This window comes from Lytechinus pictus, chromosome 11 (assembly GCF_037042905.1).
Source record: "Lytechinus pictus isolate F3 Inbred chromosome 11, Lp3.0, whole genome shotgun sequence".
NCBI classification, from domain to species: Eukaryota; Metazoa; Echinodermata; class Echinoidea; order Temnopleuroida; family Toxopneustidae; genus Lytechinus; species Lytechinus pictus.
The window spans coordinates 13,961,635-14,033,723 of record NC_087255.1 but is presented as its reverse complement, the minus strand read 5'-3'; the positions used below and the strand labels follow the sequence as shown (position 1 = coordinate 14,033,723).

The window sequence follows — 72,089 nt, the reverse complement described above, 5'->3', positions numbered from 1 at the left end:
GTTTAAGCGGAGTGATTCCCTTATCATTAGCAATTTCCAGTTGTAAAGGGTCCATAATGTACATTTGTTGTTTTCATTCTGAATACCTAGACTGATCCTCTAATTTTCTGCTTCCAACTCTTTCCATTTTGTTGTTGCAGTTGTTAAGAAGGAGTTATATTTAGATTAGCGAATTCACTGTGATATAGGGGTGAACTATAATACTTGTACACCCCAGTAAAAGTTTATTTCAATAAAAAGAGAAAAAATGAAAAGCACAATGTTGAAAATTTGAACAAAAACTGGACGTAAAATAACAAAGTTGCATAATTTTAAAATTGTGCTTAGTTTCACAAAACGGTTATATGCACATCCTGGTCAGTATGCAAATGAGGAGACTGATGAGGCCACCCCCTCTCTATTTCGTCTGCATTTTATTATATGAAATATCTTATTTTTTCCTCATTAAAATTTGAAACGAGATTCGATTCCTCTATGAACATGTTGAAAATTCATTTTTGCAACGTACTCGGGTTCAAATAAGAGCTTCCTTATTATTGAAACTGTAAGAATTGAAATATTTCATATTTCATAATTTATAATAAAATACAAATAGAAAAAGTGAGTGGGTGACGTCATCGGTTCTTTCATTTGCATATCGACATATAACTGTTTTGTGAAACTAAGCAAAATTTTTGAAATTCTGCAAACTTTTTTTTAACATCCAGTTTTGTTCAAATTTTCAGCATTATTGTTGCTTCATTTTTCACTTTTTATCGTTGAAAAAAAAAACGTTTTCCAGGGGTTGAATTGGCCCTTTAGAGTAATAAGGCTTATAATTTTTTAATTTTTTTTTTATTTATTTATTTTTGGCTGAGAAATATTTAACTATTTGATATGATAAATGTATGTGCATTGTATACAATAACCAATTTCGGTAAATGATCGCTACATTCCGATTAGATTTACAAAAACTATCATTCCACCCTTCACATAGATTGTTTGTTCGATCCCATTATGAAGGGTAATCTCATGTACGTTCCAGTCTTCTGGAGAAAAGTGTGGAGGTGTAACTTGTCAAAGAATCAACCACTGGCTGAAGTGCAGGAGTAGGCATTAGCATTATGCGCCTTTGGAATGTCATTCCTTGAAGTACGTCTTGCGAAGGGAGAAATGCCAAGCCGTCTATCATGCCTAAGTAGTTTCGGACTTCCTCATCGGCGGAGCATTTGTCCCTACATGCGGAGCAAATGTCGGTGGAGCAACTGTCGGTGGAGCAATTGTCGCCGGAGCATGTGTCGTTCGGGTAGCATTTGTCGCCGAAGCATTTGTCACTAAATGTGGAGCAACTGTCGGTGGAGCAACTGTCGGCGGAGTAACTGTCGGCGGAGCAACTGTCGGCGGAGCAACTGTCGGCGGAGAAAATGTCGGCGGAGCAATAGTCGGCTGAGCAAATGTCGGCGGAGAAAATGTCGGCGGAGCAAATGTCGAGGAGCAAATGTCGCGGAGCAAATGTCGCATTTTGGGGAGCATTTGTCACCGGAGCAATCGTCGCCGGAGCATGTATCGGCTTACCAAAACAATACATGGCCCTGTTGCATAAAAGTTTATGTATTGATTTATGTCATGATTTATGTAACGATTTATGTCATATAGCATAAATCATGACATAAACACAACTCTTGACATAAATCCGTTGCATAAAGCTTTATGTCTAAAATCACGACATAAAATCATGTCGTGATTAAAATCAAGACATAAACGGCGGCTTTTCGCAATAAGTGGCTTAAGGATAAGTTTACGATTATTTTTTACAAGTATGCCCTTTGCAATTTTATGATATTTTGAGTTTTACTTGGAGTTTCGAAAAAAAATTTGTGTCAATGGATAGTCTAAGATGTATTCTTTCAATAATTAAAAAAAGTAATAATCGCAAAGCTACATGTAGACCAAAGCAAAATAGTTATTGTGCTTAATTTTTGAGGATAGGACATTTTCCTTAGAATAATATTATAATTTAAATCTTAGCGTCACATGTTTTTCAAGCACCACCCCTCCCTCCCGAAATAATGATAACTTTGACTTTCAGTCTAGAATCGCCCCTTTTGTGCTTAATTCAAATGTGATTAAACAAGAAATTTGGTACACACATTGGATGACTTCAAGTCCGGTGTTGGCGTTGGTGTTCGAATTGCGATTGCTTCACCTAGATCCAAAACCTATTTTGTGTGTTAGAAATCATGTTGCCATGGTAACGGTGCTATATGACAAAAATTAGTAAAATAATTTCAGTTTTAATTTTTTTATCAATTTTCATCCAATTCTCTTGAAATTTGGTTCACACATTGAGTGAGAGGTAAAGGTGTGAGAGACACATATTTTGTGTGTGTCGGAAGTTGCGTTGCCATGGTTACAACATATTATATGCCCCAAATTGGGTAAAAATCTATTGGTTCCAACTAGTTGATTAGTTTTCAACCAATTCTCTTGAAATTTGGCTCACACATTGGTCTCAAGGTAAAGATATACAGGACATTTTTTTGCATGTGTCGGAAATCGTGTTGCCATGGTCAACAGATATGTCAAAAATTTGGCAAAAATTTTGCGGTTCAAACTACTTCATCAGTAATTCTCATTATTTGGTCACACATACATGTAGGTTTTGGGTAAAGGTGGACAAGACATATTTTTTTTCCATGTGTTGGAAACTGTTGCCATGGTAACGGCACAGGCAGGGCAAGGGTATTAATCACCTTCATTGATAGTTCTAGTTTAATTTACCCAAAAGTTTTGCTCGCTCGCAGTTTTTAGAAATTTTGCCCTTTACGCCATGTGGGCCGCATAGAAATTCAAATTTCTAAAGCTATCCCGTAAACTAAAAAAAGCTCCTTCACAGAGAACAATATTTGTGTGTCAGTCATGCCCAAACCATGAACACCAATTGACAACCATGCGTATCCCTGTAATAATCTATTCATTATTTTTTTTTCTTTATAAGTTCAATTGTCTATTTTATAAGCGTGTCATGGAACCCTCTTGCCAGTGCAGTTGGGGCGAGGGTTACAAATTTGGAAGCACAATGGGGCAATTTCGTCAAGAAAGTATTTGACAGAAAAAATAAATAAATGAATAGGCCTAAATAAAAAAAAAATTTCACTCCCGACCAAAGGTCTAATCAGATGGTTTGGCTTTTTGTCTTGCTAAGATAAAATAAAAGAGATGGGGTTTTCCTTGCCCAAAACTGGCAATTGGAGATGGAGCGAGTTAGGGGAGGCACTTTAAAAAAAATGTCCACTTATTGTCCACATTCCAAGAGGAGTGAACATGAGGGACCACTTCTCATCGCAGCTTTGTGCCTAAATTGGGACACGTTCATGCCACCTGTATCCCGTGATCCATACCTCTGCCACCCATCATTTATATTTTTTCATCTTTGAGCACCTGGCCATTTTCTTTCTACCTCTCTCTCATCAAATTTCACCCCCCCCCCAAAAAAAAAAAAAAAAAAAAGAAAACATGCTTCATCCTCTTTTTCCCTTTCATTATCGTCCTACCTCCGAGATTGGCCCACTATCATTCTCGAAATTTTTCTCTCCAATTCTCAATACATCTTTCTGTGTGAATGACTCCTTCACATTTATAGTACTTTTTCTTTCCCTTTTCCCCATTCTAGTTCACCTCGCCCCCCCCCTTTTTCTCTCATTATTCCCTATACAGTGTGATATTTGCATCTCTGGACCTCTCTCACTTTAATATGAAATTTCCTTTTCATTTCTCGCCCTTGCTACTTCAAATATTCATCTCAATCAATTATTTTCCTAATTTGACAATTCATGGGACAATATTCAGTGTTCATAAAAAAAACAATCATACAATTTTCTGCAAATATCAATTACTATTTTTAGTAGGGAAACAAGTGTGTTCTGAGGGGCAAATCGTATTTTAACCACACCCCACCCCCTTCCGATTCCATGAAAGCAACAAACGAAGAGATAAATTAAAAAGAATGACATTTTATGTAAATGTATTACTTTAAAAATAAATACCCACTAAATTTGTAAAACAATGTAATCTTGTTACCTGTCCCATGTCCTATAATCATGACTGTATAAATATGATTTAAAGAGGCACATGGATTCAAATAAAATATATTATTTATATCCTAAATGAATACAATACCTGTATCTCAATCAAGTGTACAACTACAAACATGTTACATAATGATACATCTTAAAATAACAAGAATAACTAAATCCTATTTTTATGCTTAATAAGTATTTCCATCTAAAAGAGACAAATATTTCTGTAATATCATGAAGAGGAACACACAGTGATGTTATTTATTCTTCTCCTTTTCTCCTCTTCCATCCCTCCTCTTCTTTTTCTTCTTCATCTTTTTCTTTTCCTCCTCCTTCTTGGGTGTCTTCTTTTCTACTTTCTGTTGATTTGTATTAATATGACCTATCATCATTAACATTATAATAATTTTATGATAACACTCATAAAAAGATATCCACAATGTCAATAATGATTATTATCTCTGAAAAAACGAAAAAAACTCCCCGTTTGTGTGGTTCACCTGTTAGAAAAGTAAATACCAAATTGTCTATATAGTAACAGATGAGAATGAATTCATATTTACATTTTGTATCAACAACTGAAGTCCCTTCTTTAAAAAAATATATTTTTATCAATACAGATTTTGTCAAATATATTTGACAGGGGTGTTGGTAGAGTTTCACTGGCTATTTTAAGGCAAATAGGGTCTAGTCATTCAACATTGAAATGGTTTGATGAACACACTAAGAATCAGGATTCAAATTTGAACATCAGGGGTTGGTACAATAAGGGGTGCTAATGAGAGCAATTATGCTCATTTGTGCACCTTTATGGGTGTAGCATAAGTTATATTAATCACCAGATAGGGCGCAGATTTGAACCATGTAATAGAGGTTAGAAATTTGAGCATTTTTTATCTTTAGGTATTATGCACCTTAAAAGATCAAATGTTACCCCTTTTATCGTGCAAACAAACTTTTCTTTGGGTGCAAACAGTAACAAGGCCACTTTTTTGCACCTTTTATCACTTAGGGTGCAATATTAAAAGGATAGTACAAGTGACTCATTTAGGCTTCAAGATTTGTTTTTTTTTATGTTAGAAAAATATGTAAGAAAAATTATTTACACATTCAATATATGAATACTTCTAATGAAGGTTTTGATAGATAAGAAAATTGTAGTCCCTATAATTCTATTATTTATACAAAAATCAGGAATTTTCTTAACTTCAAATTGCCAGGGTTTGTTTTCTAAAAATCCTTTTTTACATTAAATAGGTAAAAGAAATAGAATATAGTATGATAAATTCTTTATAACAGTCAACAAGAGAATTTTAATTACAATGGTTATTTTTTATCCGCAGGTCAGAAACCAAATCCTGTTGTTAATGAAAATGCCTTTTCTCCAAGCATATTATTTGTGCATCGGTTTAAAAAATTAATAGAAAAGGCATTTGATAACGTTTTCAATCTGTAAAACAAATCAAAGAACTAAAATGTGCGCTATATCTTTAGAGGTGTATTAAACTTATCAAACATATAGCTTGTATATAGGGCAGCGGCCAGCTCTCGGTGAATATATTCAAATCAGAAAACACAAAGGATACATAGATCTATATTTTGTTGACTGCCTGTTCAACTTATTGTTTTTGTTAAAAGTTGGAAGAGTCTAAAATATCCATCGAGGATGAACATTAATATCTATATAACATATCAACATACAATGTAGTCATCAGTCTCATCAGACAAGTTTTTCATGAAGTTACATGTCTTTTCAGATCAGTGTTTAACTTAATATTAAGTTCAGTGTGTAATTATCTTTTTCTTCTTTTCTTTCCTATTCTCCTTTCCCTTCCTGTTTAGTAGTCTCCAATCTTCGTTAACACAGAGGATGACAAAGGGTTTTCTAAATGATTTTAGCACCTTTATTACACACCAATCACTTTGGGGTTTTTTTCTTAATGGAGAGGGACCCCCCTCCCCCCCCAAAAAAAAAAAAATAAATAAATAAATAAATAAATAAATAAAAAAATCGCTCCTAGGGTCTTTGTAATGCACATCTACCATCTGATAAATCTTGCCTAGGCCTCTATCCCTGCCATTCGGAAACAATATTATATAAGAGCTAGACTACCCTACTCCATAGCTCTATCATAAACCCAGGGGGCTCCACCATCGTAGCGTAGGCAGCGCATTCCCCGTCTCCCAAAGGTCTAAGTTAGAACCTACAGATGTACATGTACTACATTCTATTTGAATTTTAATGCCAGAGTTTAAAAGTGAGGCTAAAGATTAGACATATAATAGATCTAGAGTAACATTTGCAGTTCTAGTAGATCTATAATTTAGTACTAATATTAGATAGATCTAGGGCCTACAAAATGATTAGCTTACTGATGATGTAAAGACAGTTTCAACTTTGGTCCCTAAAATAGACAAATAAATTACAAAATACAAGCTCTCTCGTTCTGCCTGAGCTAGATCTATTCTAGATCTCTTCTATTGCTATTGAAAGTAGATTAGGTCCCAAATTAGGTCTTGATTTCGATCTATAATAAAAGCCGATCTATAATAAAATGCCTAGATCTAGTAAAGTAGTAATACAATGGTGGTAGGGCCAGCTCAGCTAACCAAGACAAATTTAACTTAGAATTTCTTAGATCTAGTTTTAGACCTGAGAGGTAGAAAACTAGATCAGAATAGATCTACTGACTACTCTACTGTAGATCTAGACTAGAACTTAAAAGGGGCCAAGCTAGTATAGCTTGGGCCTGGTCCTGCCTACCTCAGGTGAGGGTTCATATAGGCTCCACACTTCACTACCGCTACTCTCCGCTCCACCTATCCGATTCCGAGTGGAGCGGAGGGAAGCGGTAGTGAAGTGTAGTGGAGCCTATTCCAACTGACGCTTGAGGTAGGCCATATACCTAAACTCTAGCCTATTTTTTTTAAATATCCTAACATATGCTCATAGCCTAACTTAATAGGACTGGGGCAGCATGGGCTAGGCCCTGACTTACACTTAAAGTTAGGGCTATGACCTAGATCTAAGCCTAGAAAGTCTAGACACTAGCACTAGGGCCTTGCTCTGACGGTCAGTGACAGAGCTGTATGTATCAACTCTAGGCCTAGGCCCTAACTAGACGGTCTAGTGACAAGCCTTGACTAATCTAGGCCTAGATCTAACTTGTTAACGTTAGAATTTAGACTTTAGTACAGTAGTAGAAGAACTAGAAAAACTAGATTAATTTTCCAGGAAGGGCTGGGGCTGAGCCCGGGGCCGTGGGTGCTTTAAAAAAAACCTTAAAAGTGTCGTGAAGATTAATTAACTGTTTTTTGTTGGTGTTCATTCCACGCAGTATTCATGTTCATCCGACACCGGAACGTTCAAATCAATGTCCAATATCGTGAAGATTATTTGTTGTTGTTCGTTATGGGTCGTTTCCACACCCAAATGATCTCCTCGGTATTCTTTAACTGTTTTCTGACGGTGTTGATTCCATGCATTATTTGTCTGTGTCAGACGCCGGAAGCTCTGGCTAGCACTACCGGCGTTGTCCTGCTAAAAGCAGCCGGAGAGTATCCAAGCTTTCATTGCATAAAATTAACGGCGATAATAATTAATTTAAAAGATCTCTTCATACTTAGAAACTTAGAGTTTGGGTCAGAACATGAGATATATCTATTATCTATGAAAAATAACAATGAAATAGTGATACATACCAAAATATGCCTCTATCCCGTCAAAATGGGAAGCCGAAGACCCTTTTTCGCAAACTTGCTGCGGCTGAAAAATGACAACTTTTGCCAAATTTATGTCAACAGGCTCGTTCATGACTATTCAGTTTATGTATATCGCGTCATAACTTGACATAAGCTAAAACAATACATAAATATTTTTATGCAACTAAATTTATGTCAACGACACAAGCTATGCATGATTTTATGTCATGATCGAAATTTATGTCATTATGACATAAATTTTTATGCAACAGGGCCCTGAATTAAGCACAGAAGGGGCAATTCTATACTGAAAGTCAAAGTTATTATCATTCTTTCGGGAGGGAGGGGTGGTGCTTGAAAATATGTGACGTTGATATATAAAATTATATTATTCTAAGGAAAATGTCCTATCCTCACAAATTATGCACAATGACCCTTATGCTTAGGCCTAGCTTTGCTTATAAAAATAAGGGAAATATTTACAATTATTATTTTTTTAATATTGAAAGAATACATCTTAGGCTATCCAATGACATAGAAATTATTTCGAAACTCCAAATAAAACTCAAAATAACATCAAATTACAAAGGGCATAATTATAAAAAAATAATCGTAAAATTACCATTAAGTCACTTATTGCGGAAAGCCACTGTTTATGTCTTGATTTTAATCAAGACAAAAATTTATGTCATTCAAATGGATTTATGTCATGATTTTATGTCGTGATTTATGACATAAAGCTTTATGCAACGGATTTATGTCAATATTCGTGTTTTTGTCATGATTTATGCTGTATGACATAAATCGTGACATAAATCATTACATAAATCAATACATAAACTTTTATGCAACAGGGCCATATTTCATATTTCATTTGAATAAGAAACCCAAAATCAAGCATTAGCTATCTCATGTGCAACACCGCTCCGTTTAAAGCAGATATCATCATGATGGCCTCGGTGTGTGGGGAAATGGGGGGGGGGGGGGGGGGGGTGCAGTGCCGCTCTATAAAGTGTTTTTGGCAAGGAAACATGCTTAAAACGTAAAACATATCTTCAAATCAATCATCCGAGATTAAATCGTGTGTTCTTCATGATTAACGTCTACTTTTATTTACATGACTATTTCCAAGTTCTGCGCAAATAATTTTTCACGTACTTTTCAAAATTAAGTGGTGCTCACTGTAGCAATGTTTAAATGTGGAAAATGTGGAAAAAAAGGATATTGCAAATATATAATTTTACAGCATTATTTGTAAGTGTAAACTTTCTTTTTGATACGCACTATAATATATATAAAAAAATATATATATACCATATATATATACCATATATATGAAATATATCATAAATTGGTCACAATTTGGAGTTTGATTATAGCACATTGGGAAATAGTAATGATTTCAGTACGTTCTGATAAATAGTGATTAATAAGGAGTAAGAAATGAATGCGCAGCATTTTTGCCTAAGATTTTTTTAAGGGTAGTCATATGGGTCTTTCCGTGTGTTTATATTCTAAACGCACCATAATCCTTGCAACAATTTGCCAAAAGTAAAAACAGATCAGATATTAATTTAAAATTAAGTTTATATTCAACTTTTAACATGACATTTACATCGTCAACAAACACAGACAACGAAAATGATCAGGCATGTACGTTCATTTACAAAAAATGTTTAATTTCTTTTTCTTTACACTGGATTGCATTGTCAGCTACAAATGTGCCTTCCGCAGCGGCCCTGTCTGCATCGCATACAATTTGTTTTATTTTATTCAGTAAAAGTTACAAATATATACAATTTAATAAAGTGCGTATCATCAAAAGTTTAATTTTCAATTTATTTCATTTTCAACAACAATACAATCACTGCTTTTAAGTGGATCCCTCCATTTTCTCAGAACTTTATTTTATAATGGTTATGACATTTTGCTTATGTATAGGCCAATATATAATACTCTGTTTTGTTTTACTTATTAAAAAAATATCATATATTGTACATGCCTCAATTTATATTGTCTGTATAAGTTCATTGTAATTATATCTCGACCACTTTACTTTGTTCTGTTGAAAATGAAATGAATTGAAATTGAATTGAAATTGAATTCAAAAGTTTTGTATATGCACTTTGAAAAAGTCATTGAGAATTTCCCGGAGAATTTCTTAGCATGTATTCTTTGTCGTTGCCATTGGTCTCGTCTATCAGTTGAAAGTATAAATTTGGACAGAATACTAAAATTATCCTTGAGTGAGGAGAACTGCTAAGAGAGATTTCACCCACTGTATTTACACAATACGAAAAATTGACATTGTGACTTCCCAAAATCGCCATTTTTAATTTAATATTTGAATACTCATGCATTACTCAACCGATCAATCTCATTTTTTTTTCATAGGAGTTATTCAACGTGTGTAGAAAATTCCTTGCGAAATTAGAAACCTCGAAATTATTTCTTTTAAGAGTTGCAGCATTTTGATTAAGGGGGGACTTAATTTTTTGGTTGAGAATATAATTATTGTTCTCCTAACATCAATTTATTGTCTGGAACGCCTGACATGAAAATAATGATAGAGTAATGAACTAATTCTCATGGTACAATTTGTAATGTATGCGATGAACAGGAGTCCGTACCACAAACCTTAGCAATTTCATACAACAATTTTTTTACGTTTGATTGCGTATCGCAAAACTCAAGTATACGATTAATCGCTAACGTCTGTTACTAGGCCCAGATCATGTATATATACACCACATGCTGCTTTCATTTGTTGGTGATTTGCTGATACATTAAATTGAAACCAATGCAAGAAAATTCTGAGTATTTTAGCGATAAAAACATGAGTGATTGGCTGGTATAACGAAACTATCAATGAACAATCATATAATCTTGTATGCAGGTTTATCTGTGTATATATGCAAAATTAATTAGTAACAATATCTATGCGGGGATGATTATAACGATCCACAATGTAAAACAACTTTTTTTAATCCATTAAAGCAGTATACACTAACAATAACTTTTAAACCTAAAAAAAATCTTTTCTCAAGGAACAATCTCATACGTTGAGTTTATGCACCTTACATCGTTGAGTAATATACAAAAAAAAAAATAACTATACACTCTATACATTTAATAGATAGCCTTTGAAAGTTATATAGAGAACTGTATGTTTAAGAGCATTATATAGCTACTGCATCTCAATAACCTAATATTGAAAGCTGTGATAACGACTCGCTCGTAATCCTATTAATGCATTTTGTAAACAAAAATGCAGAAAACATATTTCCTATCTGTGTAACACACTATACTTTGTCATATATCACGCATAACAATGTATTTTATTTGAAAAATTCGGTTGCAAAAGGGGTTATCCTCTTTGGACCATTCCTAGAAAAAACACGTTTTTTATTCTCACTTATTGCAATACATGTGTTCATAAGAGAAACTAAATCGTAATGATCTACTACCTAATCATGTGAATATGAAATTGGGTGCAATAGACTTACTTCAATATATATATATATATATATATATATATATATATATATATGAATTTCAATTTTTCTTTAGTATCATCAGAGCAACTAAAAATCTATTGGTTTTGAAAAAGAAAACAATAAAAAATCATGAAAAATGGACCTAACCACTTTTGACAAATGAGCTCTTCAGAAGAGTTTGATTGGATTGGTTAGGTCCACTCCAAGAAAATCATTTTTTTTTATTCTCCCATAATGCAATATTCTAACGCGAAACTAAATTCTCATGATACCCTACCATTAGAACATAAAATTGGGTATAATAGAAATCTACCTGTCTTCATATTTTTTTAGATATTCTTTTCCAAAAAAAATTTTGGAGGAACCAACCCTAACTGAATAGACCTAACCCCTTTTGAAAAAAGGTGAATTTTCTTTGCCATTTTTGTTCACTCTTTAATGGGAATCATTTCATAGAGCTACTAAAATCTATACATTGAGACAGATGAAAAATGTACCTAATGCCTTTTGCGACTGAGCTCTTCATTACTGAAATCACAAATAATTTCCACCCCTGCATTAAATATACAATCATACACGCCTTTCAACACACACATACCTCAAATATTCTACTCATCTAATGAAAATTATCAACATCCTTGGCCAGTTAACCAACATGGAAACTAACCATCCCAGCATCAGTTGCATCATTGTCTTTATTCATCTGGCCATTGTTAGAACTATGGACATCTCTGTCGAGTGGTGGGTCGACTTCTTCTGCAATCTGCCCTATGTCATATGTTGGGTTTTGCAGACATAGAGGGTCATCTTTATTTGTAGGTAATAGGTAATTACCAGATGAGCCAGGAGACAACAAACCAATCGTGCCGCTCATGACACCAGCTGACGTACTGGATGGGTTTAGTGAACTCTGTACACCACCAGAAGAAGTGCTAACTTCTTTCTTCTTGTCAATACAAGTTAGCCCCCATCTCTTCCGGATGTGAGGTTTCCTGACGCAATATAGTAGGAAGATGAACAGTCCTTGGAAGGAGTTCAGTACGATAAAGATTGGCTGAGCCACCTGTTAAATAATAAAATATATATAAAATCGATATCATGATTATCGCTCTAAAAATACTGTCATGTTTCTGCATTCAGAATTTTGATACTGCTCTAGGAAATTTTGAGGATCGAAATATTATCTAGATGGTAGAGAAGATGGGATAAGACTGCACCACTAAATACCTTATATATATGTTTATTTTCAAAGGCAACTCTATATAAGTCGAATATCTTTGCACCACAGAGATTCGTTCAACTTACAGAAGATAAACATATGTCGTCCATAATCTGATCTCAAAAGTTGCTCTGACATTGTCGAATATTTGACTTATTGAAGGTCAACTTCTGCAGAGTGACTGTAAGCCATATTATTGAGATTATAGGGAACGATACCAATGATATAGATCTGTATTTACTGGACTAAATGATGGAATCAGCAGAAGATAACCAGTGATCCAAGTCAGACCAAGAAGGAGCAGGATACAAATCGCATTCTGGACTCGTTCAATGGTCTCTCGACGTTCAACCTCAGCCTCCCTCTTCACCCGACCAGCGATGTTGGCTGATTGGTACAACTGACGAATGACCAAGATGAAGATAACGATGTTGATGGCGAGGATGATAGACATAGGAATCAGGAGACCACCAATCTGAGCCCAGAATTGCAGGAAACACCTGTTAATGGTAATATAATGCATTTTACTAATTGAAGGACTGCAACTCTTTAGTACGTAACTGAATACTCATCTATATTATGACAATTATTTCATTAACTATTCATGCATTAGAAGGATTAAAAAAAAATCAAATGCCATCTTGAGTTGATGAACACTGAATCAAGCTCACTGAAACAATTAAGTATAGGTTAATATGAAAAACAAGAGTTTTGTGAACTTGATAATCTAAGCATTTACATATGCAATGCAATGCAAGGTCAGCACCATATCTCATCAAAATGTTACTTTTTTTAATTTTCCAAACATTACTACTTACAAATCATCATGGGCGTACGATTCTCTGGCAATAACCCCTGTGAGAAGCACAATGAGTGCAGGAACTCCTGAAAGTAATGATTTGGTACAATATATGAATATTCGCTGGCTATGAAGGTTGGTATAACATTCTATGTATATGGCCCCCCTATCCCATATTCAAAACCAACAATTCAGACCCTATTTGGGGTTTTAAGCGATTCCGTTCTGGTGAAATACAAGTACAGTCTACCAAGACTGAAAAAATATATCCCATAACAAGTTGTGTTGTTGGGTGCAGGAAGACTGCGTTGTGGCCCAGTGGATTAGTCTCCGGACTTTGAATCAGAGGGTCGTGGGTTCAAATCCCAGTCATGGCGTAGTTTCCTTCAGCAAGAAATTAATCCACATTGTGCTGCACTCGACCCAGGTGAGGTGAATGTGTACATGGCAGGAATTTATTTCTTGAAATGCCGAGCGCGTAAAAGCTGCTTGAGCTACAGCCAGGGTAATATCCAAGTCCTTTGGAAGCGCATAGAGACGTTATTCATAATGTGTTATCCGCTATACGAGAATTGACTATTATTATTATTATTATCGTACCAGGGATTGGTGGTACCATTTTCATGTGGATGTGTGCACGCATGACTGGTTAAAAATACAATTTTCATAAGATTGCATCATTTTAATTGACCCAAAGTGGATAAAGATTATATTAAACAAAATATATAATAATCAATACAAATTGCATTTATATCGCTTAATGCATTATGTGTCTATATTACTCTGGTCGTCGAAACCTGACATGACTGCACACAATTTATTTACTTTCTCCACTTTTGAAATATTATGTGTCCAACAGTCCATGCATACAGTCTCACATCGTTTCATTACACACACAAACACACCATCACACACCCATTCTCCCTCAGTAACATTGTCATCCCTCAAGCACCAAAAACAAAGTAAACGATAAAAAAAAATCACCTTTTCTGATTTACCAACAATGTTCTGTGTTTAACAACCGTTTTTGAATGTGTGTATAGGTGTGCGCTGGGTGTGTGTGGGTGTGTCCTTGGTCTGTGCATGTATAAAAGAGGGTTTATGTTGGAATTGGTCTTTGAGCATGCCTGCATGCACAGAGTAATAAATTCGCATTTTTAATTGTTGACCTACCCACTTGTCGCGACTGGGATTTTGCTGTCCGAGTCTTCTAAAGATTGTCTGCTCTTATAGTCATGCTTGGAAATGATTCAAATAATTCTAGGAGGTTGACTGTATCATCATGAATCACATGACTACCTGTTCCCAATCTTCACAAGAAAACTCCAAACAAATTATTTGACATTACGAATATTGAACATATTTACAAGAATTGATGTTTTGAGTATGCTTTCACACAGTCATATTTGGGTTTAGAACGACCTACTGTCACGACCATGATCTTGTGCATCTGCAGCGTCGGTAAAAAAGACAACTGTAACGCCTCTGGTAGTCTCGCCTGTATTACACGATTTGATATAGCAGCAGTGCCGACTTTGAAAATAGCTATTGAATGATTATACACAAAAGAAAACATTAATATGATAACAAAATAATATGTCCATCGACCAGAAATGACTTTTGACCATGTGATCTAAGATGTGTGCAAAACAATCATTTATACTTGATTATCCGTATGTCTATGTTTCATGAACTAGATCCATAAACTTTCTGAGTAATGATGCCAATTCTACAAATTTCCCCCAACATGACCAAAGTTCATTGACCCTAAATGACCTTTGACTTTGGTCATGTGACCTGAAACTTGCACAGAATGTTCAGTGATACTTTATTACTCTAATGTCCAGGCTTTTTGAACAAGCTTCATTAACCATGTTAACATTTCAAGTTACGATAGGAATTCAACAAATAACCCTAACATGCCCAAAGTTCATTGACCCTAAATGATCTTTGACCTTGGGCATGTGAAACTCATGCAGGATGTTCAGTATAATTCATGTATGTGTAAGCTCCATGAACTAGGTCCATATGCTTTTTCAATTATGATTATATTTCAGAAACTTAACCTTATAAAACCTTAACCTCTTAAACCAAGGCAGGGTGTTTAGTAATACTTGATAACCCTTATGTATAAGTTTCGTGAACTACGTCCATATACTAAGTTATGATGTCATTTCAAAAACTTAACCTTAACTTAGGTTAAGATTTGATGTTGACGCCGCCGCCGCCGTCAGAAAAACGGCGCCTATAGTTTCGCTCTGGCATGCGAGACAAAAATACTTATCCGAGTAAAATTACAAGTTACGCTTTAAGCAACATACAATTTGAATATAGTAAGTGGTGGCCTGCATGCAGTGCACATTGAAATTGTAGTAGGCCTATGGAAAACATTTGCCTCACATTGGTCTTAGAAAAATAAAAACAAACATTAGACCTACCCCATGCAGCCAGACATGCCTTGATCATGAAGTTAGGGATGTAAGTATTGAATATCTTCACAATGACAAGATATGTATTGTATCCTTCCACTCCCATCCATGCAATAGAGGAGAGAACGAAGTAGTGTACAAGGGCTGAAAGGAACCCACAAGGTCCTGCTTGAACCTCACGGTAATCTCTGATCGAATCCAGAGAGATCATGATGACGAACGTTATGTAGAGACACAGTAAGGTTGCACATAGACAGATGAAGATCTGACTGGTCTGTTTCGTCCTCAAATCCCTGACAAGATTGTAAAATTATTTCAAACAAAATATTTCATAATGAACTTTGAATGGAATAGAAATAAAAATCGATCATTCATATTAACAACCAAAATATCCATTAAATTAGATATCAATTCAATATCCATTATCCATCATTGCATCTCACTTGTTACAACCAACTGTATTAGCATCAAATTTTGGAGAAACCCTTTCTTTGGTATAATATTGCGGTCATAATTCAGTTATCCAGACACATATCTATGTTTATGTGCCAATGAGATAACAAATTTTGTGATATTTTACATTTCAGAAGGTACAGAATGCCGTGGGACATATTCAATTCCGATAAACAAGAAAATGTTGGAGTAACCACGAGCGAATAAAAAAAATGGCAACGAAGCGCTCACCGGGCGCTCATTTCTCACAAAAAATGAACGTCTTGAACTCGAACTCACTTGTTCCAGAGATAGGTTGCCAATGTGACAAGGAGACTGAGGATCGAGAGACAGCATCCGATGTAGGTCAGAATGTTGTATACCGCCTCTGGGGAATCCTGTACTCGGATATCCTTTATAATGAAACAAATACCAAAACAAATCCAACTACTGCACGAAATTGGTTATTGCCACGTTGTACAACGGGAAGATATGGATACGTAGCGTCCCGACCCCCCCCCCAAAAAAAAAAAAAAAAAAAAAAAAAAAGAGAGAGAGAAAAACCATCCTGAATACGGGTTGTAAGCACTGTAAACGAAATGGTCATCTCTGAAAGTCTGGAAATTATTGGGATGCGTTTGTATCGTTTTGTTCATGTGTGTACTACCTTGAGAAAGATCGTAGACATTCATCTCCATCATTTAAGCAAACAAAAAGAAGGAAGAAATATACTTTGTGGAGGTCGAAGCTAATTACAATCGATGCTTCCTTCTTCATTAAAGTTATCACCAAAATTGTTGCTAATTCTCTGCCAAGCTGCGATATGTCAGTAAAGTTTGATCAGACTGCAGGATTTTCCAGGAGATTGACCGATTTATAGCAGCCGAATGACTTTGTCACTCACCATTAATACGGCGAAGTTGGTGAGATGGTCACACGCACATCGAACTCTCTCATCAAAAGAACCCTCCTGTGTTGATTCAGAGTTGGCATAACTATTATCATCATCGGTTGATCCGACTCTAGAAATAAGTGAACATCCATCTTGGGCCCAATCTGCTTTCTCATCATCCCAGAATGAACACATGGGATTAACATATCCAGACTATAAAAAATACAAAATAAAAATAATTATTGATTTATTGTCCCTGAAAAGGCAAGAAGATGCAATTATAAAATTGACAGAAAAATACATGGGATAATATGAAAAATAGCTCTTAAAGGAATGATGACTCATCTGTCAATTCTTAGTCCTTAACAGAAGTAGTCGAGCTAATTTTCTTGAGAAAAATTAACCACATTGTTAAAATAAGAGATTCTAAATTAAGCATACGTCTATAATTGCATTAGTAAAAACACACCAAAAAAATATGGAGACAAATTCATGGACGGATTGGGATTAAAAGTAAAATCTTGCAGGAATATATGCCAGAATATTGTGCATTTATTTTTAAAGACTCTTACCATTAGTGTCGAAAAGGTAAAGTTAATGGACTCTGCCAAGGATTCTATTTTTCTCCCACCGATGCTGACGGCTATGACAGGAGTGTTAGCTGACCGATTGACGGCTTCATTATCTGCACTGAATTCACGCAGTGATTTAGAAATGAATAAGGCTGGAGTTGAAAAAACGTTGAAGTTTATACGGATGTATTCACCGCTGCCATTCGACGACGATCCCGTAAGAGGATTCGTGGATGATATGGCTGATGAAACCGAAGATGGGATGTTGACCTGTGCGATAGTGTCTGGTTTAGAAGCAATACTGTCATCGTCCTGGTGGTCACCTTGGGTCGGAGCGCTGATGGTAAAATTGGCCTTAGTCAGATCAGAAAGACTAGATCCGGCCAGAGAGAGAACAAGTCCACCCATACCCTCATCAGCAGATACACTCTGGATCTAGAATGCAGAGTAAAAAAAAACCGAATCAACGTTGGAATCCATTCTTTATTTTCCTCTTCAAAATCATATAGCTTAAATGTATGATGCTCGCAATTTCATAATGCGTTACAAGACAAGTTTCTCTCCTAAAACCGAAAATGATTGGTTTATAAGGTAAGCATTACGTTTAAGCAGACCATTGGCAAAAACGGGCATTTTTTTTAAATTGAAACCTTACAAATGGAAATTTGATATGTCAAATCTACCACATCTTATTAATTTCCACATAATTCACTTGTGAGTAACCCCCTCCTCCCCCCCCCCCAAAAAAAAAAAACTCTGGAATACCCGAAACCACTGTCTCCGTTAAGGCAATTTTGGTTAAGGCAATTGCATCCAAAATCAAGGACCCGGGTTCTAATCCGTGTTGACACATTTGTGCTCAACCTTGTCTACAATGTGGGACAGCTTGATGTATGTTACTTGATAATGTCTTAAGGCCACCGCACACCTCATGACTGTTCGCGATCCGATTTTGAAACAAATCGCATTTTGCTAATTTTCTGAAAATGTGAATGGAACACGTAATTTTATTTGAGCTTAAAATTAATTGAAAGAATAATAATATAACCATTTTGTAAGATTGTAAGCCTTCATTTTGGAGTAAAGGCCAAATTAGTTTGAAATCATAGCCAATCGTACGACTGCTGTGACGTCATTACGACTAGATATTAAATTTGCTTTTAATCTAAGGATGATAGCATAGTCACAGATTTGAAAATAGGTATTCGTACAATGATTTTGAACATTACACAGTAAGATATTTGAAGTCTCAATATTAGCATCAAATTCTACTACGTTTTATTCCAAAATTGAGTCGCAGACCAATCGCAAGGTGTGCGGTCGCCTTTAATCTCTTCGTTGATTTTGCATGTAGGACTATCGGGGAGGGGTGGAGTAAGGGAGTACTTTAATTTCCCCTCATCCAATATGAACAGGAAGGACTGACCTTTATTCGAAACGGTGCGAGGGGCCGAGGCGCCTTGCAAAAGTCTTTTTTCAACTTACATTACTCACTGTACCAGGCCTTAAATGAATTTATTTGCATATTTTGTCTTACTGTAGTTAAAAGCTGTTTGGTATCATAACACAGAAACGGTGCTTCGTAAGGAAATGTTTTTTATTGCATCTATCAAGAGTCCGTTCGATCATCCCTTTAATATTCCAGGGTCCATTTAAGGTGTCTTTTCTTTCTACAATCACTCTTAATTGAAATGTTCTAATATCATTTGTACTAGTGGCTCATAGAAATTACATCATCTCATGGCCACTGCCACACAGTAACAAAATAGCTCGTTGCTTAAGCCTGTCATCATAACAAATTATTTTTTTTAAATTGTAATTGTTTAAACTTTTTAAATAACTTGTTACAAACTTGAAAAGGTTTAAACAATTTGCTAAAAAGTTTGAACAATAAATGTCAAAGTGACAGGCTTAAACAACGTGCTTACAATTTTAAACAGCTTTTTTTTTTACAGTGCAGAATATTTCGATTGGGGGACATTAGACGAAATGTAAATGACGTTGTGTTTTCTCACTGTAATAATAGGGTTAATACACAACTCACAACTCAGACCTCTCTTTTTTTTTTACATTTCTTTCATCTTTCTTCCCTTTCCCCTTCTTGTTGAAGATTCACTCCTTAAATAATGTTGGTATAAATCGTCATATAATCACCTGTACAGCAACATTTGGCTGCTGAATGTTCAGCATCTCACCGTCGGCTACCTCAACACGATTGATTTGCTCCTCAAAAGCCTCTACTAATTTAGAAACTGCTTCCTCCGCAGCTACGAGTACATCTGTTTGTACCTCTGCTACATTGCTTAGAGTACCAGTTAGATCCTCCGTTACCTGTCAAACAAATAAAAGGAAAATCATTTGTTCAGGACCACAATGAAAGTTTCCCATAAATGGGCAGCATTACGTTTAAAACTTACTTTACTTACTTTTACTTTTATTTGAAGATCAAGTTCACCCCAGAAAAATGTTGATTTGAATAAATAAAAAAAATCAAACTAGCATAATGCTGAAAATTTCATCAAACACTTATTACAATTATTTCCCAAGATATCAAGTATAGAAAATATGCTACCTGTTCATTTGTAACATTTTGCTGTACGATACTTGATGTAATCTCTGCTATTAATGTGACGTCATCTGATGTGATGTCTTCGATATTTGAAGAAACTGCTTCCACTTGTTGGCTAACTTCACCTGCGTTTTCTTCAGTAATGCTTGCCTAATATCAGACAAAATAAATGTATATACAGAAAGTAAGAATTTCTTCTGACAGCGTTTATATTTTTTGAATAGCACACATTTCCAAATTATGTTTTAAAAACACAATCTGATTATACATGTAGGCCTACCTCACTTAATAACTTCAAAATCGAAAGAATAGAGCTTTGTAAACCTCTTCATATTTTCTTTCTGATATCGTGATTATAGGTGAAGTCGCCAAGGCCTGACATTCAGTTATAGGCTGGTTTATTAAAAATAAAAAAAAATCTAGAAATAAAAATATTGATAAGAATGACCTATATCCTAATTTCACTTGTTACGGTGGGTTTATTGTGGTAAAATGAAGCTAACAATACGATATAAAAAGCATTACCATGACTTCATAAAAGTAAAAAAAAAATAGCACGCGAAAAGTTACATGACAAAAACACAAATTACAAACAGTAGACAGAATGACATACGAGGAAGAATATTCCAGTATCTTGTAAACAGGTTGATGGACTAAGGAATCAAAAATATAAACATGTTCATTGCATTTGACCCCCCCCCCCACCAATTAAATTAGTTAGGGAATAGATATTCAAAATAGGATTGCAATAAAAAATATTTTCCTTTCGAGTGATAATTGTCAACTATTCACCACAGTTCCCTCATTTGACAAACACGAAGAAAAAGGTGTAAATTTGCACCCTTTCGAATGTACATATTATGTAACACTGTGAAAACCTTTTAGGGTGCCATTTTGTACCCTATGGTGATTTTTTGCACCTTAAAAGGGGCACCCGTAAAAGGTGCAGAAATGTACCATTTGGCAAAGGGGCAAACTATCACCTTTTGAAGATGCAAAGTTGTACCACATCTGGTGCTAACTGGCATTTCTGGGTGCAAACCGAAACAAGAGATACATCTAATATGCACGTTTGTCAATTACGATGCAAGATTGTATCCCAAAAGGTGTTTCATTGGTCCACCTTGGGTGTAACTTCAATATTGGTTCATCTTATTGTCTAACTTGTATGAGCCTTATTTACATAAATAACATTTTTAATAGCTTAAAAAATTACCTCTGCAATTTCTGTGAGAATATCTGTAACATTTCTAAAAGGTCCACAATTATCCATAGGTTGCCATCGACTCTGTGTAATGCCATCTCCGATACAAAGTGCTCGTCCAATGGGTCCATCAGCTGTTTGATGTGAAAATGAAATAATAACTGGATGAATTTTCAACTCAAAATGTAATCCTCCGCAATTGCCAGTCGAAGCATTTATTTTACACCATTAAAATAATGATCTATTTGACCATAGACCACAAAATTTAGTCATCGTAATCATCCAATATGCATATTCGAGTTTAAAATTAGTCCCTTAGCCAGTTCAAATTAAATGACATCTGCTCTAATACCTTTTTGCTCTGATCATTGGCGGCGGAAGCCAAAAAAATTAGGGGGGTCCACCTGAAATTGTGTGATGGTCATAGGTAAAAAAAAATTGAAGGTTATCAACACAAAATTTAGGGGCCTGTCCCCCCCCCCCCCTGCTTCCGCCGCCTGTGGCTCTGATTCATTTTTGAAAGTCCTAGAAGGCTCATTTTGGGTGAAAATATTTTACATTAGATAGCCAAGACAGATAGTGAAGCGCGATTGGTCCATAGCGCGTCATGTGATACGATCAAAATCTGTATTTTGTCTACGTGTGTGGCGCCCTCTCGTCGAATAGATGTTACCAATTACTAATATAATAGGTGGATGGGTGACTAATCTACATTAATATGTCATATAATCGTCACCAATGGTTTGACGTCGTATGGATCTCCTTTGCCGACGACGTCCTACTTACAAAAGCGACTGGCGCGTATAATCTGGAGAGATTGAAGAGCGCCATCATATTCAACTACAACAACAACAACACGGAAATAACATACCGTATGTGGGACCGGGACTAAAGTAGACAAGTAGAATGCTTCTGGTCGTCTCACCTGCATCACGCGATTCAATATAGCAGCAGTGCTGATTTTGAAAACTACTATAACTCGCACAAGATGTTCAGTGATACTTGGTTACTCTTATTTCCACGTTTTATGAACTACACCAATACACTTATAGAGATATGATGGCAATTCAACAAATACCCCCAACGTGGCCAAAGTTCATTGACCTTGCATGACCTTTGACCTTGATCATGTGACCTGAAACTCGCACAGGATGTTCAGTGATACTTGATTAGTCTTATGTCCAAGTTTCAAGAGTCAGATCCATCAACTTTCAAAGTTATGATGGTAATTCAACAGATACCCCCATTATGGCCAAAGTTCATTGACCTGTGACCTTGGTCATGTGACCTAAAATGTGCACAGGATGTTCAGTGATACTTGATTACTCTTATGTCCAAATTTTATGAACTAGACCAACACACTTTCAAAGTAATGGCGGTAATTCAACAAATACCCCAATTTGGCCAAAGTTCATTGACCCTAAATGACCTTTGACCTTGATCATGTGACCTGAAACTTGCACAGGATATTCAGTAATACTTGATTACTATTATGTCCAAGTTTCATGAATCAGATTCATAAACTGTCAAAGTTATGAGGTAATTCTACAGATACCCCCAATTAGGCCAAAGTACATTGACCCTAAATGACCTTTGACCTTAGTCATGTGACGTGAAACTCATGCAAGATGTTTAGTGATACTTGATTAACCTTACGTATAAGTTTCATGAACTAGGTCTATATATTTTCTAAGTTATGATGACATTTCAAAAACTTAACCTTAGGTTAAGATTTGGAGGTTGATTCCCCAACATGGTCTAAGTTCATTGACCCTAAATGACATTTGACCTTGGTCATGTGACATGAAACTCAGGCAGGATGTTCAGTAATACTTGACTAACCTTATGGCCAAGTTTTTATGAACTAGGTCTATATACTTTCTAAGTTATGCTGTCATTTCAAAAACTTAACCTCAGGTTAAGATTTTGGTGTTGACGCCGCCGCCGCCGCCGTCGGAAAAGCGGCGCCTATAGTCTCACTCTGCTATGCAGGTGAGACAAAAACGATCGTTTGCAATCGGTCAATACCTGATATCAATTGGAAACGATTTTCAGACTGGACCGCGGAATTTAGGTGAGTCCCCGAGTGAGTCCGACGATCTAACGTTAGGCCCTTCTTATAAGTTACTAAAATGGAGCCCCATGGAGCCTAACGTTAGATAAGCGTAGACAGGAATAACCGTCGTTTCTGGAGATTTATCTAAATATCTGGATTTGTTATTGAAGAGTAACTATCTTAGACTATTGCCATAGTTCAGCGGATAGAGACTGAAGTTCACTGTTTTGCCAACGTCAAAGATTTGTGGTGATGTCTGATAAGCGATAGACAAATAGGTCTGGTTTTGGACGATAAAATTGGGTAAGTAGATTGAGGCTGCGTTTATGCGACCTCAAGCCAGAATCATGATTTGAATCATGATTTGAATCATGATTCAAAACACAAACATGAATCACAATATCACAGAATCAGCGTTTAGACGACCTTCATTCCAATGCTGTTTCTCCTCAGATTCGGGCCAATCCAGTGCGCATCACTAGTGCGCAGTTTGACAGAGGAAGTTTTTCGCACGTGTTTCGGCTCTCGAAAATTCTTTTGCTTCCATCAGAATTCAGTCTATACCTCATTTTGTTTACTTCTATCATAAAGGGTCCATATGCTTCTATTCATCTTGTTAGCTTATCCAAAATGGTGTTCGGAAGTGAATTTCAGCGTAGATCCAATTTGATATTGATACTGTATACTCAACAACAACTAAGATCATTGTCTGTCCAGTTAATTCATTTACTAGAACTTGAAGTTGAAGACATGACCAAAAAATGAAAAGTAGTGGACGATGCGATGACCAACACAGAACTTGAACATGACAAGAAATGAATAGTCATGTACATACAATGAGCATATAGAGCGCCTAGCCGCTTGGCAAGAGTCAAACCGAAAGTAGCCCGACACAACAGTGAGGTCATATAATCATGATTGTAATCACGATATCGTTTATTCGAACATTTTCGTACGTGATTCTGCAGAAACGTCTTTCCAAACGCCCCTTTTTTCGTGTTTCATGTTTGTGATTCTAATCATGATTATATTCAATTTCGACTAAACGCAATCGTGATTCTGCAGAATCATGATTTGAATCATGATTCAAATCATGATTCTAGGGTAAAAAAGTGGCGGATAAACGCACCCTTAGATTTAGACCTTGGCCTTGCCCCGGGGACCTCGACATGTCTTCAGGAGTTCAGACTGTGTTCGGGCTGCTGCAGTAAGCATTGGCCTAGATCATAAGTTAGGTCTAACTTTTAACGTGTTAGATCTAGAAATAGCGTCTACGTTAGAGAAATCTTTCAACTTTCAATCTTGCTATTTATAGGACAGGTCTGAGTAGTTAGTGCGAACGAAACGTTAACTTATAGATTTGGTCATGGAGTCCTGGACCTGGTTCGACAACAGAGAGATCAGCGCCATTACAAAAATAAAGGAAAACCCGGACGATCTCAGGTTAGGGGTGAAGGTAGTTTATTACCGTGACCGAGTCAACCATGAAGTATGGAACGCCATACAAATCACAAACAATTAACACGTAGTGGCGTGACCACTTTTTCTCCTTCCCGTGATTATTTGAGGACATACGTTTTATATACACAAATCCAGAAACTTATACAACCCAAACAACTGACAGCCAACTATTGAATTAAAACTTAATACAACTCTACGCCTACATGATAATATATACATTTACTCATTAACTGAATCAAACTGAGCAACCACTTCAACCTTACTCTTCCTTCTTCAAGTACGAACTGTACTACCATCTTTGAAAAGTAAACTAAGACAACTGCTAATCAAATAGCTTCTTGAAATAAATAAATGGGTTTCAAATAACAACCTAAGACGCACATTGATAGGCAATATTTGGTAACACACCTAAACTCTATATCTGGCTTAAACTTATACTCATTTTATAGATTATACAACTTGTCTTAAACTGTTTCTAGTTCACAAATTTACTATGCCTAACCTATTACATAAACCAATCCGCCAAGTTGGTATAAGATTACAGTCAATTATTAATGCCCAGAAATGGTACACAAACAATATCAAAAAGCATATCATTAGTTGAACAAAATACATACAAGCCTAGATGTCAAACAAAATATAAATACATGTATGAGCTACTAAACAATCAAAATACACAAGTCACCTTTCTCTCTACCAACGCCAAAAGAAAAGATCCGTACACTTTAGACAAATTATTTAAAACATACATGAATAAAAGAAAAAGCCCGCAGCAAGACCTACAAACATTTGATAATCAATTTCCATGTGATCAAATATATATTTACTTAAAACAATAACAAGGAAAAATCTAAGACAAACATACGCATGTCAAAAAGAAGACACAAAGTAAAATAGCAAATAAACATAATTAACCAGTAAAAAAATAACTGCGCAGATTTCAGTGAATTGACTGGAAAAAGAAATCACTATTATGATACTAACTGTGCTTAAACAAAATTAATCACTACACTCTGCATAAAGGCACCATGCTATAAAACATGTAAAAGACTGTATCTGAAAAGAACAAAGTGGAAATAACAGGTACCGTCAACACCAACAACATATAACATAATAAAAGTCATGTCATAAATGTAAGTGCATTACATAGGCAGTGTCATAAAGGCAGATAAAATTTATGTAGGAACCATATCAATATTCTCAGTCAAAGAGACATGATAAAAAGGATAATGTTATCACAGTTATCAAAAATACAAACTGTAAAAATCAACATACAAGTGCATCCATTAAACAAGCATTGCACAATCTTTCATTCCTACCAATTATCAACAAACACACCAACCTCGCAACCAAGGTAATGCAAATCAACATGAATCAACACAAAATGTAACAAACAACCATCATCAAAGGTCAAATCATAACAGATTAACAATCAGACATAAACCATAAATCTGAAAATAAAATGAATATCCAGTGAGACATGTAAAAGCAAAACAACCGGGAAACAAAGGCAAGGTTAAAATTCAAACTTAAAACTTGTGGAAAACAAGGTTCGAATCATCAAAGTCCAGATGACAAAAGTAGCAGTCCTTTAGGCCGTCCTGTGGAGGCATCAATCAATCAAATGTGTGGGAGGGGCTCTTCAATGAGGTGAGGCCAATGATCATCATTGACAATTCCTGAATGTCTACTTGGTACAAGATGATCTGGACCTGGGGACGGGCAGCCAGAGTTCCCTCGGACAAAGGATCCAATCCGGCTTCTAGTGAGGGCGGTCGGGGTCCACGGTTCCAAGGGGTAAGACTCCAGGTAAGGTAGGCGTCACAGCAGGTAGGACCAGGCAAGGAAGACAGGCCAAGGTCTAGCACAGAATGATCAGTGAAAGAGGCCTGTCGATGACAATCATAGGTTCTGTCATTAAGAGTGACCATGTGGCTAGTCACCGGAGAAGGCAACGAATGAACGCCCATCACAAGATCGGACTTGCCATTGTACTCGACTAAAGGCTGTCTAGTACAGTGAAGATCTGCATCTCCCGAACATGGACCAAATGGACCAAGATAGCAACCACGAATGGGGTCAGTAGTTGAAGCAGGAACATTGGCATCAGGCGGATATGTCGGCTTAAGCGTGGCATAGTTGTCATGGTAACGAATGCCGGGAACTGAGCACACGGGCTCAACGACACGAGAGGCGTGCGAGTCGCGATCTATGGACATCGACACGGACCTATTAGTGACGGGGGCACGTCGGCTATGCATCTCTGGGGATGTCCCATATGAACAGTCAATGCTGGAGTACTCTTTGTAAGTACTCAAAGCGGCTACGGAGTTGTCAGAGAGTCTACATCCGTTCGAGCTGCCATGATACGATTCAACGACCGGTGTGTTGACCGCGAAGAGACCTGTTGTCCGTGTACGATCAACAACATGGTTACGACAGTACGACTCGAATGCTCGTTTGCGACGAGCATAGTAGCTGCGATATGATGTAGCACTGCGAGACGAATCGGAACCGGGAGCGTGTTTGGTACGACTGTCGCGATTCGAATCGGCTATGGTCCTTTCGATATCGTATGTAGTATCCGAACGCTTAGGCGAGCAACGATCTTTTCTAAGATTGACTTGCGAGTAACCGTCAGGGAAATACACCCTATCAGAGTGCTCAACACCATTGTCATATGACGAACTAACAGGCACAGAGTTATGCTCAGTAATAAAGACCGGAGGACCAGGAACATTTACATGTTCCTCTTGGAACCTGCAAGCAAACCGACAATACACAGCCAAGAAACCAACCACAACAGGATTGCTGTAAACATCTATAACTGTATCAGGGAGTTCATAGGCAAGGAGTGTACTTGCAACACAATTTGGTTTGCAGTAGACCTCATGATACGTATCTGAGAGATCGTGTTCAGTGTTAGGTATGATGTCATTAGTTATATCTTGTAAGATTTTGACATTGTTGTACCCATGTATAGACATGTTATTGAGATCAACTGACGGATCAACCTCACTTTCATCTACATTCATGGTTTCATGAGAGATGTTGTCACTTATCATTTCACCAGTACTCTCAGGTAAGATGTTATGACATATCATGTCACTTTCACTCATGTCACCTTCATTCTCATGTAAGATGTAATTATCACTCATGTCATCTTCATTCTCATGTAAGATGTTGTCATCAATCACTGTGACACCTTCACTCTCATGTAAGATGTTATCATCACTCATCGTGTCACCTTCATTCTCGTGTAAGATGTTATCATCACTCACCATGTCACCTCCAAACTCATGGAAAATGTTATCATTCACTGTGTCACCTTCACTCTCGCGTAAGATGTTATCATCATTCATTGTGTCACCTTCATTCTCGTGTAAGATGTTATCATCATTCATTATATCACCTTCACTCTCATGTAAGATCTTATCACCACTCATCATGTTATCTTCGTTCTCATGTAAGGTGTGATCATCATTCATCATGTCACCTTCAGACTCATGTAAAAAGTTATCATCACTCATTGTGTCATCTTCATTCTTTTGTGAGATGTTATCATCACCCATCGTGTCACCTTCATTTTCATGTGAAATGTTATCAGTATCAGTATCACTCATCATGTCACCTTCACACTCATGACAGGTGTTTCCTTCACTCTCATATCCAGAATCATAGTAACCATGGTTACTGATACTGAGGGGTGCACCACACTCATGTTCACTCACAGTCATGTCACAATGGGAGAACGCTTCGCTCACCAGGCATGCATTGGATGTACATGTATCAACAATTGCACATTCAATCTTGTTCTCAGTCTTGTCATCAAGGCAAACTGTTGGACTATCCGGCTTCTCTCATGTTTGTGTTGTACTAAGCTACGGTTTGTATGCGGTGGTTGTGTGAGATCTGTAGGCTGGTGTTCATTGAAATCGTGGTAAATGAATTCAAGTCCAAAGTCACCGAATGTTATTAAACCTTTGGAAGGCCTAACAATCACATCGTTGTGCTCCATAAACGGTGCACCGACGAGGATGTCACCTCGGAGACCTAGACCTACAAATGCATCATCTGCAATCACTAAACCATCAAACCATAGATTATAATCTTCGTAAGATAGCACAAAAGAACTACTGCCAATCACACTCGACCTGGGAATGGGGAATCCCCCAACCGAAGGAATGTTATCATCAGCATCAGACTCAGAAACTGTCACACACTGTCATAATCAGCAACATCAAATTCAATATCACAATGATCAACAGCTGATTTGCTCACCATATTAATGGTACAACCACTTCGTAGCTCTACTTGTACGAAGCAATCACTCTCCTGCTGCCCCTGCACGACAGCAGGAAAATGGGGGGCTGGAGCGCGCCGCCTCTTCGACGCATCACCAAAAATGGGCCCGGTCACGGCAATGGCGCATCGCTGCGTTGATGCAAATCCATACATCTTCAGAGGTATGTGGGACTACGATTCACCTAAGAAAAAGAGCTAACCTGACATTATCACGAAAAAGTTACATTCGAGCGCCCGGTCCCACGGATTGGATAAAGTTCCCTAGGTGCCTGGAATAACACTGAGTCGAATGGTCTAGGTTCAGATCCCGACGGTGCCACCACGCCATTACAAAAATAAAGGAAAACCCGGACGATCTCAGGTTAGGGGTGAAGGTAGTTTATTACCGTGACCGAGTCAACCATGAAGTATGGAACGCCATACAAATCACAAACAATTAACACGTAGGACCACCATTAACAGTAAAGCCGCGACCTAGTCTACTTTAGGCCTAGATAAAGTCATGTTTTATCTCATCCCCAGATCACAATCTGCACGTGATCAGATGGCTCAACATGCATTTTTGGTCTGCCTTAGGTCCTGGTCCAGACTTTAACGTTAAAATCAAACAAACTTGACTTTGATTGGAAAAGGGTCATTTACTGTAGAATCTACCTAACGTTAGACTAACATTATACCAGTTCAATCAGACACTGTGAATAACATAAACAAATCTAGATCTACTGCATGTATCGTTGACCTGTCCTACATCTATCGATCTAGATTAGATCTGTCATTATTCAAGAGCCCTATCTAATATAACAGATATTGAATGATCGGGTGTGTAAAATAACATTCTTTGGTTTGGACCGCGTGAAGGATTACACACCCCATCAGACAAAATATGTACATTATTTGATGAATTTCTGAACAATTGTAAATGAAAAGATGTTGGTACCAAAATCGATTTCGTATAGGCCTAGATCTAGGCCTATTTTATCTGTTATGTTTATTTCTCTGTTTACTTGTTCTTGTTATTATTTTTTTCATATCTTCTGTGACATTTAATATTTCCGCCATGAAGAGCATCAAATTAAATGTCCTGTGTCAATGAAAGTAAAAATAATCTCTCATTTGTGAATTTTAGCTGAAAATGCATTTTCTCTTGACTTTGTCCATGAAATCACGTTTTTGAGCAATTTTGGGTATGACATGCAGTTAAACACCATATAGTTAATTAATTTCATAAAACAACGTTCATAAATGTTTTAATTGGTCATTTGGAGGTAGGCCTAATTATCACCCTGATGACTAAAAATATTTGCTTTTAATGCTTTCTTCAGCATTAGGACCAGAATAGTCGGCGAAACTCAATCATATTTACAGTTTAAAAAATGTTAAAGAGACAATTTTCATTTGTTGTTGTTGTCCAAAGATACCTGCCGGCTTTCTTTAGAGTACAAAGTAACAAGGTAAGATAATAAAATGGATCAACCTTGTGTAGTGTTGAACGGACATCTTCCTGTTGAGTTTGCCCATGATCCATTTTCACCAACTGGAAATTCAACCCTCTCGAGACGCGGAGAAATCCATGTTATATTCCGGCAAATTGCTTCACAAAATAAGAAAATCAAAAGTTTTAAAGGCTTCAACGAACAAAGCTGAAGCAATGGTAATATGTAGCATCTTGAATACCGTATTGTAAATAGTTTTTTTGTGCCGAAAAATGGGGTTGAAACAAAATAAGCGAATTCACTCTCAAAATCAAATGCATCATGATTTAAGCTAAGAAAGTCAGGAGGCGAGATAACTTGGAGCACAGTTGCGAAGTCACTTTTTTTAAAAGGCACCCTAGAGGAAAACATACCCTTCTATTCGCATTTTTCACCTGTACGACACACCTACTTGATATAGAGAGCCTTGATATAAACAGAGAACCCACCAATATTGTAAAAAGAGTAAAAGTACAGCTGTATTAAATGAACGCCACAAAGCAGCAGATGAATGTATCAAGGGTCCGTTTTATAAAGTGTTGCAGCCATGGTAAAAATATTGTAAAATATGTGTAACTTAGTGCTAAACAAAATCGTAAACTCTACGATGATCATGGATCTGTACGTGAAACATAGTTACGATCCTCGTACACCAAAAACATACGACCGTCGTACACCACCCTCGGGAGAACGTACGAGTTACAGGATACGATCACCCTACAACCACCCGACGATGACCGTACACTAAATTATCTAAACGGGGAATAACCACTCAGTCCCCCCCCCCCCCACAAAAAATAATAATAAATGAATAAATAAATAAATAAATAAAATGAAATAAAAATAAAGCGCTTACCGTTATTTTGAATTGAAATTGACGATGAATCTAGAAAACCGTTGGAGTTTTCTGCCATACTTTGAATCGATTCACTGATTAGATGTTCTGTATCCAGTGCCGTCATATTGGTGTCATCAAGGTAGATATTCAAATCAGCCTCGATGCTTCCTGGTCTTAGAGCTCTACATACTACCGATACACCTTCTAGACCGGTACTTTTTTTCAAGCCTTCTCCCATCTTTACAATAGATAAGACCAGAAAAACAGTGATGTATTTTATCATGAATTATTAACACTCAAAAACAGTCCCATAAATTTATCATGTTTACATTTAGTTGCATGCTAACTGACTCATATTTACTACAAAATGTGATTTTTATGTCCCCCACGTTTATTTCTGTTATTAGTGATATATTATTGTGAATCCGACAATAGACCAGTTCGTAGTTAGTTCATGGACAATTTTGGTCAAATGACTTTTCCTTTTTTTATTATGATAGGCAGGTTTCAAAGCAAGATATTACGTAAGCATGCCTTACATAGTAGGATGAAGAAATTTAATAGACCAGGTGACTAGAATAGCACACCAATGAACACTTTATGAAGGTAGTTGTTGCATTCCTACTTTGAATGCATATCATAGCATGTTGCACAATGTACTTGGCAAACTGTGAAATACCTGTCGTTCGTGGACGCATTGTTGTTGTTTTTGGATGTAAATGAAAAACACCATTCAAAGGAATATATGAATAATCAAGACATTAAAGTTGGTGCTTATCTCAATAAATTTTAAACCACCATGTCATTTTAGTACAAATTACCTTCCTCTGATCATGCGCAGAATCTTTTGATCATGCGCAGAAAGGAACTACGAACTGGCTTATTCATTTGATCGTCTCATAACAAATATTTATTAGCCGTACCTCGGCGAAATGATATAGGGATTTTTTTTTTGTAATCAACATCAAAGAATTGGTTTTGCCGGAATTCTTCAATTGAATCGATTGAATTGTATTTTCTTTATGAAGACGCTTGTTTACATCAGATGTAAACATACATCTTAATAAGAGAAATTGCAATGTGAGAAAATCAGCCACGTGGACCCTCCCATTGAGAAATCAATAAAATCCCTGCGGAGGAGAATCACTAAGACAAAATAAATAAATAATACGTATTGATTTCACTATATTACCCTCACAAGCATAGGTCTATCACATCTGCAGCACACGTCTTTTATTTAATGAAATTCAATTACCTAGTTGGTATCAATATCCTCGTTAGAAGGTTTGTTGAGAAACGACGGAAAAAAGTATTGAACAAATGCAAAGATATTTAAAAAATCGTCCCACTGTTTCCTCAGACCCCCAGTATAATGCTTTATGTTTCTTAGGATAAAAGACTTCAACTTTATCCATTGTCTTCGGACTGGTTCTGTACTAAATCTCAATAATAGATCGTTTTAAAATTCAAATCGTTCCCATCAGCAATGCAGAACTTCATTTACGTTACTTCGGAAAAAACATGAAAAAAAAAATCCGATGTCTGCATTAAGAAGAGATTGTAAAAAAAATGTTTATGAGCTTAATTATCGAATTATAACTTCAGATTTAATTTCATATCACAAATTGTTTCTAAGATATGATCTCAATCATCGTATTCCTTTACGTTTATTTCAATGTTCTTTGTATCTAACTTTTTGAGGGGTCCACATTCTACAAGCTTTGCTTTTCGGTGGACCCCTCCATTCTTCAATTCTTCTTATGATATATAATTATATTGCTTTAGCTATATTTAATTATAAAGATTATATTGATTTAAACTTGACATCCATGTTAATTTATATTTGAATCACTTATTGAATATGTATATCATTTATTCAATGTTGAATTTTGTTCATGCTTTTGTGTAAATTGAATCAATTTATCTTGTACTTATTTGTATTATGTTGAAGAATGAAAAATAAATTGAATTTAATTGAATTGAATCGTTATCGGAGTACATCATAATAATAAATGAATCTGGATTTTATGCGACAATAGCCGATAATGAGACTCACGAAGGTGGTGATATTGGAAGCCGTTTCTTTATAAATCATTGAAGTTTGGTCACGAAGCTCTTCGCGAAATGGAGTAGCAAATCGAACATTTAAAACTTCTACATTGGTTAGATCTGGAGAAAAAAAAAGAACACAAAAATTAAGGTCAGTGTTACATTCAGGGGATTCAGGGAAGAACAAATTTATTGTCATGTGTGAAAAAAAAAATCATACCCGGGATTTGAGCCGAGAGGAAATATCGTGTGATTATTGGGTAGGTACTCATGTCGATCCATGACATATAAATCAAAGATAGGTGATTTTGGTTATGAATGGTATTCAATTTGAGAAGCCAACTCTCCGAATATTGATTCTGCTCTCCACCTTTAGTATGCTATCACACCACTCTTCGAGATTGCTAGGGTTCGAGAGCATCCGGAGCAAGAGGTAACTAGCTGTACCTAGCTGGAAGTCGAAGAAAGTCAAAATCTTAACTAAAGTCGAAAAGGTTGCATCTTAGATGATTGTATTTACCTCTGAGATATACAGATGCTCGCGTCGTCTCCAAAGTTTCTCCATTTCTACCTTCACCTCTACAGAAGTAATACCCGATGTCATTGTGCGAGGCAGACATGATCATCAGAGGATTCTGATTCTCACTGTTGGGTAAAAGGACACCATCTCCTTCTTCCCTGACAGTTTTGTACCAGCGGTACCGCTTGGCATGGTTGAAACCGCATGTCAGATTTACATTGGTATTGATATTGACTATCTGGCTAGACGGATGGTGGGAAACCTCTATTGGAACTGGATAGGACCATGAGATTGCGAGCAAAATGGAAAGATACCGATTATTACAATGATGATGAAGAAAATGGTGATAAGTGTACAAGACAATAGGAGAACAAGGATGTCACAAATAATTAGGCCTATGTTTAAATACTCGGTTTTATCGTGTCGCTCGGGCATATATACATAATTATTTAACGAAACTTTTAACATAAGACCCAAGAGAGGGTTTCATTTTCGTAATAAAGAGCTTTCGAAAGCAATCAGTCTTCCCGTAAATAAGCTGATGTTTCTTCAACCTAGTAATCAGTAATGAATTTGATATAAACTTCGGGTAAATACGTGCTAATAGTGAAATAAAAACATTGAGTTGAAATGCTTTGCCCGGAACAAGAATTTCTTCTATGGAGATAGGAATGTTATTACTTACGAATGGGTTCATCACAATGAATCCCGTCATAATTATCTTGGCATTCGCACTCGTACCGTCCTTGTTCTACGTTAATGCAGACACCATGGACACACGGATTTCGTTCGACACAGGGATTGGTGTTTGCTGAAAAAAAATATATAAAAATAATAAATAGGGGGAAAAAGAAGACAGTAGCGTTTAATAAGCATCTAGGGTCAAGAATATATAATGACTCTTTAAGGAAGTGGGAGACACACTGCCTGCTATTTCAGTCAATATATAATCGTTGAACGGTTGAAGCATTATTCACAACAGTCTCCCAACATTCGTATGAAGCTCTCTTTGTACAGACTTTCCAAATGATATCATTTTAGAAAAGGCAAACTGTAAACATTTATGTATTCTTCGTATCACCTTATCTTGGTCGCACACAAGTCATTCGGGCCCGACAATAGCATCTGTGTGATCAAAACTAAAATTTGGTGTTTACCTCTAACATATTTAAAAAAAACTGGCAATATATCGTAGTGTGTTATATCACGGTCTTAGCATAAGCAAAAAGGTGAAAGAAGTCAGAGATATCTTACAGGAAAGGCAAACTGTGTAAAACAAAAAAATCCTCTATTTTTTATATGAGGGGGGGGGGGGGGGGCTTTTGCCAGGTTGCACCAACCTATTTCACAGTTGAGTCCGGTAAAGGTATCCATGCAGTCACATCGGTATCCACCATCAACAAGTTGATTGCAAGTTCCTCCGTTAAGACAGGGGTTTGAGAGACATCCACCTTTCCAATTAAGAAAAGAGTACATAATCAACCATAATCCGATATAAAAGTGGTGTTTGGTTCACAACCTACAAGCTAACGAATTACATTCAGTCGCATGCAATTTTAAATCAGACTGAGAGGTATCATCTACATTTACAATTCACTATAGGAGACCAAGAATGTCACAAATAATCAGACCTATGTTGTACTAGACAAAAGGAGACAAAAGAATAAATAATGTCACAAATATTTATAATGAGATCATGTTTAAATACTCTGTTTTGTCGTGTCTGGCCTTCTATGTCCGGAACGACACTGTAATGATTGAGTTGTTTGTACATAATTATACAACGAACATTGTTGGGTATGAACTAGGTGACGGCTTCGTTTTCGTAATAAAGAGTTATAAAAACTCTTCCCGGAAGTGACTCTAATGGATTTTATTTAAACTTCTGGTAACTACTGGATAAAAGTGAAATAAAAACATTGAGTTGAAATGCGTTGCACGATAAAATATTTTCTTTCAATGGAGATAGGAATGTTATTACTTACGAATGGGTTCATCACAATGAATCCCGTCATAATTATCTTGGCATTCGCACTCATACTCTCCTTGTCCCACATTGATGCAGACACCATGGACACACGGATCTTGTTCGATACAAGGATCAGTGTTTGCTTTAAAAAATAAAGAAAGAAAAAAGGATCCATAATGAAATAACGAGAGGGACATACTACCCGGTGTTTTAATCAGTATGGTATTCACACCAGTCTTCATATTAGTATGAAATTCCCTTTGTATATACATGCAGTTTCAAATAGTCAAACTGAGTTGAACCAGATAAAATGAGCTCTGTAATAAAAAAAAACATTTTGTGTATAACCGTAGCCTATATATAAAGCATAACCTCTAGATAGAAAATATAGTAGTATCATCACGGTTGTACAAGATGTCAGATTCAGAAAAAAGCAAAATATGTTATACGATATCCCTTTTCTTGGTAAGCTTCCGCCTGGTTGCACAAACCTATTTCACAGTTGAGCCCGGTAAAGGTATCCATGCAGTCACATCGGTATCCGCCATCAGCAAGGTAATTGCAAGTCCCTCCGTTTAGACAGGGGTTTGAGAGACATTCGCCTTTTCAATCAAGAAAACAGTACAAAATCTACCTTAATCTCGAGGGCAGATCCAGCTTTTTTCAAAAAAAGGAGGGTGTCTTCACTAGCGTATGGGCGACATTTAGTACTACTATTCTTTGTGGCTGGATGTGCTCCCTGCACCCACTAGTGCATTATCTGATGTGAAAATGGCGTTTGATTATTTAATAACCTAAGCAAAACTACTGAATAATATGTAATTGCATGTGATTCAGAGGTAACATCTACGTGCACAACTGAGAGATTCATAATTGATCAAACTTGATACTTCCAATCAATTTTATGAGTATCAAGAAAAATAAAATTTTCATACCTGCAGACTTTACTCTTATATTGATAAAGGATTATTGGTCTTTTGTCCTACCGTGTCCTATTAAATTGGCAAAAATTTACCCCCAAAAAGGGATTTTCCAAATTTTGTCCCCCAAAATGTCCCGAAAACCCCCTCAATTCTATGTTATGTCGTGGTTCTCGGCAGTTTTCTAGCATCAAGTTGGATTAATACCAGATATGAAGAAGATCGGAAATGTTAAGATTTGTTAGTCTTCAGCAGTTTAGTAAGGTATCCTGATGATCATCACAGTATTATTAAACATAAAGAGACGCTTGAATTCAGTTTTTTCTCACAAAATTTATTTAATGAAAGTGGGTTTTTAATGGTAGGGTTTTCTGTAGAATATTGCCATTTCAATTTTGGCCCGTGTTTATAGGAATGTGCAACATGTTATAATCGCCTATAAACTTGCTTCACACATGGCACTGTAGCTGTTGGAGGATATGCCTTTCTCATACATTCTGATGGTTCTCTCGTTGTTATTCGTCTTAATTCTTCAAACTGTAATGTCTAGGTTGCCTTAATACCAGGTAAAATACTAGAAATGCCAACCAAATCATCTAGGAGGGTAACTATACACTCGTGAGATGATTTTTTTTTTATTGAGTAAAAATCATAGAAAATATATTCACTGTGTACATTTATAAAATCATGTTATTACCACAGCCGCTATAAAAGCTAAAGCATTAAAGGAATAAATCCACCTCCACCTAGAGTTTCCTTTTGAAAACAAAGCCGAACTGTAAGCTGGAGTTTTTAACAGTGTGATAACATTTGGAACGATTCGAATCAGCCATTTGTTTCAACGTTTCGTTGTGTAAACTCATGCTCATGATGGGTTCTTTACATTAAACTTGTTATCCTGAAAGATTTTATCCGATCCCCTCGAATTTGGATTCTGACACATGCAGTACGTGCCTGCCAGGTGTACAGATACTTATCTCTTCACATCAACATCCTTCAGGAAAGATGACGAAATGACTAGACCATGGATATTGTCATGTCAATATCATGCAAAAGAGATGGTTACAGTACAATATCCAAGATCAAGTAATGTCAAGTCAACACCCTTTAGACGAGATAAGATTACAACATTTCTAGTCTCGTTGTTTCTTCAGCTTTTGTAGAAGAAACGATGGTTGAGATGATAGGATATCAAATGTTGCCATGTCAACATCCTCCTGAAGAGATATGAGAAGACAGGATCTCAGATCTCATCATGTCCACATCAATTAGAAGAGATCATCGGATGACATGGTCTTGGATTTCGCCATACCTACATGCTTTAGGATATCCCTATGAAGGAAATTGGTCATCTGAACATCTCTCCTAAAGGATGCCACCATGAAAATATAATTTAAAAAAACTCCACCTTAATAAACTCACCAGAAAGAGAGATAGCAGTGACAATCATATCGACATGACCATTAGGATAGTTGTCAGAGTCCTTATGACCAGTCATGACAAGCCACATGTTGGTAGTATTCACATATACATCATCGACATAATTTGTATATCCCTGGATGGACATTATAACGGACTCTTCGTCAGATAGATCAGTCCCCGTTCCGATTTGCACACGCTCATCGCAACAGCCAAGAGAGATATGTTGGAACCTGATATGAAATCTAGAGTATTGGTTGGTTTGTAGAATGAAGGCATGGTATTCCCGTTCAAACAATTCCAAATCTGAGATGGCATAAGATTCCCCTTCACTGATGATGGTCGGTGAACGATCTGTCAATAACACAATAAACAGCAGACTAAATCAGCGCACATTTTTAAAGTTAAAATAAAAGCGTATTAATTTCCCTTCAAAACTTCACTTTCATTTCATTTATTCAATGCTCCATTAGAAGAGACAAGTATAACAAACCTGACACACGAAAAGAGAATAAAGAACAATATAGAGCAAATATTACACTGTAAACTTACAACGAGAGTATTTTCAGAGGCAGAAATGTTAAAAATAACAAAGAACCATATCTTCATCATCTACATAAAAAAAAAAAAATTCATGAAAAATTGCTTTGTAAAAGGTACATATATTAAAAAAAAAATGTACCCACATATATACCCACAAAGATTCCTCTCTAAAGTTTTGATAAAACAGATCAAGTACTTATCCTCAAGTACATGCCAATCTTTTAAAAGCGTAGCTGCCAATGAATCTTTTTGAACAGTCGATTACCTTTGTGCGTTATTCGTAGTTAATTAGCTATTAGCATAATCTATTACGACACCTGAAATGTTTAAAGCATTTATTTTATTTTCTTTCGTGGTTGCATTTTATATCAGATTAAAAAACAAAAACAAAATGAATTAATTAAGGACGGTAAATAGAGACCAGGGCCTCATCTTACAATGAGTTACGATTGATCCGATCAAACCTCAACTATATGGAAATCCATCATCTTCATATTTTTTCCACAGTAAGTTTGCACATCGTCCTTTGTAAACAAAGGGGAGCACACTGAATTGTCAAGACAACAATATATGTATAAATATACAATATCGAGAAAACATTTGAAAACAAACATGAATTGTAGATTTTGGCGATACTGGCTTGCCATAGTTGTGATTGATCGGATCAATCGCAACTCTTTATAAGACGGGGCCCAGGTGGGTGTTTCATAAAGCTGTTCGTAAGTTAAGAGCGACTTTAAGAACGACTGGTGAACCTTTCTTATGGTAAATGATATATTCATTGGCGATGGTTAAGCGCGTAACCAGTCGTTCTTAAAGTCGCTCTTAACTTACGAACAGCTTTATGAAACGGCCCACTGCTCACACTTCATTTTCCCCCATATCCTCATCCTGTATGTGAGGTTGGGATTTACTTTTATTGAAAGTATATATTTACATATTCTCTTGCTTATTCTATAATTTACTTTATATCCTTTCAATAAGAGTAAATCCCAACCTCACCATTTTTTTGCCCAATCCAGGGAGGGGGGGGGGGCGTAATATATCTAACTTAGAACGGTTCTTCGGTTTCATATCAATACCCAATACTAGTATTCCAGTTGAGATAATTTAGCATTATGTTTTGAGCATATTTGCTTCACCAACCAATACTATTGGCATTCACATGATCAATCATTCCTGACGAGTTAGATACTAATGGTTATGGCGCGCCGTTTGACCAATAATTCAGATAAACACTGTTTATCGCCGATAAACAGTGTTTATCGCCGAAAAAACACTGTTTATCGAGCGATAAACACTGTTTATCAAGCGATAAACAGTGTTTATCGAGAGAAACTATGTTTATCGACTGAAAAACACAATTTCTCTCGATAAACAGTGTTTATCGCCGAAAAACACTGTTTATCGCCGATAAACACTGTTTATCGAGAAAAACTGTGTTTATCAGTCGAAAAACATAGTTTCTCTCGATAAACACTGTTTATCGCCGATAAACACTGTTTTTCGGCGATAAACAATGTTTATCAAGCGATAAACACTGTTTATCGAGAGAAACTGTGTTTTTCAGTCGATAAACATAGTTTCTCTCGATAAACCTGGTGTTTATCGCTTGATAAACATTGTTTATCGCCGAAAAACAGTGTTTATCGCCGATAAACACTGTTTATCGAGAGAAACTATGTTTATCGACTGAAAAACACAGTTTCTCTCGATAAACACAGTTTCTCTCGATAAACAGTGTTTATCGGCGATAAACAGTGTTTATCAAGCGATAAACACTGTTTATCGAGAGAAACTATGTTTTTCAACTGATAAACACTGTTTATCGAGAGAAACTGTGTTTATCAGTCGAAAAACATAGTTTCTCTCGATAAACAGTGTTTATCGCTTGATAAACAGTGTTTATCGCTCGATAAACAGTGTTTTTCGGCGATAAACACTGTTTATCGGCGATAAACAGTGTTTATCTGAATTATTGGTCAAACGGCGCGCCATAAATGGTGCCTTTTTTGTAATTCCTTAGTACATTTAGAAGTTTTGTCATAGCTGTTTAAATGTAATAGCAATCTAACGGTCGCTTACCACATGATGTTTCGTCTCCGTAGTCATCGCATTCGTACCGTCCGTTACATGCGTAATCTGGAGACACACTTGTTCTCGAATCCTTGCATGGTATCCATCCTACACATATATATATTAAATAGAAAAGAAGGTTATATTCTACATATAAGATAAGTGAAATTACGAGAAAAAAAGACAAAATTACAAAAAGCGTTTCCGGATACCAGCCCCCGAGGTGAGAAGGAAGGAGGGGGTCCCAGTTGTGCTTAAACATGTTAAATAAGAATGAATGATTAAAAAAAAGTCAAATTTACCATGCTTACGTTATCTCATAATGCCTTGCAAAATGGATTTTCGATCGAAAGTACGTTCTCAAAGAGTCCAATCCCCATAAAAAAAATACCCTTTCATTTTGGGTTAAATAAGTGAAGACGTGATTTACAAGGTATAGTTTGCGTGTCTTACAAAAAAAAAGTTTTTTGTTTGTTTTTGTTTTAAAAGTTTGATTTTGATCTCGACTTTATGGGGGACAATTACCTCTGGAGTTTTGTCAAGCTCAAATCTCTTATGTACATTTGTTTTCATTATTTTTTCACTGAAAGGATTATCGTCTCGACTGTATTTACGACCGTATTCGCAGTGGTGGAGAATTTTAAAAACAATCATCTTTTACTGAATTTTTAGGAAATAAAAAAAAGTGTACATAAAATCCTTCAATTTCACAATAAAACATGCAAAATGGCCCCATGACAAGCTCTGTCAATCTCGGGTTTCTTTAAAAAAACATGAACGCGTCTTGCCGCCCCCTCCCCCTTTTCCAGAAAAGGGGGGGGGGGGGTGGCTGGTACAGCCATGAATGTGTCCACTTGTGTCCATTCTTTCAAATCATTTAGAAGGAATTGTTTTCAAATAATAGCAACCCCTGTTTTCGTATCGTAACAAAGAAGCTTCCGTTTGTATGAAAACATTACGGATAGATGAATCCTCATTTCAACTTTTTTATCCTACCCACTCAGAACAACTCGCTCAGACCACAATTAAATGGCCCACTAAACTTGCTATTAAAGTAAAATTATGAAATATCAAGTTCTTGGCTTTCAAATTATCTTGGCCTAAGCTAAGGCATGTAGAATTAGGGTTAAATATTGGTCATAATTATTTTGATTATAAATATAAGAATGGGTGGATTATTTATTCAAAATATTTTTTTCAGATTTATATCATTATTCACGCTTCGGCTTTATGACGGTCCTTAAAGTGCGATTATTACATTGACTTATTTTTTACAAACGAACGAACGCCTCCTTAGTTATATATATTTTAATGATCTAGGCGTGGAAGGAGCTTGAGGGGTAAATTCAAATAGCCCGGGCCTTCCCGAGATATTTTAGCGATACGGAACCATCGCTCAAATGATACACTTGTATCAGTCTAATTTATGCCAATTAAATACTCACCGGACATGTTAACGGCATTTATGTCTAAATTAAGTTCGCCGTAGTCACCATTTCCAACAAACTGCGGACCAATAAAAACAATCCATATTTCTTGGCTCTCAACATACAACTCTTCATACGTATAGAACCACCAATGAGTAGTCTTGGTAGTGAATGTTTGAAAAACTGACTCCTGGTTGGTTGAATCTTTTCCTGTCCCAATAATAATAGTGAACACTCCATCATGTCCACAGTAATAGTCAAAGCATTCCACGTATGTATACAGGTCAACACGAAAGCCATTTCCAGTGTTCGTTTCGAAGAGCCAATCTCTGTAAAGTCGTTGATAATCGTAGTCCCAAGGGTAGACACTAAAGTAAAACGTCTCGTTGTTTATAAGTATTGCAGATTCGTCTAGTGGTAATAGAATAATAAGTTTAATTGTAAATATAGCAATTTCATCAGGTAAATTTGACGTATTGAACAAGAACATAATACACCTTAAATTTATTAGAATGGCTTGCGCTTTCTTCTGTGCGTTTCATAAACGTTTCCAATTTCGTTTAACATGTGAATACGAAAGAAGAAAACAATGTGTTTATGAAGTTAGAATTATTTAATAAAGATTATCAAGAAAGTAAGCAATTTAAGATTAATTTTGTAAATCATCTAAATATATATATATATATATATATATATATCCCTCTCATGAATATTCATGAGTATTCTAGATAAACGATTGGTCAATTCGAGATCATCAGATCATGTGAAAAGTATAATTTCAAAAGGAAACAAAAATCGCTGAAAATAGTTCCGTAAAATTTTCTTATATAGCTCCCTATATTTTCATTGAATTTGTAGCTGTCCTCGATAACCCTGCCACCTCTCCCTGCCAACACAAGCAGTGCATCTGTGTAATTTTGTCTGAAGGAGAGCAGCAATGGACATCTCTACTTTGATAACAGGGTTATAACAGGGTTAGTCCTACAACATCGTTGGAGTAAGTAAAGTAAGTAAACTTGCGTGGAGAACACTGCGCATGCTCCGCCCGATAGGTTCTCTCAAGAGAGAACTGCATATGCTCCCTGTATCCGCGAAAAATGACAGCGCATATCGCAGCGCTCGCTCGATATCTGGAAAATCAATGTGGAATTAGGTCTCGTTTAATGATGAAGTATTACAGTTCAATGACTGTCCCCAAAAGTTCCCAGAGCTATTATCCCTTTTGTTCTCTTTATTGATTTCTTTCACAACATATACAGTAGTTTATTTGATGTGAGCGCTAGTGTTATCGCGTCGATTGCATGAAAAACACGTTTGAGGTATTTTCCGAAAATTTTCTATTGTGACGTACATGGAACAGAGCTGCAGCTAGAATTTTGGGTTAATCAGAGAGCGAGAATGATGATGAATGCAATCTCTGATGGCGAATCCATATAGACTATATAATATAACAGATATTGCCTGATCTTATATATATATATATATATATATATATATACATTTATAAATATATATAACGATATTACATTCCGCGTGTTGGACACAGATGAGACAAAAGAGACAAAGAAGTAACAGACCTATGTATCCCTGACGAATACGTGAGGTTTGTGTCGAAAGTTTGGAGAATACTTGCACTTGAATATTCGCTCCGAATGGGTTAATCATGAAGAGCGCATGAATTTTAGCTAAGAAGATTGAATTGAAGATATTTTTCCTTTCTACCTAGTTTCCTTTGCCAAAACACTCCCACGAGTGCCACTGCCCACCTCCCCCGCACACATAGGCCATTGCTGGATAGCTGCTTTACATGAAGGCCTATCATGTACGTAAATTTTCATTAAGTATTATGTATCAGAGCTTCATTTTAAAATTCCTTTGTTTTAAAGATAATGGGATGCAAATTACCATAATTCTGTTTGAATGAAATTTGGTGCTGTATAAAGTTATAATTTGTTCAATTTATAGTCCCAAACGGGTGCGGATCCAGGATTTTCCAAAAGGGGTGCACAATTTCCGAGGGATAATTTGATAAGCAAAAAAAAGGGTTTTTAACCCCAAATTAAGGATAGATCGTCCCCGAAAAAAATTGACCAGCAAAAAAAGAAAGAAAGGTTTTTAAATAAAAATTAACGACATTGCGTCCCTGAAGAAAATAACATTACATTGACATTAACCAATATGTTTTTGTTTCTCAAAAAATGGGGGCACTGCCCCCCCCCTCCATCCGCCAGTGGTCCCGAATGATACTTGTCACGAGAGTCACACTCCTGTGTCACGTGAGTTTCATTTTCAAATTGCAATCGAATCAAAACTTAAAGTCAGGCGTTTATGAATATTTAAAATAATAGTTCCCGATGTTTCAAAATACTCTCCAAAATTTTTATCAAAATCTGGTGAGTATCTTCTGAGGAGATTACAGACTATTAAATACAGTAAATACACCAATATAGAGATATTACACTAAAGAAATCCCACAAAAAAGTATGAACTTACTGCATGACGATTCATCTTCATAATTGCTGCAGTCATACCTTCCATCACACAGTCTACTTTGAGGAATTCCGATATGGGAGTTTCCCGGGCAGGTATACAAGTCTGATTTGAGAGACAAAAATTAATTGAGACATTGAAATCACTAAACGTCGTTGTTTTATACAGGCCTAGATATTTTTTCTAATAGATCCGACAGGTAGGCTATTAATGAACATACAAACACCAATGTGTATGAGCTCTCTCTCACACACACACACCCAACCACATACCCACCCTTACAAACATTTGCAGTTCAATGTAGTGATGTAGGAAAACAAAGTTTGAAGCGCTATATTAATGCAATAATTGTTATTATTATATATCTTTATTACTATTATTATGATTATCATTATTATTATTATTATTATCATAATTATTGTTATCATCACTGTACACCCAAATTGGTCATTAAAATTGTAAACCATTTAACACATTATACGACTTGTTAATTCATGTTGATGCCAAAAGTACGAAGACGGTTAAATCATCGAACTTGAACTGGATTAGTTGTTATCAATAGTGGAGGATTCAAAATTAAAGAAATTGTTAAATTGTGCTCTAATCACTGCTTAACGGAATACCGTGATGATCACAATTATTATTGCTATCATTGCATTTTTGAAAGAACTTTGAATACTATCGTGTTAGATATACTTTGCATCCTGGAAAGCAGGGGAGTGCGTGCCATGTTCAGAGTGCAAATCTTTTTTTTCTCTCTCTTTTTTTGACTAAACTTTAAAAGTAAATGACTAATGAGCCGAAATACATTTTTCGCATTGAGAGGTATCAAAACATAATTATCATTCCCTCGAGGTAAAAGTTAATGCGAATAATAATGTCTATCCTCGAAAAGGACGTGAAGGACCACAAGTAAGAACATCTTTATGAAAAGAGTTTGAAACTTTTAGCTTACAATTTCATTGCTGCAAGAAGTTAATCCTTCACTCAACCCAGGTGAGGTGGAAGGGTACTATCGAGCAATTTCTTAAAACACCGTGAACATCGGAATCGATAACTTATTAGCTCGGCCGGGGTGATGTATATGAGCACCTTGAGCATTCAACACGTTGGATATATGCAAAACTAAAATACCTTATAATAATCATCATTATTGCAAGAATTCTAGAATGATACACTGCTTACCTGGTATATCAACCGAAGTGACATTGAATTCCATAGACCCATACGCATGGTAAACACCACCAATGATGGCAGTCCATATTTCATTCGTCGTCACATACACATCATAGTCATTGGAGAAAGAATAGTAGTTACTGGTCGAGGACCATTCATAGATTGGACTTGAGTTGTTACGTGTACCAATTGCAATATGAGCTCCGTACCCATCCCAGTAGTCGGAGGAGCCGAAATGCACTCGGAATCCCAATGTTGAATTCGTTCGAAGTATCGTAGTATTATATGATCTACGTGCAGCATTTACCTTTATGCCAAACGATTCTCCTTCATGCAGAACTACGTCTGCATGATCTTTAAAATACAAACAAAAACAACATCAGTTACTACTTGGGGAAAAATAACTAAATAACATTATTAGATTATGTATATGACATTAACATTATGGGGAATACAATCCCGGGGGTTCCTTAGACCCCCGTTTCAGGGTTTCATGAGGCACACCCCCCTCAAAAAAATAATTTGAGTACCCCCCCCCGGAATACAATGTATGAGGGTAGGCACAAAGTGAAGAGCTTTTGGTATTTTTTGTATCGACAAAGAGCAGACCTCAATGAAGCAGATGCGTCTTGTAATGACAAAGATAAATAAGGAGTAGAAAATCTAAAATACGAAAAAAAATTGAGTGTAATTCGAAAAACAAGACAACTAATGAAAAAAAAAAGAATGTGAAGGATGAGGATAAATTAAAAGAAAATATAAAGAAGGATGGGTAGAGGAAGAATTGCGAATTGCAGGAAGGAGAAGAGCTAGAAGAAAAAAAAAAGAAGCAGAAGGAGAAATGGGGATAGGAACAATAACGATGATGGTTTCAATAACATGCATAATAATTACTATAATGATTATAAATTTTTTTTTTTTACAGCATTCAGTATGTCTTGAATACTTACCGCAAGATATTTCATCCGAATAATCATCGCATTGATAAAATCCGTCGCAGATATCGTCTTGAGAAATCACCAGATTCGAGTGGGCACAGGAACTCAGACCTATGTAAAATTGATAAAGGTCATTACAAACATTTTAATCAACACAATAGCTAGCGGCAATTATTACTAAAATACTATAGATAAGAAATCGAACATTTTCAACTTTTCTGTATTCCTAGGTTTCCTTTTCACATATCGATTCCCTTCTTTGTCTTCAAGCCTAACTAGGGGGAATCAATCTGAACCCCCATTCCCCCCTTGAAGTGAGTTCAATGCACAAACATACACTAAAAACACATTTATGAAAATATTCAAATATTTATTTTGAATGTAAAAAAAATTATCGTTTCTTAATTTAACTATATAGTCTTAAATTCTATATCCGGCTCTACGCACTTGCATGTTTTCGCTGCAAACGCACAATCTACGGCCGACATCTTAAGGGGGATCATATACCCCCCCCCCGTAAAAGCCTGGTCTGAAATAGTCCAGATAAATTTGGTTTAACTTCCATCCTCGCTCGTTCTGTGTTCAACTGTTCTACTATTGTCGCCATATGTGAACAATTGTTTAATTCTAGCCCTTGTTTTTGTAGCCCCCCTCCCCCTTCTACAATTCTTATATCATGTAAATCTTTTCATAGCTGATGTGTAATATGTTACAATCCTGAAATAGTGAAAAGAATATCATAAGACAATTTGTAAATATTCATTGACTTGCATGTTCATTTTATCTAGTAAAATATGTCAATTTTCAATAGCCATTAAACCTCCGATACGTACTATTCATTCTGACAGTGTTCACTTCAATCTCGCCACGGCCGTAAAAGTTTTTTGAGCCATACGCGCCATATCTCCAAATACCGCTTATTGATATCCACATCTCACTGGAATCCACATGAACATCGTCCTCGAAAGAAGTAAAAGCACGAAGTGTTTTCACGATCGATCGGCTGTTAGCATTACCATATCCGGTGCCTATCTGAATGATAGCATCGTCGCATTGTCCATAACTATAATAATTATAGCAATCAAGGTAGATATCCAAAAGCCTTATTCGAAATCCATTTGAAGCATTGGCCCTAAAAAGTGATACATTGTAGGTCTCTGCTTTGATATCGGAAAAGGCTATTGTGTAATTTTCGTTTTCAAGGAGAAAAATGGATGGATGACCTGTTGAATATGAGAAGAATAAACATGATAATATCAATAATAATGATAATAATAGGCTCTAATATTAAAACAATAACAATAATAATAATCACAATAATGACAACAATACTATTACCGGTAATTAGATTTGATAGTGACAAAGATAGCAATAATAATAATAGCTATACTATAGGTTTTCCCGTCCAATTTCACCAGAGTTGCATTTAAATTAATGAAAGGACTTTCAAATTCGAAATATTTTGTCAAACCTCTGCACACATGGTTCATTTTCATTTTTTCAGCATTTACTTCCGTTTTATATCATTCCTTTGAATTTGGTAAAAATTCCATTTAGGGAGAAATTCGTTCAAATTAATGGCCCAAAGTTGTCATTTAATTTCGCAACGACGAACTGATCGTTTAATTTCGCCCAAAATACCATTTTCAATTTCATTAATCGGCACATATATTTGCACTTTAAACGTCCAAATTAATATAACATGTTTCTGTGTTCATTTTTTTATAACGTTATACTTTTTGTCTCCAAACTTTACCCTATCTTTCTATTTTTTCTGATCATTCAGTTAGAATAATTTTATTCCATTATGTTTGATAAAGACTTAATTCATGAAACACTTATAGGATATAGGATATGGTTGTGAACGGTTATTCTTTTAGTGATTAATGAGTGGGGGCAGGGGCGGATCAAGGATTTACCAAAGGGGGGGGGGGAATTTTCCCCAGGAATTTGAGGAGCAAAAAAGGTTTTAACCAAAGAGTAAGGGACGGGCCACGAAATTTTTTTAATTGTGGCTCTCAAAGGGGGGGGGGGGGCACGGATACGAGTCGGCTGTGCCCCCCCCCCCCCTGGATCCGCCAGTGAGTGGGTGGATGACCTATGCCAATGGTAGGTATTTTCTTCATCATCTTGTTCCTTCTTTTTTTAATTTTACATAATTGTAAATTATATCGTTGTGGGGAAGGGATGGGAAACATGGCATTGACCACGATCTAGAGTTATGAAAGTGGAACAAAAACGACTTGTTGTTCCGATGATGTTTTTTCAGATGGATGATACATTTCAGTAAAATGGTAAACATCCAAGTTAGAAGTAAAACCCATTCCCATAATTATTCAAAAAAAGTAAATAAAAAACAACGAAAAACACTGTGCATATCATAAAAGTGATTGCATATTAATGATTTTGAATTCCCAAACCTTCGCAAGGAAGATACCGGCGCGAATTTGAAAACACTTCTTCAGCTATTTGAATTTGATCGTTCTTTATACTTGTTTAAATGAAATAACCATGAAATCGCGTGCCAATAGGATTAAATTGAATAAAGTATTTGGCTATTTGAATTTTGATCTCATTGGTCATTCAAATTAGTTGAAAATTGAACTATTACATCATTAAATCGTTTGAAATTTTGACGAAATTGGACGGGAAAACCTATACTACCATTGGTGATGATAATTATCGTAATGTAATAATAAACATCAGCATGGAGATTTTAATAATAATTATAAAAGTAAAAATATTTATAACAATATTGATAAATTAATGGAGTGTATTCCCTCTGTAGAAAATATGAATCGGACGGAAATAGATTGCTGATAGGTGATAGCTGATCTGCTCTCTTGTTTTGGACATTATTTGTGACTTATTGAGCTATTTTGAACTTAGAATGCTGATGGATATGTTTATCTAAATCTGTGGATACAACTTAAGGGCAGTCAACATGAGGATATAATGAATTTATTGCAAAAAGTATATGTTTTCTTTTGGAGTTTTCATCCTAGCTTTGGACCCTGATTTTCAGAACTGGTCCCATATACTGATTTTTTTGTTTTGCTCCTGCACGCTTTCTTTGCTATTGATCTCAGCACTTCTATGGGGCATTCCTCTTCATCTTCTTCAATAGACTCTATTGTGAGCATATAAGGCCTATATAATCACCTATTGATCTCAGCTTATCCAGGTACCAGTGGTCTATTCATTGTTTTTTTACACAGAGGTGCTCAAACTGAATAACTTGACTTTGAATTACTATTCATTAGGAAGTAGGTGCCCTGGTCATTGATTTTTTCCTCCGCCTGTGTGTATTAGAGTCATGCCAAATTACAATTTGAGAAAATCAGATAGAAATATGGCTTCTTCAGATGAAAAGTGCCCTAAAGACCACTGTGAGCAGATTGGCGAGGAAGTAAAGGAGTATTTCAACAGTCAGGAGTTTAGAAAACTGTTTAAGGCATCACTTACTGATGTCATTACAAAGCAAAAGTTGGAGAAAGCTGAAGGAAAAATCCTATCACTTGAACATATTGTGAAAGAAAAGACTTCCATCATAGATAAACTCCAGGAGAAGCAATCACATATCATAGAAGACATCCGGACTGTTCACCGAGATTTGAATGACGCAGAACAATACTCTCGACGGAACTGTGTTAGACTCTACGGCATCCCAGAACAGCCCCAGGAGGATACAGATGCCCTGACACTGAATCTAGCAAACCATGATCTTCAACTCAATCTGAAACCAGATGATATTGACCGTACACATCGAGTTGGTCCTCCACGTCAACCCATTACAGATGAAAAATCACTCCCACCAAGACCCATCATCGTGAAATTCACCTCCTATCGCGCTCGGAATCTTATGATCAGGAATAGGAAACGACTGAGAGGAAAGAGAAAAGGTATTGAAGAAGATCTCACAGCGGCGAATCGACTGTTACTGAAGGAAGCCAAAAAGGAAGTTGAACAAAATGGAAAGATTGGATGCTGCTTGGTCATCAGATGGACGGATAATAATTCTTGTCAAAGCTACAAACGGAAGGACAATTCGCAAAAGGATTCAGTCTGCAAGTGATTTGAGGAAATTGTGATGTCTGAACTATAAATAAACTCAATCTTGACATGGAACTGTATTGTTCTCTCTCGATTATATCATTATGGTATTCGTGGTGTTCCACACCAATGGTTTTCTGATTATTTACTTAATAGAAAACAGTATGTGGTGGGCGATGGTGTTGAATCTGATTATATGAATGTTGACATTGGAGTACCACAGGGATCAGTACTTGGACAGCTTCGTTTTATTATTTATATCAATGATATTGTCAATTCATCTAAATTACTTAATTTTTCATTATTTGCAGATGACACTGTCGTGTATCATTCACATTCTAACATACTACAACTGGTTTCCCTTTTAAATGAAGAATTAGATAAATTGAATGTTTGGTTTAAATGTAATAAGCTGTTTTTAAATAATGATAAGACAAAATATGTAATTTTTCATAAGAAGAAAAAAAATACCTAATTCAATTGAATCTGTTAAAATAGACAACGTTTTTATTGAACGTAAGCAAAATATATTTTTCTTGGGTATTTACATCGAGGAGTGTCTTGATTGGAAATGTCATATTGATTATGTCTGTTCTAAAATTTCTCGTAGTACTGGTGCCTTGTATAAACCGGTGTGTTGGCTCAGTTGGTAGAGCGTCCGTCTCACAACCGGGAGGTCGGGGGTTCAAACCCCGGCCGCGTCAGACCAAAATACGTTAAAAGATGGGAGTTGCTGCTACCCTGTTTGGCGTTCAACGATTGAAGGGATAGAGCCTCGTCGATCTGGCGCTGCACAGCGGCTGCCGGGCCCACGATCAATTGGGCAAAGCAAATTTTCGGAGTATTTTATTTCATGTCTATTTCGAACAATAAATTATGGATTTATCATTTATTTATCATTTATCATTTATCAAAATGTTTTCCATGGCTGAGTAGGATACTTATCTATTTCATCTTCTAAAGTTTTTTTTTTATTTTTATATATATATATATATATATTTTTTTTTTACTTGCTTGTATCACTCTCTTTCCTTTCCTATTTTTCTCTATGATCTCGAGCTATGTGTTTGCTGTGTGTACATGTATTATGATGGGTATGTACGTGAGTGTATGGGTGTGTGTATGTGTACAGACTAATATTTTAAAAGGTATTTTAATGTAGGGCCCAGTTTACAAGCAGTTTTGGGTCCTGGCCATTTTTGAATTGTTATCTTGTTTGTCAATAATTGATTTGTATGATACTTATTTTATGATGTTCATGTACTATGTTGATTTTAAATGGTCAAATAAATGAAATGATATGAAATATCATTTTTACATCTTTTGCATTATATATTTACCATTTGTTCTAAATCAAACAAATGAAATTACATAAGACAGCTGAAAGTATTGAAGTGATGGTAGCTGATGTTAAAAGATCTTCGAAGGAAAAGGGAAACGCAGCTAATAAAAACAATTTACTATATCAAGAGGGCATAGAAGAATTCGATGGAGACACAGGACTATTAACCTTCTAGTATCAAATCAGTACCGGGAATAATTCATATAGCTAATGAAATTTGTGGATGGAATATCGGTGAAATTAATGAATTTAGTATTCTTATACCATATCTATTGAAATAAATATATGGGAAATCCAGAGCAAATGTAAGTCTAACTTAATATTTCCAAATAGACCGATTGGCCTGTCAGATAGGATTTTTGTTTGATCATAAGCTGTACCAGTTCAACAAAGAAAATTATTGATAAGTGGTAAAAATGAATAAAGGTCTAAATATCAAAATAATAAAATATCACAAGTAAACTTGGTCAGGGCTAAGATTGTGGAGGAAGGGGTAAATACATGTAGATTGTTTAGAGGTTAAGTTCTAAGGAGGTAAAAATGCAGTTGTAAACCTGTCAGAAGTAGACGGTTTAGTTAGGTGTGAGATTGTTACACTCTTAAAATGTTGGGCAACATACTGTCCACACAACAATTGGTTAAAAAATTATCCAACCCTGGGTAGTTTTCAACGAATAATGTGTAGCTTTCACCCAAAGCACACATTATTGGTTTAAAACTACCCAGAATTAGATAAAGTTTTAACCAATTGTTGTTGGGACAGTACGCTGCCCAACATTTTTAATAGTGTATAGGTAAACGTGGTCAGAAGGGGGGGGGGGGGGGGGGTAACCCTTTTTTCCCCCTCGGTCTGCCATTTTCAAAATCTGACGTTATATCCCTTACACATTTATATCAAGTATTCATTCGGTCTTTCCGGACACCTTTCTTCAGACATTTCTGCCAGTTCAATTTTACCTCTTTAAGATTGTACTTCGAACATTTTATCTCTGAAGTTTTCAACTTAATACATTTTGGCAGGTGTTTATTTCAGTCTGATATGACGGAGCGAGCAGTTAGAATGGTCGCATATAGAAGGGCCCAAAAATCCACCCGCATTATCAATTATCAATTATTTGTGGACAGTAAAGTAGTTCCTACATCTTCAAAATGAAAAAAAAAAAAAAATCTCACTGCACTCTTCTTCATCGGCAAAGTCTGGACACGTAAATACTTCATCACATCGGTCATTATTTGAGAAAGACAGGCCAGTCATTCCGCATTCCTGTAGATCTATTGTGAATGTAAATACACACAAAAAATAGAAATCACATCTAGGATTACTTACGAATACATATATTTTTTCTGTATTATATATATAATACTAATATAAGATTTGTATAGCGCACGTATCCACCTTGTTAGGCGCTCAAGGCGCTCCTATATTACCCCGGCCAAGAAAGTCAACCGATTCCGGCGCTCACAGCTTATTTGAGGAATTACTTCCTGCCAGTACCCATGTGCCCTTTTATTATTGAAATAAGAACTTAATGGATGTGACTGGAATATCATCTATGACAATCATGGTCTTCGATGGTTAACGAAAACTTAAAACCTGGAATTAACAGGATTAAGTTCACTGTGTTCATTTCGGACATTTTTTTTTCTGGATAGTTTTAGAATAAGACTTCACTGAATTACCCAAACCACCTGATTATATCATAATTTTCATAAATATTTTAATGGCAAATATAAATAAACATAAAACATAAATACTTACTAGACCTGTCAATTGCAGTGACCTTGAGATTGATGTCACTATTGTCATAACTATAGTCATATGAGTCATAATAACTCTCATAAGAGTCATGATAGTTCCCGTAGTAGTTGTAGTCCTTATGACCAACAATAGCAATCCAAATCACATTTGATCCTACGTATATATCAGAATGGTATGGAGTATCTCCATGGAATGTTCTAATGGCTGATTTGACGTCATTTCCGGTTCCTATTAAAATTGTTTCCTCACTGTTTTGACGATGGTCCTCCTGGAATTCGAGTCGAAATAGTGCAGTCACGTTTGTGCTTAGAACAGATATACCAAAATGTCCGCTGTCCACGAAATAAGCGGTGATGAAAGTAGACTGGCCAGAGGCTAAAAACCTTGCCGAGTGATCTATTGTTAAGAAATAGATAATTTCCAATCAGTGATCCGCTATATATTCTCATATTGGATCGAGGCTTGTACCCATGGGGGACTCAGATCATACTGCCAATTGTAAACTCTAGCTAAAAGGGCCATCAAGCAAAATGTGGAGCCTAGTTGTTCAAGCTCGGCAAGATAACCGTGTTGAGGGCAATCTGTCTTCAAGTTATCGACAACGTACAAGCTTTCCACTCGAAAATTTTGGACTGGCTCAAAGCTAAGAAATGCCCCATATTGGAAATGTGTTTGGAATGGAATGAAGCGCACATCAGGGCCCTGTCTTAAGAGTTAAAATTGATCCGATTAACCACAACTATGGAAAGCCAGCAATGTCAACATCTGAAATGCATTTTGTTCAAAATACTTTTTAGATATGTATATTCATACATTTATAGCATTCTTGAAAATTAAGTTGCTTCTCTTTGTTTACAAAATTATGACAATAATGGATTTCCATATAATTGAGGTTGACCGAATCAATCGTAACTCTTTGAAAGACAAAGTTAAGACTTTGTCTAGCCTATTTTTCACAATATTGCAGGACATGTTCATTTCATTTGGGGAACAGTACTGAATATTTATTCTGTATATACTTACTGCACGCTAATTCATCCTCAAAATGATCACAGTGGTAAAATCCATCGCAGAGGGCTGATGTTGGAACAGATTTGTCAGAAATCGAACATCTATATAAAGCTATGAAAATATGACACAGAAGAAATATGAACAGTTATTCACTTGTGCAATCTTTATTCAGCCTGGTTTAGTGTGAACTTGTGTTTGTGCTAGCCTTTTAGAGTAAAGAGAAATTTCAAACAAGGCCTTTAAAAACATTTAGAAATATTGTTCAAGTTTTTATAAATTGATACTGAAATAGAACACTTCTATTAATTATTGTTTTCATGAATGTTATAAATGATACTTGTAAAAGCCGTTCATGGATTAAGTGCATCAGTGAAAATCGACACAAAACGTTATGATTTTAAAATCACTTACTGGAAAGATCAGTAGATATTATTTCAGCATACAGTTCAAGATTTGAGTAGTCCATGCCTCCTATGATCACAATCCACATATCACTGCTCTCTACATAAACATCATTGGGACAGCAATGTCTATATCCATTGATGGTTGTAATGACAGACTGTAGATCAGACGGATCATTACCTTTTCCTATCTGGATTTGTTCGTCATAATTGAGATATAAATCCCTGAATATAATTTGGAATCCATTTATAGCATCTGTTTGCAAAAAGTGAGTATTGTATAATCGTCTGCGCGTTGTGTTGTGGGTGAGGTAGATAAAATATGACTCCCCTGGTTGTAGATAGCTTGCGGGATATTCTGTGAAAAATTAAATCATTTAAAATAATTTAAAATAATGTAGCAGAAGGAACATTAAAAAAAATGTGATCACAAAAAAATATATCATCTGTAATAAATCCTACGATTTGATGACAGCTTACGCAGTTAAAGAGTAACATGTACATGTATATCTGGGTTTACTTTGGGCAAGATAGTAATGTTTTACAATAAGTATAGACAAGAGAGAATGGGATTATGGTTGCAGTTAGTTGTAAGATCTAAACATGACAGAGGGGGTGTGGGTTGGAATGTACTTACGCCTCGGTAAGGTCAAGTCCACCCCAGAAAATGTTGATTTGATTCATTAGAGGCAAATGAGACAAGCATAACACTTTAAAAAATCAATCCAAATCGGATTAATAATAAAAAAAAGGTTTAAGACATTTAAAGTTTCCGTTTATTTTCCACAAAACATATATTCACAATTTAGTGTGTGGGCCGTATAACGTGTATAATGTTGTGTGTAGCGCGTGTGTGCGTGGAAAATATTACAAAGGGTGGGTGTTGTTTAATAGGTTTTGTTTATTATAATATTCCATAGGAAAGGCCCTTGTGCTTTTTCGGGAAATTATGTTTGTGTGTATGTGTGTTAAGAATATGTACGTTAAAGAGAATGTCTGTGTGTGGGTGTAAATATAAGGACTTTGTGCTTTTCAACTAGATAGTGTGTGGGTGGGTGTGTTTTGGGTGTGCATGAGTATACTAGTAGAACATAACGTTGGAGTGTGTGTTTCAAACTGATGGAGATATTGGGTTGGTGTGTATGTGAGAGAGAGTGTGCTGGTGAATATTGCAAAGAACTGTGTGCTATTATACTTATACATAGAAGAACAGACAAAGGAATATAATAGGTAGAGAGGTCGTGAACGTAGGTCCAAAATATAACAAAGCAGTGCATGAGTAAAAGGAAAAGAGGGTTCATGAGAATGGGTCACCATGGAAGTATGATATTCCAAAGGAGTACGTTTCACACGAAGAGAGCGTATGTGAGGAATGTGGGTGTAGAGATATTAACAAGTGGAACGCCTCTGGCAGTCTCGTCTGCATTACGCAATTTAATATAGCAGCAGTGCTAACTTTGAAAACTACTATAAAATAATCATTAACAAAAACATCATTCATATAATGACATAATACCACGTTCATTGACCATAAATGACATTTGAACAGAGACTTAAGACTGTCAACTACACCCATGTCCACATTTCATTTACTCTATCCATAAACTTTCAAAGTTATGATGGCACTTCAACAATTACCCCAACATGGCCTAAGTTTATTGACCTTAACTGACCTTTGACTTGGTTTTGTGACCTGAAACTCACAGGGGATGTTCAGTGATGCTTGATTACTCTTATGTCCAAGTTTTATGAACTAGATCCATATACTTTCTAAGTTATGATGTCATTTCAAAAACTTAACCTTAGGTTAAGATTTGATGTTGACGCCGCCGCCGCCGCCGTCGGAAAAGCGGCGCCGGTTTCAGAGTTAGGATGGTAATTTAACATATACCCCCAACACGGCCAAAGTTCATTGACCTTAAATGACCATTGACCATGGTCATCAGGTCATGTGACCTGAAACTCGCACAGGATATTCAGTGGTACTTGATTAACCTAATGTCTAAGTTTCATGAACTAAATCCATAAATTTTCAAAGTTATGATGGTAATTCAACAAATACCCCCAACTTGGCCAAAGTTCATTGACCCTAAATGACCTTTGACCTTGGTCATGTGACCTGAAACTCAGGCAGGATGTTCACTAATACTTGATTAACCTTATGTCCAAGTTTCATGGACTAGATCCATAAATTTTCAAAGTTATGATAGTAATTCAACAAATACCCCCAACTTGACCAAAGTTCATTGACCCTAAATGACCTTTGACCTTGGTCACGTGACCTGAAACTCGAGCAGGATGTTCACTAATACTTGATTAACCTTATGCTCAAGTTTCATGAACTAGGTCCATATAATTTCTAAGTTATGTCATTTCAAAAACTTAACCTTCGGTTAAGATTTTGAAAATAATTTTCCCAACATGGTCTAAGTTCATTGACCCTAAATGACCTTTGACCTTGGTCATGTGACCTGAAACTCAGGCAGGATGTTCAGTAATACTTGATTAACCTTGTGTCCAAGTTTCATGAACTAGGTCCATATACTTTTTAAGTTATGATGTCATTCCAAAAACTTAACCTTAGGTTAAGATTTGATGTTGACGCCGCCGCCGCCGCCGCCGTCGGAAAAGCGGCGCCTATAGTCTCGCTCTGCTATGCAGGCGAGACAAAAAAGAGTATGCGTGTTTTAAAGGAAGAGGGTGTGTGTGAGTGTGGGTTTAGAATATTTCGGAGGATGTGCGTTTTAAAGAAATGCTTTGGGACATATTTGTTGAAGATTACAGTAGGGTTTGGGTGTTTCAAAAGTAGAGAAAGAGTGTGTGTCTAAAATGTTATGAAGGAGTGGAAGTGATTTAAAGGAAGAGATAGAGAGAGAGAGAGTGTATGTGTGTGCGTTTTAAAGAAGAGTATAAGAAAAAATATATGTGTGTTTAATACGAATTGCGCCTACGTATGTGTGCGTGAGGGTAGCAATAAAATATAACGTTGAAGTGTGTGCGTGAGGGTAGCAATACAATATACCGTTGAAGTGTGTGCGTGAAGGTAGCAATACAATATAACGTTGAAGTGTGTGCGTGAGGTCAGCAATACAATATAACGTTGAAGTGTGTGCATGAGGGTAGCAATACAATATAACGTTAAAGTGTGTGCGTGAGGATAGTAATACAATGCAACGTTGAAGTGTATGCGTGAGAGTAGCAATACAATGCAACGTTGAAGTGTGTGCTTGCGGGTAGCAATTGAGACCTTTCGTTTTCTTTGACGAGCCATGTGGACGTACGAGATTAAGGAATTTTGGGACCGCTGCGCATGCGCGAAGTAATCTGTGGCGAGCCTTCTCGTTCACTGCCAAAATCTGTGACTCGAGGGTTTTGACGTTCGGTGTCATAGTGCTCGAACAAGTGCTAGTTCGTACATGATGACGTCATCCAAGCTTAGCAAAAATGAATGAAGCCGCATCAACAGTCGAGTTTCGTTGATTTAGCAGGGCTGGTAAACTGCAAATTACTGCTTGTTACCAGCTTTTACATTACATTTAGTGTGTCCTGTTTTCAGACACTACATATCCGATAGGTAATTGATGTTCTATTTCCAAACAACTGTGGTTTTTCGGCTTTTTGCGCAAGAGTGCAAATGTTGCACCCACAGTCGCCCCACTGGTTCGTAGCGTGATGTTACGCCTGATTCTCCCGCCGAGCATCGGCCCACGGCCCACTCGCTATCACGCTGGTATATGCTGTGGCCTGGTACGGGTACGTCGACTTAAATCGAAACTCATCAATGTACGAACGTGATACTGAACGAGCGGTGTCACCACTTCCGGTGATCTAGGACTACGTTGCAGTCGCAGACAATCAAAAGCTTGTTAATACAATACAACGTCGAAGTGTGCGCGAGAGGGTAGCAATACAATACAACGTTGAAGCGTGTGCGTGAGGGTAGCAATGAGACAAAACGTTGAAGTGTATGCGTGAGGGTTGCAATACAATACAACGTTGAAGTGTGTATGGGTGAAAATGGGTGTAGAATATTACAAAGGGTGTGTGCATTAAAAAAATAGAGATTAGATGTGGGTGTACAAATATTATGAAGGAGTATTGGTATATTAAGGGAAGAGAAGGAGCAAGCTCAGGTCTAGAATATGACAAAAGTGTGTGTGTTTGTGGGTGTGTTTTAAAGGAAGAAAAAGGAGGGGGATAGTGGGAGCAGGAACTCTCAAAGGAGTACATGCGATCTTAAGTTGAGAGAATAGTGAGGTGTGTGGGTGTAGAATTTGGTTGCTTATTTTTTAAGAAAGGGTGTGTGAGACAGTATGGATGTAGGGGAAGGCGGGGTTAGTTTAGCATAGGGGCAAGTTGAGCCACCACCCCCAGGCCAATAATGAATGAGTCAGACATTGTGGTGGTGTCTTGTATTAATGACCCATTTCATAACCCTTAACTCCACCAAAATGTTTTCAACTTTGAAACAAAAATTTTTTTTTTTTAGGGAAAAATAAAAATTTCAGCCCAAAAAGTAAAAAAAGGGTGTAAAATTGATAAGTGCTTTTTACCCGCACACGTCTTTTAATTAAGAAATTAAACAATATTGTTAGTCCAGGTATGGATTCTCATTCTTGTCATAGTCTTTTACATGACGGATTCACAAGAAATGTGTGGATGTAAAAATATCGCATTAAGTTCGGACTGGGGTAATTTTAGCCATAGTAATTATTATGGTAATGTATAATAAAAAACAAACAAACCTTAAAAAGCCATTGATATGCAGGCAGAAAGGAGCAAATTCACTTGACAGTTCTTTTACTATTAGAGGATGATACTATTCATACAGAATTAGCAAGTAAAAATGCTTTAAATAAAAAAATTACATGCTGGTTGTTCCCGCATACATTTGTACACAGTTTTTGTGGCTCAACTTACCCCTGAAGGTGGCACAATGTACCCCATAGATGGGGCAAGTTGAGCCATTTGACATCGTTTTTTTTTCAAAGGTCACAATGACTTTCAGTGTGGGGGTAGAATGTTATATATAGGTGAAAAATATTTCCCAAGAAACAAATCTAAAGGCTAGGTTCTTATTACTACAATATTATTAGTCATATCAATTCTAACATGCAAAATGCTAAAAGTGTCACAACTTACCCCGCCTTCCCCTATATATCACGAACATGACGAAGGAAGGTGTGCGTTTCAGAGAGTATTTGCACACTGGTGTAGAATATTCAAAGGGCTGTGGGCGTTTCAAAGGAATTAAGAGAGGGTGGTTTATGTGGGTGTAGATTATTACAGTGGGTTCCTGCATTTCAAAAGTAGTAAGAGTGTGTGCATGTGCGTGTAAAATAAATGAGAATGTAAGTTTAGAATATTTCAAAGTAGTATGTGCGTTTAAAAGGAAATTTAAAAGTGTGCGTGTAAATATTAGGATGGAATGTGTGCATTTTAATGGAATAGTGAATGAGGGTGAGTTTACGTATGGGTGTGTGCGTGCGAGATTGTTTAACATTGCAAGTGTCATAGTGTAATCAAATGAAAGTGCGGCGGGATCGGGGTAGAATACTACATAGAATAGTATATAGGCCTAAGTTCTTTTTAAACTTAGAGACAGACAAGTGTTGTGGGTGTAGATTACGATTGATTTGCGTATTTGAGGGAGTGCATCAGTGTACAATAAAGAAGTTTGACATTTTAAAGGAGATGATGAGGTGAGTTGTAAACTATTTCAAAGGAGTAGGCCTTTGTGTGTTTGGAAATATCGAGGGGATGTAAAATAGGGCGGGTGCGTGAGCATGGATGTAGAGAGTTGCAAAGGGATATGTTCGTTTGAAAGGCAGACTTGAGTTAACACGAGGGGGTGTACTTCATAAGAAATTTGTTATAGTAAGAAATGTAGTAAGGCAGTCTGCATATAAAACAGGGAGGACGGAAGTTTACGTGGTTGTAGCTATTAGGCATGTTGAGTAAAGGGGTTTATTCTTTGAAAGAAAGACTGATGTGGCTGGTTTTTCTCGTAAGACATGCATGCGAGTTCAAAAGAAGCCTATAGTCGAGGCAGGGGCTATTGCCTTTGCTTGCACAAAAATTAAACGAATCATCTAGGTGCCGTTTCATAAAGCTGTTCGTAGATTAAGAGCGACCTATTTTTCGTGTGTTATTTATCAGTTAATGCTAAATTATCAATTCGTTTCACCCCCCCCCCCCTTTCCCGGGCCTGGCGGTCTCTGTCCTCATGTCAGCTTTTTTTCCCTTTTGTACATAAATGTGTCCCTCTTCTCTCCCCGCCTCTCTCTTTAGTTATTATATTATATTATATTGCCATTTCTGTGTTGTTTATCCAATGTTCTTTGAATTCGTAATGAGGAACTTTAATTTACAAGCATTGCTTCACTTGGGTCTCCTCGTCTTCCTTCAAAATTATTTATTTTCTGTCTTAGGCTGTATAATGTATTTAAAAACAATGTTTTCTGCATACTCTGTTTTATGTATACCTGTATGTTTTTATCATGTACTCTGCTTATTGTTTCATACACACTTGTATGTTTGTCATGTATTCAAACTCAAAGTTGGAAGACAAATAAATGAACTTATGAACTTATGTACTTTAAGAACGACTGGTGATCCTTTCTTACGCGCTAAACCATCGCCCAATGAATGTTTTGGTGTATACCATTTACAACAAGAAAAAGGTTCACCAGTCGTTCTTAAAGTTGCTCTTAACTTACGAACAGCTTTATGAAACACCCACCTGATGCGACAAACTACGAACAGTTTCTTATAGCTGCAGCCTCAGCCTAGATTACATGTAAGGCTAGATCAAGAGGAGATGCCATATCCAGGGAAGTTAGGGTTTACTTCCCTGCCATATCAAAGGATGTTTATGATGGGCTTGTGTGCGTGGATGTGATGTGGGTCTGCGGTGGGTGTGATTGCAAAATGAGATTGTGTTTTGTAGGTAGGGGTGCCATGAGCCTAAATACATCAGGAGGGCTAAAGATATTCGTTCGACCCAACCCATTCGAAATTTTTCAATTAAATATTGCTGATTGACAAAAGTATATGAATATGATTCAAAATCTAACACTGATTCTAGAAATGGTAACTACTGAACTTCCTTTGCCCAAATTGGGAAGATATATTAATGATTTGGAACTATTTTTTGACTGGCGGAAGAATTGGGGCTATTTTACTGTTTCAGGTGATGAATTTGATCCCATCATAGTTATCTTCATAAATGGCGATTTATTTTTAAAATGAGCTAGCTACGATACCATTCTCTGGTCAGATATGGAATGTTAGATATATATCCTATCCAAAGGTAGTAAACATTCGACCCTCTAATTTCACATTTATTTTTTATGAATTTTTCTTAAGTGCCATTTTAACACACAAGTCTATGGGGAATGTTTTACGCGCGTGACACCTAGGGTGTATGCGTTGGTGACTGATGTAATATCAGCTCAATACTAATGTAATGTTATTGTATTGTATTTCTTACCGCATAATGATTCGTCTTCATAATTATCGCAGTCGTAATATCCATCACAAACCAACGTCACTGACACGTTCATGTAAGACGACGTACAAGGAAAGGACACTGAAATTGAAGAATAATGAATATCTGATTGCGGGCCATCTTGGCGCTTATCAAACTGATGCTAACCACAATCTACAAGTATGCATTATTTTACGGGTTAACTTTGCTAAACCTTGTTGTAATAACGATAGAATTATTACACTTGATTTTACTTTAGACATTATCAGAATACCATGCAATACGGAAATATTGGTGAAATTATATATATGTAATATGAAGCTATTAACGTGAGAAATTTTTTTTAAATGAGTCATCCATATTAATGTTAAGTAATTCTTATTACATTTTATCAAGAACTTAAGCAACAAAACAATTTATATTGGAATTAAATGAAGTTCAAATACTCACTAAACAAATCGATGGCAGTAATGCTAATGTCCAGATCAAGATGACTGTACTGTTTCGATCCCATAACAACAACCCACATTTTATGGGTATCTATGTATACATCTTCCGCGTAGTATGCATATCCATGGATAGTAGTAACAATAGACTGGACATCAGATGGATCGTTCCCCGTCCCTATTCGGATTTCATCATCATAAGAATTACTATACAAACGATGGAACACAATTCGAAACCCATTTGTAGTATTTACTTTCAACAGGGTTGTATTGTAGAATTCTTTTGTGAAAGATGGCGTGCTGATAGAATGCGATTGGCCTTCCTCGAGGTATGTAACTGTGTTATCTAAATTGCATTTGTTTCGGAAAAGAAGAGAAGAAAAAAATAAATGTCAAAAAAGTCCGATCTTGTGATGGCTCCTATCTCGACTTGACTAAATATAGAAAGATAATCACTCGTCTCGAGAGAGTGTTTAAATCTTATTGATCTTCCCACATGAGATTTCGGAGAAGAGGATTAAATTCAACGTAATCTCTCAATTATCACTTTCGAACAGCTGTGAGAAAAAGATTTAGATTTAGATTTATTCATTTCCGTTCAACAAAACTAACAAAATATAATCGAAGTAATAGTCCATATTCAAAATAATACAGACAGTTCAACGACATTTCGTAACAAATATAGAAGATAAATTAGAAAAGCAATGCTTATATAAAAGGCAAGTCCCCATAAACTTTAATTTCAATAATGGAGACGGAGATGAGATCTAAAAACAAGTAATCTACAAAATATCAAAATAAAGCAAATAAGCGACTACAAAAATAAGTGAAAGTAATTTAAATAATAAAAACAATGATAAATCTAAAAATGATTGTCAACATCTGCATGATCATTTCAACTTTATGTTAATTATGAATTATGAATTCATGAATGTGTCGCTTCTTTTACGATACTAAAAAATATATATTAAATATTAACAATCTAGCAATCTACAGCTTAATCTATTCAATCATAATGTCTTCCAAAATAAATATTCAGTAATAGGAAAAGTGCACTGCACTGGAGGGAATTACAAAGTTTTGATTACTCGAATAGGTGATTGACATTTGCAATTATGTAAGGCAGAATAATTAGTCAATGTATGCTTCTATGTTTGTCTACTCCTTGAATTGAATTTATCATCATTTCAATAACCCACTGAAAAAGAAACAGCAAACGTCAATACAAGGACATAATCCAAAGAAGTGATTCCCATTACTTACTACAAAATAATTCATCCTCGAAATAATCGCAGTCATAATATCCATCACATGCCAAGGTTACTGATATATTTCTGCTCGATACTGGACAATAAAAGGATTCTACAAGACAGGGAGGAATGCATATATAATAAGGGGTCAAAATCAAAATTTCGTCTAACAACCATTTGGTTCAATAACCTTTTTTGTCCAATCGTCACTACGTCTAATCACCGGTTCGTATATGACCATTTCGTCCCATAACTAGTTGGTCTAATGTCCATTTTTTCATTAATTTCGCCCAATTAACACGTAGTCAAATTAGACCAAATGTATATGGACTAAATGGCTATTGAACCAACTGGTTATTAGACGAAATGGTGATTGTACAAAATGGTAGTTAGAATGTGTATGTAATGGACGAACACCAAGTTGAAGGAGTCTATTCAACGAATAGGTTGTTTGAATAGTAAGTAGTTTAATGGTAGTTTTTTAGCTCTTTGAAAAAAAAATATAACATGTAGATGGTGACCTTTTTTTCTTTCTACACATTCATATAATGTTCAAGAATAAGTCATGATAAATAGCAATAAATAAAGCAAAATATTTATACATATACACTGTTATATATATATACAAAATAAAATCTTATATTTACTTCTTAGGTCAATAGCAATGATATTAACATCAATAAAGATAGTGGTGTAAGTCAGTCCTCCAATGACAGACATCCACAACTCATTGGCCTCTTCATAGACATCAACAGGGCAGCAGTATCTATATCCATTGATGGTTGTGATGACAGATTGTGGATCAGACGGATCAGTACCTCTCCCTATTTGAACTTGATTAGTAGAACGGAGATAGAATCCTTGGAACACGATTCGAAATCCATTCGTTTTATTTGATTGTAGAAAGGTTGCGTGATAAAATCGTCTGGTGTAGTTGCTTGGTATGGAGATTGAATGTGACTCTCCTGCTTGCAGATACGTCGTTGAATAATCTAAGACGATGAGAAAGGCACATATAATAACCTGCCAAAGACTCGTTGCGACTAACATTGCTGCTTATTTATATGTTTGGAAAGTGGTCCATTGACCACACCATTTTTTCACTACGGCTTAGCCGTAAGCGTTTGCAATATGTAATTGATATGATTTACTCTCCTTGTAAAGGCTTACAAGGAGAGTAAATCATATCAATTACATATTGCAATTATTGATTTATAAGGGATTTTTTTATCAAACGCAATTTTTACCCGTTAGCGCAGCACTTACAAGTAGAGTAAATCATATCAATTACATATCGCAATTATTGATTTAAATGGATTTTCTACCAAACGCAATTTCAGTTTAATTTAAATGTTACACAAATATTTGTAAGACCAGGTTCTAGACTAGAGTCGACACATTAAAAATTAAATGTTACTGCAACTTGTGAAAATGACACTCATCTCTGTTATCCAATCACTCAATGCTTCTGGTACACGTGGCATCTAGTGCATGCCTTCTTACTATGGTTTTATGAAGGCTGGTAGTGTTTATGTTTCTCTTATTTACATGCCTTTGCTAGTTATGATGATAACCGATATTTGCACAACTGGGTGAAAGCAGCAAGATCGACGGTTATAATATTTTAGATGATCGGAGCAAAAAATAGCAAGAATTGTTCAGATTATGGTAGAAGCATGAAATTTGGCCAACATGTAGAGTAAATAGGGCTGAACATTTTTAGCAGGGGCTGCCAACCTGATCCCTCCTTGTATAGCAACAGCTGCTTGGTAACATATTTACCTTAGCAACCACCATTTTGGGGATGTTATCTGCAGTTTAAAAACTTTTGACTTCTAAGCGCCCATTTTACAATTACATACATGTATGAAGCAACATTCCAACCATGCGTAGCAACAGTTGCTAAGCAACACATTTTTCATAGCAACTATATATAATATTCCTGAATACGACATCTGCACATAACATTCAAATGAAAATGGTTAAAAAATTGTCAAAGTATAAAACTTGGAAGTACAAAAATATCTCACATGCCTAAAAAGTTCAGAGGCAGTACAAATAATTATAATAATGTCTGCATAATAATGTTATCTAGGTAACAAACTTAATTTCGATGTACATAATTTTATCATTTTTCTTTATACTTTTTACTCATATATGGCACAGCTAACACAGAAAAAAATCACCTTTGTGTCATCATATGTGCTTACTCCCAGGTAACAATACAGCGTTGAAAAAACGTTGAATCAACGTTGGGAATTTTTTTCCCAACGTTGGCAGGCAAACGTTGCATCATCGATAGAAGTGCACGCGCATACATCGTCAGACCAACAACATTTCCAACGTCAGTTCAACGTTGTCCAGCAACAATGTTCCAACTTTGTCTGGCAACGTTGATCCAATGTTGGCTAAATAGTCAAATACAACATTGCTACAACGTTGGTAAGCAACGTTGCATCATCGATAGAAGTGCACGCCCATCGTCAGACCAACAACATTTCCAACGTCATTTTAACGTTGTCCACCATCAATGCTCCAACGTTGGTATAATGTCGGCTGAGTCATCAATAACAGCGTTGCTGCAACGTTGAAGCAGCAAGCAACGTGCATACATCGCCAGTCCAACTATGTTTACAACGTTGGTTCAGCGCTGTCCAGCAACAATGCTCCAACGTTGTCTTGCAACATTGCTCCAACATTGTTACAACGTTGTCACAACGTTGTCACAACGTTGTAACTGGTTGTAATTGGTTTCAAGGTGAAGTCCACCATTACAACTCTACACTCTAATCTTTTTCATCATGTCTTATCCTATCCTAAAACCCTACATCCTAATCCTACATCCTATTCCTATCATCCTACACCTATCCACTGAATCCTGTCATTGACTCCTATATATATAGAGCAACTTTGCTATACTTGGCAGAATACAGTTAATATCATTTTCCAAACTTAAACTTTAAAATTTCACTTAGAATAATATGTTTTGATTATAAATGATATGGTAATGGAGCCACATACTTTTCTGAAACTTTTCATGGTGGAAATATTGAATAAACATAAATACTCTAATTATTATAGCAATATTACCTAAAATTTGGTCATTTACTGATGTAATGAATATTCATGAGTGCATAATCATTATTTCCAGATGAGGCAGGTATGGCAGCGTTGGTCCAATGTTGGTCCAACGTTAGGTGACGTTGATCCAACGTTGATTGAACTTTAGTCCAATGTTAGTCCGACGTTGGCGTAAACGTTGATTCAATGTTTGTCTAATATCGGTTAAATGTTGCTGTAACGTTGATTCTTTGTTGGTCTAATTTTAAACAAATTCAACGATGCGCCATCTCCATCAAACAGTTTTCAACACTGTGCCATCATCATCTGTAATCTGTTCATGATTCTGTCAAAAAAACATTACAACTATCATTACAGCTATTCATTTCTTTTCATTCTTTTTGTTACATGTCTCTTCACATAATTAAGGGGAATCAAGAGAATTACGAGTGATATTTATTGAGGCCTTTGTAGCATTCAAACTTGTTTGACATCCTCTTTTTCTCAAACAAGACTAAAGACAAAAAACATATGCATATGTAATAAGAATTAAGATGTATTACATTTTCTTGCAGGTTGCAACCTCTGTTTCTGTCTACAATTGTTTAATGACTCGGTATGCAATGCCAATTGCAACGTCAGTAATCATCAAACTCACATGTGTAATTGCAGTCTCTCAGTATAAACAAAATCTAATAAGGAGGTCGCGTAACTTGGCCTCACTCAGAGTAACGTTGCTACTGCCTAGTGTAACTAAAGAGCGCCTCTTTTTTTTTTTTTTTTATAAAGATAGAAGTCAATTGATATCTCAATATGCATGGCTATGGTCTAGTCTCGCTCGTGCCATAACTCTTAAATGATATTTCAGCGTCAAGTGTATAAGCATGCCCCACGTAGCAACTACAGGTTTGACTGCAGTTGGAAAACACTCGGTCCAGTCTAGGCCAGGCAGGACCGACCAGGTTAATTCAAGGCAGCGTATAATAAATAAGGCAGGAATGCCAGGTAGCAAGTCATTGGGTGATTTCAAGTACGGTGTACGATGTTGAGAGTGCAAAAGGGCTGCTGAACTGAGCTCCAACACCAAGCGTAATATTATTTTTCATTGAAATGTATTAAAACTCTAATGATTTTTTCCCTCATCTTAAATGTAAAATATAATTTTACGGAGATGGTTCGTCGTGTTCGCCCCCTGTTCGTGAGCTACAGTTCATCAACACCAACACTGAACTTTAAATCACGATTCTCCCAATCCCTGGGGGGTCGATGTTGCTGAATGGGGAACTTGCACGTAGATCATCAACACCATGCACCATGCAGCCGCAGTGCAGTGTTGGGTTCAGCAGATGACAATCAACACCAGCCTTCAACACAAACTGCCGGAAATACACCATATTTTCCGAGGTCAATCTCAACACCAGCCTGATTCAAGTACGGTGTTTTCACAACACCAACACCAGATTTCAACACTGTACTTGAAATTATTGAAATCACCAAATGACTGTTGCCTTGCCCTTGGTAGCCCATACTCGTTCCCACTCACACGTATTGAGAGGTTAGTATTAGTCACTCATACAAGTACGAGGTTAGTTAGAATGTTATACTGTACAGTGACTGGTGTTAAGTACTTACACGAAAATACTAGCGTCGGACAGACGCGCACAGAAGCTGACTCCGGGGTCTTTCGGAGGAAATCAACGGTTGCAGTTTACCGATTATCTGCAAGTGCAAATAAATTTCCACTGTAGATTGTAGGTCCTAAATATGCAGCTTATAAGTACTGTTCCAGATCACTAGATATTCAGGAATTTAATTGTCTATATCCAGTCCCAATTCTGCCAGATTCTTCAAATTCAAAATTGAAGGAAGCAGACTACACAGAAGAGGGAGTCCAACGTCGCGACTAATTCTGCGCATCATAATAGTATCATTTGATGCTTGTATTTCCTTCTTCAATTTCTTCTAGTTATGTGACGGTGTGCCTATATATGTCTCGTACTTACTGTGAGAGGCCTAGCCAGCTGCAAAGGAAGAGGGCGTTTCTGGAAATTCTGGTCTTGAACTACATTTGTTTTCTTGTTTTTCTCCTTCATTTTCTATATTAATCGACACATTTGCATCCCCCAGTGCATCTTATGCAGCCTCTCTATTCTACCCCATCTTAACTTTTGTTTTCCCCTTAGTTTTAGTTCCTCTTTCCCTTCCCATTATTTTCCTTCTCTCTCGATTTCTTTTCCCCTTATTGCTGTGGGATACCAAGGCAGGACCTGAGAAGCGGGGGTGCTGGGGGTGCTGAAGCACCCCCAGAAATTATCATGGGGGTGCTGCATGTATTATTTTCCATAGGCAGCACCCCCACGAAATCAGGTTCCCTCTGTATTTTTTTAAATATGTTATAATGTACATAATTATCACATCCGACAATCGCAAATCATTTACATAGTCTTTCACATATTCCAATAACATCCCTCCTATAACGCGACTCAATCAAGCTCCAGCAGGGCAGCACTCCGATACAGACGTGGTCGCGCGCAATACGTGGTAACCAACACACTCTTCGATAGCAGGGAGGGACATGGGTGTGGTTGGAACATAGAGATTAGTATATATCTCTATGGGTTGGACTTGAAACTTCCAGGTTTTATGTCGAATCAAGTGAGCGCGCGCCCGACCGCCCGTGTATTGTACACAAAAATTACAAGTCAGACAATAGAAATCAAATTTCACAGTCTTTTTCGCCCTGCCCCATGGCCCTGGGGGCTGGGAACCAGGGATGCTGGGGGTGAAGCACCCCCAAAATTTGGGGGTGCTGCGTGTTTTATTTTCCATAAGCAGCGCACCTCCTGGAAATCTAGTGGTAGGTATGATAAATGACAGAAATGTAATGAAAATGAACGACGTTTTGTAGAACCCCCGCCCCCCCTCAGAATTTTCCGACACATTACTTGAAATAGTGTTTAAATTCACCCTCTTTCAGATCGGAATATCAAATATTTTCTGCTCGCGCTTCGCGCTCGCATTATTGATTTTTATAGTAAAAAAATGTGTTTGGAATGCCCAGATACTAGGTCTAACTCTAAACACGCGCATGCATGTTTATTCAGATACGCAGCTTGATAGGGGGGGGGGGGGGTACTCCGGGCTGAAAATATTTATATCATATACATTTTATCAAAATAAATAAATTTTATCAAAATCTGATAACGATTAGTTAAGTTATTTAATTCTAAAGTTTAGCAATATTTTATGAAAATGGTGATATGCATGTCGTCATGAATATTTAATAGATGGACTGATGCTGTCACATCCCCACTATCCTGTTTCTTGTATTACTACATGGAATCAAAATTGTTTCATTTTTTTCATACCAGAGTGAATGATTATGTCTCTCTTATAATGAAATAAGTTGCAGCAAAGAATATCTAATGGACTAAATCAGTTGTCAATTCAACTGTTCTGGTTCTTGAAAGGAAAATATTGAATAAACCTAATTTTACATAATAAAATACAAAAGAACAAGTGGGGATATGACATCATCATTTTGCTCATTGAATATTAATGATGACATGTCTAAAACTGTTTCTCTGGAATAATACTAATCTTTGAAATGCAATAACTGTGAGATTCCTTGTCTGATTTTGATCAAATATTTATTCTTATGTTCGTCTGAGTTTTCTTTATCTGTTCAAACCATTTTACATTCAGTGTGGAGTTTCAGATCTGAATATCAAAAATTTTCTGCTCGCGCTTCGCGCTCACATTATTTTTTTAAATTTAAGAATATATCCAATTACCCATCATTTTCTTGATTTACAAAACATGAATAGAATGTCCCGTTTTCAGGTCTGAAATCTCAATTTTGTTTCCGCTCGCGCTTTGCTCTCGCATCAATTGTATAGTTATATACCTATCCTGTTCATGATTAGAAAAGTGCAAAAGATGTCTCGTTTTTAGGTTTGAAATCTCATTTTTATTTCCGCTCGCGCTTCGCGCTCGCAGCAATTGTATAGTTTTATAGCTATCCTCATCATGATTAGAAAAGTGCTTAGAATCTCTCAGGGTTTTTTTGTCTGAAATCTCAATTTTGTTTCCGCTCGCGCTTCGCGCTCGCATAAATTATATAGTTATATACCTAGCCTGTTCATAATTACAAAACGTGCTTAGAATGTCCAGTATTTAGGTCGGAATGTCAAATTTTTCAGCTCGCGCTTCGCGCTCACAATTATTATTTATTACATACGCATCT

General features: G+C 36.3%; 1 protein-coding gene across 2 annotated transcripts; it reads right to left on the bottom strand.

Moving 5' to 3' along the window:
* Positions 1 to 11,483: 11,483 nt before the first annotated feature.
* On the bottom strand, positions 11,484 to 65,544 carry LOC129271821 (uncharacterized). 2 transcript variants are annotated; one of them, XM_064106827.1, is made up of 33 exons: positions 65,431 to 65,544; positions 64,797 to 64,895; positions 63,538 to 63,879; positions 63,091 to 63,189; positions 55,609 to 55,956; positions 55,210 to 55,308; positions 54,187 to 54,582; positions 53,601 to 53,699; positions 47,866 to 48,255; positions 47,045 to 47,143; positions 46,104 to 46,448; positions 44,922 to 45,023; positions 42,447 to 42,839; positions 41,011 to 41,109; positions 38,386 to 38,736; positions 36,535 to 36,645; positions 36,060 to 36,185; positions 35,415 to 35,525; positions 34,760 to 34,885; positions 34,075 to 34,347; positions 33,562 to 33,674; positions 31,524 to 31,743; positions 30,670 to 30,786; positions 21,386 to 21,507; positions 20,173 to 20,319; positions 19,755 to 19,931; positions 17,601 to 18,035; positions 17,041 to 17,241; positions 16,437 to 16,549; positions 15,714 to 15,997; positions 13,295 to 13,361; positions 12,718 to 12,976; positions 11,484 to 12,320 (listed from the first exon to the last, which is right to left on the bottom strand). In XM_064106827.1, exons 1-33 carry the CDS (start codon positions 65,501 to 65,503, stop codon positions 11,904 to 11,906), a joined length of 6,753 nt encoding a protein of 2,250 aa, XP_063962897.1. In that variant the 5' UTR covers positions 65,504 to 65,544; the 3' UTR covers positions 11,484 to 11,903. The 2 variants fall into 2 exon arrangements, with proteins under 2 accessions (XP_063962897.1, XP_063962898.1); XM_064106828.1 differs by lacking the exon at positions 36,535 to 36,645.
* Between the last annotated feature and the right edge of the window lie 6,545 nt (positions 65,545 to 72,089).

Coding starts and splice junctions, on each gene's coding strand:
- LOC129271821 (XM_064106827.1), bottom strand. CDS start 65,503: ATGTCTGTCATTGGAGGACTGACTTACACCACTATCTTTATTGATGTT. Junction 36,186..36,534: donor CGGGCTCAACTGTGAAATAG/GTTTGTGCAACC, acceptor TATTTTTTAAAG/CAAACACTGATCCTTGTATC. Junction 12,321..12,717: donor TGATTCCATCATTTAGTCCA/GTAAATACAGAT, acceptor ATTATTTAACAG/GTGGCTCAGCCAATCTTTAT.